Raw genomic sequence first — 72,089 nt, 5'->3', positions numbered from 1 at the left:
AACACTGAGTGGACTAAAGCATAATCTCTGCTCCCAAGGGACTCACATCTTTAAATGCCTTGAAATTAAAAGATGCAAAAACCAAAACCTATTTGATAGAAAAAAAAGTCCTCTATGAATGCTGACTCCAAGTGGGTAATACTAGCTTAGCTTCCCAGTTAAAATCATGGTTTGGTATTAAAATGAAAATTAGATTTCATCATACTTATTGTAACATTTGTTTGCAAAAAAAAAAAAAAACCCACCAGAAAACTAACATTATACCTCATTATAATTTATGTTACTCAGATTCATACTTTACTAAAATTGTTGAAGAATCTGTTACAGTCTATAGCGGGCTCTTTTGCATACATTTGGCAATATGTTTAGTGTCCCTTTTCATTTTATCTTTTGTGAAAATAGCTGGTCACACTACTTGTCTTGTTCCAGCCCTTAGGACATAGCAGTGAGAAAGATATTTCCTCTTCTTGATTTAGAAAATATTACCTTCTTCCAAGACCCACCCCAACTGTCAGTTTTTCTGTGAGGCTTCTTCCCATGATTCCTCTTAAAGATAGAAACCACTCACTTTTTATTGTTATGGTTCCTTGTGTCATACACAGAGTGTAGGACAACCATTAGGAAGAAAATTATCAGAAATATACCAAAGGAGCCTTTCAATTCACAATGTGAGCATAGTTCAACATATTATTGTGTTCAGGTTCCCTTACCGGAAGAATGTCTAATTATCTTTAATAATATTTTTAAAAATTTTAAAGTTGATCTCAAAGTAGACCAGAGAAACTTGATCCCTAATTCTAACGGTTGCTAGGCTACTTGTACTATGTAGATATCAAATATTTATAGAAAATATAAAATATCTAGTGTGCATTCACCATGATAATGATGTTCAGTGTTCATGTTGCTGTTACTCCAATTATTGCTGAGAATATTGAGTAAGCACTTGTTGGAGTCCCTCAAATTTATATTCAAGTCATAACTCAACTTCTCAGTAAAGCAAACCTCAATGATCTCATTTGCAAAATAGTAATAATAGTATTTCACATCATAAATTTATTGCAGATATTATATGGCATAAAGCAAGCAAAAATCTTAAAATAGTGCCCAACATATAGAAAACACTCAACAAAAGTTGATTTTCATTTTATTAGCTAATTATCTTAAAGAAGGTGAGCAGCTATCTTCTATATAATATACTATACAAAAATATTTGCTTTGTGGAATTTATGGAGAGATGCTTATTCCTTGCTACACCCCTATATATCTTTTAACTTCATCTTCTGCCTTCTATTAAGCTTTTTTACTGACTGAAAACTGCATACAACTATAAAGGAAGTTGAAATTGTTTATAATGATTATTATATTTTAGAAGAGATCATGTAGTTAAGGAAAAGTTGTATAATCTCTTAAGTATTTTCATAGAAACCCAAAAATACTCAGCACGATACAAGATAAAATTCACAATGTCTGCCATCTATTCAAAGATTACCAAATATAACAACAAGCAGAAAAATATCAACCATATTGAGGAGAAAAATTGGTCAAAAACTGATACAGGTATAACATAGATAGAAATCAGATATTAGCAGACAAGAACATGAAAACAATTATTACAATTGTATCATATATATATTTTTTTTAAGTTTATTTTGAAAGAGAGAGAGAAGGAGTGGGGGAGGATCAGAAAGAAAGGGAGAGAGACAGAATCCCAAGCAGCATCTGAGCTGTCTGTACAGAGCTCAACGTGGGGTTCGAGCCCACAAACCCATGAGACCATGACCTGAGATGAAATCAAGAGTCAGATGCTTAACTGACTGAGCCACCCAGGTGTCCCAGGAGTATTTCATATTTACAAAAGGATAAATATAAACAGAGAAGATGTACAAAAGACCCAGACTTCTAGAGATGAAAATGACCATATTCTTGAAAGAAAAAAAATAAATTGAGTATAATTGTTGACAGAATAGAAATACAGAAGAAATAATTAGTGAACTTGAAGTATAGCAATAAAAACTATAATTAAATGCATTAATAAGAGAAAAAATCAATAAAAAGTCAACTGAGCATTAGTGAACTGTGAGAAAAAAATTGTAACTGCCTAAAGTAGTATAATTTGAGTCTCCAAATAGAAAGAAATAAATTCTTTAAGAAATAAGGATGGAAATTTTTCTAACTTCGATAAAGTCTATGAACTATTGAGATCCATGAAGTTCAATGTACCCAAATTCATGCATGTATATACAGGTGCGCGCGCGCGTATACACTCACACACGCACACACACACACTACATAAAGAAAACTACAGCATGCAAAACATAATCAAATAACTCAAAATCAGTGATAAAACCATCAAGAGAGAATAGACGAAGTACATACAGAGGCACCACATTAAAGGAGATGAAATATTTCTTGCTCAAAACAGTGCAAGCCAGAAAGTAGAGGGATGTGTTTTAAATACTGAAAGAAAAATAAAAACTTATCAACCTAGAATTCTATATCCTGAGAAGACATCTTTTTGTAATTAAAATTTTTTTTATGTTTATTCATTTTTGAAAGATAAAGAAAGACAGAACATGAGTCGGGGAGGGGCAGAGAGAGAGTGAGACACAGAATCTGAAGCAGGCTCTAGGCTCTGAGCTGTTAGCACAGAACCTGATGTGGAGTTTGAATCCACAGACCACGAGGTTATGACTTGAGCTGAAGCTGGACACTTAACCAACTGAGACACCCGGGTGTCCCCCTGAGAAGATATCTTTAAAAATAAAAGTAAAGACATTTTTTAGATAAACAATGGCTGAAAAAATTCATCACCAGCAGACTCACATTACCAAGGAATATTCAAGGAAATTCTTTAGGAGGAAGGGAAATGATACTGCAATGTTAAGGAAGAGAGAAAAGAAATTAAAACTGCCTTGATAAATACATAATAGTGTTATTTTTATTTAAATCACTTTAAAAACAATTAGCTGTTCAAATAACTATAATCATGCAGTATTGTGTTTATACCATATGGTATAAATGTAATAGCAACAATGATACAAATGTTAGGGATGACTCAAGTATACTACTATGAGGCTCTTACTGTAGATGTGAAGTAGTACAGTGTCACCTGAAGGTAGAGAGTAATAAATTAAAGACGCAAACCGAAAGAAACTAAATAAACAGCTAATAAGCTAACGTAGATAAAATTGAATTATAAAAATTATTGAATTAGGAGCAGCTGGGTGGCTTAGTTGGTTCAGTGTCCAAGTCTTGGTTTCAGCTCAGATCGTGACCTCACAGTTCCTGGGTTTGAGCCCTGCCTGGAATTCTCTCTCTCCCTCTCTCTCTTCCCCTCCCCTGCTCTCTTTCTTTCAAAAATAAATAAACTTTAAAAACAATGTTAAAAAATTATTGAAATAATAAACAGAGAAATAGGACAAAATGAGCAAAGATAAGATGGAATAAACAGAAAGCAAAGAGCAAAATAATATACTTAAAGCTAACCAGATCAATAGCCGCATTAAATGTAAATAGTCTAAGTAAAATAATTTTCTCAACTTATCTAACTCAATCTATGTCAGTTTTGGTAAAGCAAGACAGCCCAACTACATGCTGTCTATAAAAGTACAATTTAAATAGAAAGAAACACACAAGGTAAAAGTCAAAGGATAAAATAAATATATTCTTTCTTCTGAAGGAGGAATACAGAGTCAAGAATAATGCTAAATTAAACAAGGTTATTTCATAATGATAACAGGGTCAGTTCAACAGGAGAACATAACAATCCTAAATGTTCCTGTATCTAATAATAGAACCATAACACACCCAAGCTGATAACAATAAAATTAGAGGAAAAATAGTTAAACTCACAGTTACAGTCAGAGATTTCAACACTTCCCTCTCAATTATTGATGGAACAATTAGACAGCAAATCAGTAAGTATATCAAAGATTTGAAAATGGTGATCAACCAACCTGGCCTAATTAATATTTCTTGAACACTCTACACCAACAATAACAGGGTATTATTAAGATAAACTGAGGAAAACTTAAATAGAAAGAAGGATAAATAAATACAATGCTCATTGGTCAAAACGTCTAACAAAGTTAAGACATCAATTCTCCCAAAATTGATGCATAGATTCAATGCAACAGTAATTAATCCCAGTGAACTTTCTTTTGTATGTGTAGAAATTGATAAGATGATGGTAACATAGACATGGAAATGCAAAAGTCTTCCAACGATCAAAAAAACCTTGAGAAAGAAGATAAAAGTTGGAAGTCTAACACTACGCTATTTTAAATTGAATGATAAAGATATAGCAATCAAGATAATGTGGTATGTGTTTAGAGGAATATTAGAGAGTTCAGAAATAGAAGCATACAAATACGAGCTACTGAATTTTGATAAAGATGAACATAATTCAGTAGAGAATTTTTGAACCACTATTTCTAACAAATAGCACTATAATAGTTGCATATTCATAAGTAAAAATTGATCTTCAGTGTATGCTTTGTATTACATTCCAAAATTGACACAATGTATTGTATACCTAAATGCAAACCTGGAGCTATAAATCTCCTAGGAGAAAACTGATGTGACTTTGGATTTAGGCAAACATTTCTTGCCTACAACGTCAAACACATGATCAACAAAGGAACAAACTGATAAATTAGACTTTGCCAAAATTATGAAGTTCTGCACTTCAAAAGACATTCAGAGGCTGAAAAGGCAAGCCAGAGATGGGGAGATCATATTTGCTAACCGTGCATCTGTTAAACTACTAGTACTCATAATGTATAAATCTTAAAATTCAGTAAGCAATTCACTAAACAATGCATTAAAATGGGCAAAAAGTTTTATGTAATTTTTTCAATAAAAAGCCAGAAAATAAGCATATAAAAAGATGCTCAATAGCATCAGTTCTTAGGAAATGCACACTACGCTTACAATGAGGTACAAGCACAGACATATCAGAATGGCAGAAATTACAAAGATTGAACATACCCAGTGAGATTTGGACATGAATGTTCATAGCAACTTTATTCACAATAGCCTCAACTAGAAACAACCCCAAATGTCTATTAACAGGTGAAGATGTGTACCCATACATGGGAAACCTATTTAGTAATTAAATGGAATGACTTATTGATTGTTGTAACATGGATGAATTTCAAAATAATTCTGAGTAATTGAAGCAATTGGGGAAAAAAAAAGGATTATACAGTTTGGTTCCATTTATATAATTCCAAAGAAATGTGAGCCAATCTATAGTGACAGAGAGCAGAGTTGTAGATCTCTGGATATGTGTGGAGGTGTAGTAGGAAGGGGTTGGTCAGAGGAATTACAAACTACGTGAAGGAAACTGGGTAAATTGCATGAGTGATTTTAATTTGGAAAATTAAAAAAAAAATCAAGTGGTTAATTAATAACCCCAAATGTTCAGCCTTAACACTAAAAAAGTTAATGGATATGACATGTTTTATCAGGAGGAATTTCTTTTATTAATCATTTGATTAAAGATTAAAAATAATGATATTCAATGGTAACAAACAAAAGGGGACAACCATCTACATAACTTAATGGAACTATTAATTGGTGCATCCTGTTCGAAAAGTCTGTCTATACATAAGGCCCCCAATTTTTCAAATCAGTGGTTAAAAGCTGGTCTGAGATGTAGGCAAGTATTGATGCCAATGTCTTTCCAACATTGTTATAATAACAAAGATTTTATAAAAACAAATATCTAAAATTGGGTATCCNGATGTGGAGAAACGGGCACCCTCCTACACTGTTGGTGGGAATGTAAACTGGTACAGCCCCTCTGGAAAACAGTGTGGAGGTTCCTCAGGAAAGTAATAATAGAACTCCCCTACGACCCAGCAAAGGCACTGCTAGGAATTTACCCAAGGGATACAGAAATGCTGAGGCATAGGAGCACGTGTACCCCAATGTTCATAGCAGCACTCTCCACAATAGCTAAAACATGGAAAGAGCCTAAGTGTCCATCAACAGATGAATGGATCAAGAAGATGTGGTTTATCTATACCATGGAATACTACATGGCAATGAGAAACAATGAAATCTGGCCATGTGTAGCAACATGGATGGACCTTGAGGGTGTTATGCTGAGCGAAATAAGTCAGGCAGAGAAGGACAAATATCATATGTTTGCACGTATAGGAGGATTAGGAGGAACTTGACGGAGGAACAAGGGGGAGAAGAAGGGCAGAAATGGTGGGGGAAAGGGAGAGAGGCAAACCATGAGAGACTCTTGAATGCTGACAAAAACTGAGGACTGATGGATGTGGGGGGGAGGGGGGATGGGCATGGAGGAGGACACTTGTGGGGATGAGCACTGAGTGTTATGTGGAAACTAATTTGACAATAAACTATTTGTAAAAAAATAAACAAATAAATAAATAAAAATAAATAAATAAATAAATAAAATTGGGTATCCTATAGGCCAAAGTGATTAAAATAATACTTTTCTAGAATATTTAATAATATGAGAAATTCTATGGCCATAAGTGTAAATGGAGTAATTACTTGCAATTGTAGAAATTTTATATTGAAAAAAATAAAGGAAAACATAGTAGGTTGCAGAAAGTTAATGGAATACATTAATTCGTATATTTGTATATTAACTATTACATAGATGGATACATTCATTAATGCATGCAAAGGGACCTACAAGGATGAACAGCAAAATGAACGGTTCTTTTAAATCAGTGAATATTGGGAGGAATGAAGGAGGCTGTTTGGAAGGTGGACTTCAATGTTTCACTATGTATAAATCTGTAAAGTTTAGCTATTTAATAATATTAATGCATTTGTGTATAACCTCCATAATACACTAATATGTGTGTATATGCTGAAAACTCCCACATTAGTATCTCTAGTCCTGACTTCTGGCTTAGCTTCAAAGTCTATAAACTTCATAAAGACATGTGGGTAATTGTTATATGATACATGTGTTAAATAATTTACAGGCAAATTGCCATTACAATGCACACACACACTCTTGCAGAATACTCTAGGGACAGATGCCTTTAATAAAGATTTATTTTGGAAGTAACCTAACATGTTATTTTTTGCCTATTGTTCACCACGTCAGTGCTCTCATCTCCAATTAAACAGTGCCAGGAATCTTCTGGGTGGGTAATGTATGAAGAGAATCATACTGAGCACTTTTACTGCGACCAGGGAAATAACAATATCAATGGAATTTCAGTAATTTTTCACGCTGCTTGGGGTGACAGGCAATGAAGACATGACGTACAAGCAAGTTATTTTTTGGTTTTTGTTTTGTTTTTGTTTTTTATTTTTTGTACAACATTGTTCTGAGAATACATTGCTTGAGTTTCTGTTGTCGAGGAGCCATAGAAGCATTGATAAAAATCAAAATAAAGCCATTTGGGATTAATTGGCATGAATGCTTGGCATGGGCACTTTACTTAGTTTAAGACTTAATCAGGTGTTGGGAAAAGTCTTTTTATTGCTACCCTTATTAAGCCTCTAATCATTCCATTAACATTTACAGAGTGTCAGTGTTTGAACAGCTGCAATCACACCTGCTCTTCGAAAGCTTTATTTTTCAAAGTATTTGCTCTATTTAAAGCTCTGCAATTTATAAATAAGCTCTATACACTTAAAAAGAGAACATGCAAAACCTAGATCATCTGCGAGTGGTGTCATTATTGCTACATAATAATGTATGATGTGTTTCATATTAACACCTGTGATTTTTTTTCCCTTAGCCTTCCTATACTCTGCCCTGTGGTCTTCCCCTCCCAAAACCTCAATGCCAAAGAATCACATTACCATTCATTTGTTACTCCTGTGCCTGGGGCCTCCTAAAATTGGCAAAGCCTGTCCTAGATTAGGAGTCTGGTGGGACCTGGTGGTAGGAAAGTGAGAGTCACTAACTTTGAGGTGCCCTAAGGCTCCTTGGGGACACTACTACAATGGGATTTTATGATGCTTCATCACCAAGAACATATCAAAGACACCCAGGGACAGTCCTGTTTCTTAACTAAACCTTAACTCTTCGCATAATGGGTACACCAAAGGACTTGGAAAAAAGTTCAGGACTATCTTTGGAATAAGTCACTTTCTTCTGAATTATGTGTACAGGAGAGATGAACTTTGTCAAAGACCAAAAGTACCTCCCAGCTGCTAGCTGTGACCTTGGGCAGGGTGCTCAGTCACTCTGAGACTCAATTTCCTCACCTGCCAAAGCAAGCTAATGATAGCGGTCCTACCTTCTTCTCTGCTATGCAGAGACGCCCCAAGTAATTAATTTAGCAGATATGAATCAAGGCTTGGCTTTGCAGGTGCCCAATTCAGTAAAAGGAAGCAAAAGCACAAACATGAATAAAACATGTCTCTATTGTAAGAGTAGTAGCATATAGTCCATCAGGAAAGGTAAACAAGTGAGTAACTAATGGTGCCCAGAGGATGGTGACGCCATGATAAAGCTACAGGCTATATGTTATGGGAGGCTTAAATGAGGGAATGATTAATTCTGCAGTGAGAGGGAGGAGTATGAGAGAAGACTTTACAGAAAGGATGATTTTTTAGAATCATCTTGAGAAATGAGTAGGACTTTGCCAGGCAAAGAAGAGTTGAAGGACATCGCACAAAGTGGAGAGTAATCAGTCAAGAAGTTGCCCAGAGGACAGATACGTGGGGAGAAGTGTGCCTTCCATGACATGTATGCAAGAACTCTGCCTTTGGCAGTGGTTTCCATGTATAAGGTGGCATTATTGTTAAAACCACGTTGAAGTTATTTGAGAGAACTCCGCTCTGGTCCTTCCTTTCCAAATGGCATAGTTACTTGTATGGTCTTTGTGACTTCTCTTTTTGTGTTATTTTGCTACACTGCACTCTTGTTTTTTTCTATTTAAAATTTTGTTGATGTTTATTTTATTTATTTTGAGAGAGAAAGAGGTAGAATGTGATCAGGGGAGGAGCAGAGATAGAGGGGGAGAGAGAGACTCCCAAGTAGGCTCTACTCCATCAGAGAAGAGCCTGACGCTGGGCTCAAATTCATGATCCATGAGATCAAGACCTGAGCCAAAATCAAGAGTCAGATGCTTAACAGACTGAGCCACCCAGGTGCCCCAAAGTGTGTTATTATTGAAATTAACTTAATTTGAAAAAGTCAAGTAGCAATAAAAGTCTTAAAACACCCCCCTCCTAACTTCCATTCTTCAAAGGCAACTCCTTCCCATTATGATAGCTGTTCCTCTGGTATTTCTAAGTAATATATGTAGACTGTATTTGTTTCTTTTTGCTTTGAGACATTATTTATTGATTTTCTATGAAAGATACAACTTTAGCTCTTTTGTCCATTAATCCCCATTTACATTTTGCTGCCCTGTGTACCGAAACTGATTATTTAACAATTATCTATTAAGTAATTTCTCAGCATATATAAATTATGACTACATAAACATTCAAAGCTAAGCTTTGCTCTTGTGTATTATGATGAATCATTTCTTACCTAGTATATTATTTATTTACTCATATTACAAATTACCTTGATTTGGGGGGTTTGGTTTTCTATGTACTTATCCTTAATTATCCTCCCTACAAATATGTAACAGAAATGTGAAACTTTTAAAAATAGGGACAAACTCATAAGGTGAGACCTTTCTTCTTTTTTATCTCTCTCTTTTTTAGAGGGATACATCTTCTTTTCCAGTTTGCACTAATTTCTCTTCAGCCCCCATATACATCTGCCTAAACAAGAATTTCTCTCAGTGATTTTTAAATGTCAAATACCTTATTTTCTTTCTTTTTTCTTTTTTTTAATACCTTATTTTCTAAATCGCAAGAATTTCCCTTTCTTTGTTCACACCCTTGTTTGGGGGATGTTATTCTCAGATCACCTTCCAAGAGTATAGAGGAAACTATCATTTAAAAAAAAAAAGACATCAAGGATTTGAGAGTTTCTTTACTTTTATACTCATTCTTGATTGACAGTTTGACAGAAAATGGAATTCCGGTTTGTAACCACCTTTTTGGTAGAATTATTAAATAATTTCCTCATTGTATTCAAGCCTATATTTAAACATTTTAAAATGTTTTATTTATTTTTGAGAGAGAGAGACAGAGCATGAGCAAGGAGGGGCAGAGAGAGAGGGAGACACAGAATCTGAAACAGGCTCCAGGCTCTGAGCTATCAGCACAGAGCCTCATTTGGTGAGCCTGACATGGGGCTTGAATCCACGAATCCTGAGATCATGACCTGAGCTGAAGTCAGACTCTTAACCGACTGAACCATCCAGGTGACCCTCAAACTTCTGATACCCGGTGACTGTGGAGATGTACAGCTCTGATCTTCCTGAAAGAAGGAACTTGAAACTTCCCTGGGATTATGGGGGAGTGCGATCACTGTGATGTGGGGTGGGGCTCTGTATTCCTGGAAAACCAGCCAGTGAACGAAATCTTAGGGCTTGTCTCTTTCACCACAGAGTGAGAGTCCTCTATTGGGCAATATTTTGGGGGGAATTCAATTCTGGGTCAGCTGTGACTTTTTCTGATTTGCATTGTTTGGATGGTTGGAAGCTCTTCCTCCTGTCTCCCTTTCACAGGTATCAAAATGGCACCATGGTCTTACTATCTATTGTAAAGGCTGTTTAGAGAATTCCCTTATTTTTAGCTTCTTGCATGACTCCATCTGCCATTTTGCCTGTTGTCCTCCATGTTGCCTATCAGTAGGCAGTTAGGGCTAAGCATTGTGGCTTCTGCTCTTGTACCTCAGCTACTATGTATCTATCAGCTCTCCTTCTTAGGAAATATTCTTTATGACTCTTGTCTGCTGAATCATTATAGTGGGACATCATAGATGCTCTTTTCCTCAGACTTCCAGGAGTTGAGTGTCATGCAGATAGCTCACAGGTGGGCTTTTCTCCAGGAGCTGCCCTCAGCCTAGGGGAGGTCTTCACCAAGTTCTCTACTGTCCCTGATGGTGGCCTGTATCCAGTCACAGGTTAATATGTGGTTGTGAAGACCCTATACCCATGCTTCCCATAACAACGTTTTATAGGGCCTTCTTAGCTCCAGTGGTTTTCACTGAGTTTCTTATTTGCAATTAAAGCCACAAGTCTGGGGCACCTGGGTGGCTCAGTCAGTTGACAACTTCAGCTCAAGTATAATCTCACAGTTCTGAAGTTCAAGCCCCACACTGGGACTCTGCACTAATGGTGCAGAGCATGCTTGGGATTCTCTCCCTCTGCCCCTTCCCACATGTGCTCACCCTTTCCCTCTGTCTCTCTCTCAGAATATATAAATAAAATTAAAATAAACACACACACACACACACACACAAGTGATTCTCTCTCTATTCCATTCTTACCCCCTCTCAGGTCTTGAATCCAAAGATACTCCTTCATAAACTCTGACACATAAATCTCCATCCTGGAGTCTTTTTCCCAAGAAGCATGAACCTAGACACATGCCCATTCTCAATTTATTTGTCCTTTTGGTTATGCCTCTTAAAAGTCTTTTTATGGCATTTTAGTGGGGTTTTAGATGAGGTCAGAGATCATCTCCATGTTTAAACTGCCACAGTTAGACAACAGTTTGATCCACCACACATTTCCCAGTTTGCAAAGAAAAGTTGATGGCCTTTCTGTTCCTCTATTTAGGGACTCTGAAAGAAATCAGGAAGGGAATGGAATAATGGTGCTCTCAAAAATACATAATTAGGTTACCTTGTAGGCATGGGGTGCAGGATTTCCAGTCGAAGGAGAAATAAAGAAAATGCAAATCTTCTTCATGGTTCATGGTTTCTCTTTTTTGGCCAAGAGTCTAAACCCTTGACCAGGTACTTGCCGTGAACTTCTAAGTTTTCTAAAGGACATAGGCTTGGGGAAATGGAAAAAAAAAATCCTGGAAAGAAGACACAGGGCAAGCGTGCTCTGCACTGTTAGCGTGGAGTCTCAATGTGGGGCTTGAGTTTAGGAACTGTGAGATATACTTGAGCTGAAGTTGTCAACTGACTGAGCCACCCAGGTGCCCCAAACGTGTATATATGTATATACATATATTTGCAATTAAAGAGAGAGAGAGAGAGAGAACGAGAGCAAAAGAGCTCAAACTTGAGCCTAGATCTCTGTTTGGTCTTTCTCTTGGAGATATGGTGGGATAATGCTCTTTAGGAGTGAGATTTTTACTATCTTAAGTATCTGCTTATTGATCCTGCTGGGAATAGCTGTCCTGTGTTTTATCCGGTGGCCCTTGCCTATCTCTACTTGCCAGGTCCTGGCAACTTCACTGCCAGCTGTGAAACTGACTGCAAACAGGACAAAGCTCTGGACATCTCTGCTCATCATGAAAACATGGGGTGAAAGGAAGGGGTTTTAGAGAAACTGTCCTCTCCCAACATATAAATATATCCCCTTCTCTCCTTTCCCTAAAATAAAACTTCTAGAAGATTATCTACGTGCAGAATGTTAAAAAGTTCATGTTTCCCTTTTCACAAAATTTTATTTCCCTGGACGGAGTATGGAAAGGTTCTTGATTTTTCCTTTAGGCTAGAATGTAAACAGATGCACCATTGATAGATGCTTGGCCCAATGCTGTTCTGGAAAAGCCAGATGTCAACACAGGTTTTCCATCCATCTGAAGCATTTTCTCTAAAATAGGATAGCAGCTTGTTCCAGAAGGAAAAGGAATCGAAGGAGTTGACAGAGCAGTGATGCCTTCTGAACATGGTGGGCATTGTTTACACAAAAATAGTTGGGCTGAGGAGATGGGCATGAGCTGTTTCCATTTCTTACCACTGCTGCCCAAGGAATGGGTGGCTGACACAGCAGGAAAGGAATAAATCATTTCAGCCTTGGTTGAGTAAGGCCGTATTTCTTCTGTGACATTTTATAAGTGCATTAAATTGCTCTAATCCTGGTCACAAGGAAGCTCAGTCGGGTGTCAGATCAACACAAAGTAGGGTTTGGATTACTTATTTACCATTTCTGAATTTCACTTAATCTTTTGTGCCATAATGAAATGGAAGGTATGGTTTGAAAGCTTTTCCATGGAAAGAAGTAGAAGTGAAGGAGCTATATTACTTTGTGTTATGTCTTTACTACATGCAATGCACAGTTATAAGTACCTTATCTTGTTTAATTCTTTTTCCCGCCTTACAGTTATGATAAAGCAGCCTGCCTAGAGATGAAAAAACTCTGGTATAGAGAGGTTAAGAAACTCATCAAATATCACACAGCTGATAAGTAGCAGAACCCAGCACTGAAACACACATCTATAGGACACCAAAGTCCATGAGCTTTTGCCCAGTTATAAGCTGATTCTTTTTTCCTTCCTTCTAGCACATTTTAATAGTTTAGTTTTAATGCTTTTTTTAAAAAAATTATAAGCAAAACAGTGATGGAGAGAATGGAAAATAAGAGTTAGACAACTTTTTCTAATAATTTGTTTCTTTTTCCTTACTCTCCTATTCTTTCATGATTTGTCTCAATAGACCTAGCTTCTATCCTGGCCCAGTGAAAAGTAAGAGAGAGAGTTCAACTAAAGAAGAAAAGGAACACGGGCAGAAGACAATCTTTCCTGGTGATCATAACCATGACCATTATCCATGGCAAAAGCAGTTTAAACTCTGTTCTTGGCACCTCCAGGACTATCATACATAAGCTCTGAGAAGCATCTTGAGTGTCCCTGGGGCACAGACAGGGTTATTACTTAGCATTAGTAAGGGGCTCACAGTATTTCATTCATAAAGAACAGATGGAAGGATCTACTGTAAAGGGCAAGTTATACTAAAAACAGCCTTATTGAAGAGCAAGTAACATTAACCAACCACGAATTCTTTGAGAAATTACGATCGGATCAAGTTCTTCTAAGTTCCAGTTATTGTAACATTGGACAAATGTTGTCAAAGACAGATCTTTTCTCGTATAAAGCAGGAGAAAATGACATAGTGAAATGATATTGTTTTGGAATCAGAAATCCCACAGTTTAATTCCAGTTTAGATGCTTATGCCTTGAAATGGAATCATATCCTGTTACCTCTCTCAGCCTCAGAGAGAACATCAGGCCAGTCTGAGTCCTGGATGTGTTTGCAGATGCTCATGAAAATTCAACTGTTGCTTTCTCCAGGCTCATGGCAAACACTCTGGGAAGTGTTACCTGCAGGTCATCTTCAGAGGTCATAAAGCCAACCTTTCCCAAACTGTGAGGGAAGGTAGGAGAGTATTAGAAGTTCTTAGAAATAACCTCTAAACCAGATGTGAATCCCTGTAGTTAGATCCTACTTCCTTCTGTTATGGGCAGTGTTTCCTCTGCATTGTCTCCAGATTTTCCTTTAATGTTTGCCTTTAAAGAAGAAAACAATCTGGAACTCTCGAAAGTCTTCAACCACATTGTTGTTTTTTCAGGTCAAGCATGTGGATCCTAAATTAACTTACCTAAAAGTGATGCATGAATTATTATGTCTCACACCAGGGAAATCATGTTAGCTTTATATTATTACCTATGTAAACAAAGTTTTTTAAGCATGGAAGTTTTTTTTTTTAAGTCTACTTTCTTAAATGATTGAATAAATAGTTCAACTCTTAAGTGTATTAGAAAAGCAACAGTAAGGGAATGTTCTGCGTGGAATATATTACATTGTACAGATAATTACACTTATAAAATCCAGTTCCTATATACTCTTTTAGTCAAAGATATCCATTATTATCTTTTGAATTTTTCACCAAGTGTGGTTATCTCTGTGTCTGAGGGAAAAAACAACTGAAGTCAGGCACTCAACTGACTGAGATGCCCAGCACCAGAAAGAGACGTGATTTTTTTTTTAAATATTTTAATTTATTTCTAGGAGAGAGAGAGAGAGACAGCGTGAGCAGGGGAGGGTCAGAGAGAGAGGGAGACACAGACTCTGAAACAGGCTCCAGGCTCCGAGCTGGCAGTCAGCACAGAGCCCGACGCGGGGCTCGAACCCAAAAACCGCGAGATCATGACCTAAGAGAAAGTCGGACGCTTAACTGACTAAGCCACCCAGGCACCCCAAAAGAGACGTGATTTTTGAAAGTTAAAAGGTCTGAGCTCTCAGCCTCACCACTTCCTAGCTGTTTAATCTCTTATAAATTATCAGTCATATTAGGAAATAGTCTTGCTTTATCTTTCTTCTGCCCAGCTCACATTCCAGTCATGACATTAGCAGAGCAGTGGTCCTCTCCGTGGAGAACAGGCTCTTACTGATTCACCAAGGGGTGAGCATGGGACAAAGACATGCCAATTAGAATTCCTTTCCATTCCAGGGATTTTATTTATTTATTTACTTATTTATCTTAAAAGTTTATTTACTTAGAGAGAGAGAAAGTGCTAGCAGGGTCAGGGCAGAGACAGAGAGAGAGAGAGAGGTAGAGAGAGAGAATCCCAAGCAAGGTCTGCAACATTAGGATGGAGTCTTTTGTGGGTGGTGCTTGAACTCATGAACCATGAAATCCTCATCTGAGCCCAAAGCAAGAGTTGGACGCTAGAATGACTGAGCCCCTCAGCCCCACCCCCACCCCACCCAGCAAGTTTTAAAAATAGAGTTTGGGAAAGCTGTTAGTTATTAGCTTTAGAAATTGCTGTTTTGGTGGAAAGAGTGAGGCTTATTTGCAAGAATATACAAGAAAGAGAGAGAGGTAGTTCTAGTGAGTTTAGCTTCAAGTCTGGCTATATGCCTGATCCTTATAATATTTGCCTCTTCACTCTCCTAAGCCATGTATGTTTTGTTTAATTACATAAGCTAGGGAATTATATTTGTACTTAAATTATTTGAGTTTTGTTTCTGACATTTGGTAAAGAAGGCCTCCTGGCATTTAACGTCTGTGTCTGTAATACATTTTGCAAAATGTGATGGCAGTAATAAAATTATCATGATGAATGAATGAATGCCTTGACAAGATAACTTACATGAAGCAGAGTATCATACCTAACACTCACCAGTTTTGATAAGTTCCTTTGACCATTTCTACTTAAATAAATTATATGAGATGGTCACATCAAATTAATACATGCATTATCAATTTGGAAGTCAAAGTGTTGAGTCATGAACAAAAATACAGGTATAGACTTTTGATACAACATAAATTAAGAGATTTTAGAGAGATGACCTTTTAACTTAAGTCCATTACTTTCTAAATGTGTGATTTTGAGCAATTTGCTTCACAATTCAGCATCTAAATTCCCTCATGCATAAAAAAAGAATGCTAGTTCCCATTTCACATTACCAATCTGAGATAGAATGAAAAGGCAAATGTAGTAAGTACTCAACTCATCTTACTTTTCTTTTCTCCCTGAAAATGTCTATTCACTTGTGGTACAAATCCAGCTGTGATCTGAAGGTTATGAAAGTCATTTCACAGAGAGACTCATGAGGTCCAACAGCAAATCGATATAAGGTACGTTCAAATGAACCAATGACTGGTCATCAAGAAGAATGAGTCCAAGATAGAAAATATGATCCATCTTTTTAAGATTTTAATGGCAGAAAAAAGCAATCCAATCCTTCGTCTGGGTGACGGTGGGGCTCCTACCTGAAAAGAATCAGCATGTTATTATGTGTTCTGGTTCATTTTCAATTTCCTCCTCAAAGTATGAAGTTGAATTGGTTAAAGATATAAATGTAAGGGGATAAGTAGGAGATTTAGACTAGAAAGGGATTGATCAAAGTTCTTTTGACTTGAACAGCTAGATTAGAGAGTGATGTCTTTTACTAACTTTGAGTAAAGGAAAGAAGAAGTTTATTTACTTAAGGCAAAACACTGAGGGAAATGAGAGTTTCAGTTTTTGAGTATGTTTTTAGTTTGAGGTGCCAGTCAACTGTGAAAAGCTCACAGATATTCAGCTTAGGGCAGGACTGGAATGGGACACTTAGAAGAACACAGGGTGTGAGAAGCCTTAGGGCAGACTCTAGGGCCATGGATTTAAGAAGAAACCTTTTCAAAAAGAGTCTGAAAAACAACAAAGAGGAAAACAAACAAGTTAAGCTAGAGATAATCTGAAGATAAAGTATAACTAGAGGATTAACAGACTGTTGGAAGTAGTCAAGGAAAGGATTCAAAATAGAACTGGTGATCTTAGCCTCAGATCAACTCTTCTTCATGACAGGAGGGAAGATAAACAGTTGAGTGAAGATAACAACAGGTGTATAGGTTTGTTGGCACCTAACACTCACATGTATAAAACTGTACTACTTGTATCTTTCAAGCCAGAGATCTGCATCCTAGTCAAGGGAAACTCCATTCTTCCCGTTCATAAGGCCAAACATCTTGGTGTTATGTTATTTCTGTCTCCTGTCTTCATCCCCATGCTTAGCCCCTCCACACAGTCTGTGGGTTCTATCATTCACATCTACCCAGAACTAATTGACTTTTCACCATTCTCCTGCCCCTGTTGATCTCAACTACTTTCCTTTCTTGTTTGAGTTGTTGTAATTTTCTACTTAGGAAATATTACCTAGGAAAATAGTCTAATACGTGGAAAAGCTTCATCCAGAAATAACAATTATGCTTCAAAGGGTATAAACATGCCTCTCTGAATTTCATATATATTTAGTTAGTTCCTCTCTAAAATAGAAGTGCCAATTTGTAAGGCTAATTTCCAGTGTTATAATGCATTTCATATGATAAAGAAAAGGGAAGTGTTTGAATTTATATTTATTTGATTACTAGGACCTCAAGGCTTCCTAAAATGGGATGGTCTTGTAACCATGGCCCCACCTGCTATTATTTCTGTCTTCATCAGTCTTCTGTATCCACATTGCCTTTCACTAAGCTTCCATAAAGAAGGTGATAATATTAGTTCATGGGGGACACTTGGGTGGCTCAGTCAGTTGGGCGTCCAACTTCGCCCCGGGTCATGATCTCATGGCTCATGGGTTTGAGCCCCACGTTGGGCTCTGTGCTGGTGACTCAGAGCCTGGAGCCTGCTTTGGATTCTGTGTATCCCTCTCTCTCTCTTTGGCCCTCCCCTGCTCACACTCTGTCTCTGTCTCTCTCAAGAATGGATAAACATTAAAAAAAATTTTTTTTTAAATATTAGTTCATGGAATCTAAATATAGATTTCACAAGAAAATTTGGTAAAGGACCAAGATTTATGTAGAACTTAGGGACAAATTTGAGCATCAGAGGCAAAACTGCTACAAGATAACCTCACTTTCTCTCTACATAATGTCTTTATTTTCTTTTACTCTAAACCACACACACCCTCACCACCTGCAGCTTCCAAATGTCACACATAGAGTCTTTTACCTAAATTGATACAGAATAATTTGTGGAAGGAAAACACATTAAAACTCGAATAGAATTGAATCTTTGTAGGATTTAGAAATAGTTTGGTTATGGCTAAGTCATTAAATAAAAGAAAAGGAAAGAAAAACCCAAGTTTCCAAAAATAAGATTATACATGTTTTTGTATTCAAGTTTTTATACTTACCATATAATAATTTTATGGGCTATTACTTAGTTTCTAAAATCATAATTTCAAATTAAGTGCATAATATTCAATCTAGCATATATATTGTTTTTCATGGAATAATTATTCTATTATTGGACATTTGGTTTGTAGTAATGCAGCCAATATAAAGTATCTTGCTCTAACCATTTCTACATGTACTGGATTACCACTGAAGTTTATTAAGCATTCAGTGGATGAAGTAAAATATAGTCAAAAATAATCGTTTCAAAGACATTTAAATGTTGTGCAATTTTAACTTCTTTTTGTTTAACAAACATTTCATATCAGAAAATGATGTTCTTAGATGCTGAGACAATGTTTGTTTCCTCATCTCCATGCAGTCAGCTTTGACTTAAAGGTGATAGATTTCATTCCAGGAACAAATTATGGAAACATAAAGGAATTTTGACACATAGCTGATGAATCCTGTTTTTCCTAGGTTAGACAAAATGATTTATAGTGTCAAAAGACATCAGTTAGTAGATGGATTTGAAAGCTACTGAAATGAATAAATAATTTGACTGTGTATTACATTTTATGGCTGTATTGAAACACTGAAAAATGGAAGGTCTAAGAAACCAATGCTAGAAACTTCAGAACCAATAGTCTAAGATTTCTCCCGTTGTTGTTTGTGATGGGAGTGGGGGTCATTTGGTCGAAGGACAGTGAGATGGGAGCTGGCAACTCTGCTTCCAAAACTGAATACAATTTTTACCTAATGATCTGTGGTATCTCATTCCATGGGGTTGGGTTGAACTCTATGTCTGATACCTACAAATGGCAGACTATGGACATAAACCTTATCTTTCTAAACTTGAATTTTCTCATTTGTAAATTGGGGGAAATACCTTTTTTGATACTCAAAATATTAATGGCTGGTAGAGCAGAAGCATTGATCCCCCAGAAGGATGCTGGTTATAGCACAGGGCAGGTAACAGGAGCCCTGGCTGGGGCAAGTCGTCCCTCTCATTTGCTGGATTTGGGGGTGCTCCGAGGGGTGCTGATGGGATGACTGGGCAGGGAAGGACAGGACACTAGAGAAGTAGCCACTTCCTACTTGTAGTGGAAGCATTTCAATATTTTAACAATGAGTTGATATGCTCTTCCGTGTATAGCTGACCATCGTTACCCTATTGTGTAATGATTTTTTTAAACATTTATTTATTTATTTAGAGAGGCAGAGCATGAATGGGGAAGGGGCAGAGAGAGAGGGAGTCACAGAATCCAAAGCAGGCCCCAGGCTCTGAGCTGTCAGCGCAGAGCCCAACGCAGAGCTTGAACTCACGAAACGTGAGATCATGACCTGAGCCAAAGTAGGACACTCAACCAACGGAGCCACCCAGGCGCCCCTATTTCATAATGTTTTTGGGAGATTGAATGAACAAATGCATTTCAACCATTTTACATAGTGTTTGTATCATGGCAAGAAGCTGATAAATAATAATAGTAGCATTGGTAAGTTTAATAAATCCTGTTGTCATAATTCACATTAAAGAGACTGTATGATGAAATAAAAGCTTTGGTTGGAGTATAGGGGGAAATGGGTAAGGGGGTGATGGAGAAGGAGTTTTAGAAAGAGGTTTTTTTGTTTTTGTTTTTGTTTTTTTTTTGCTTTTGCCACAACTAATTCTTGAGGAAGTGCTGTCCACCACCCACAAGCGATTGGTTTCAAGTAGGGCTACCAATGATGCGGTCTTGCCTGCTATGTACCCCAGATGGCACTGGATCTAAACCAAGCCAAACACACACACTTATGTCATTCTCCATCTATTAATCAATACACCTGAAACGAGTTCCAATAAAAGTCTCAGTATGCTTTGACATATAATTTAGCAAGTGAGTTTAAAGTTTATATTAAAAACTAAGGTTTAAATTAGCTTTAATAATTCTCATGGAAAGGAGAAAATACGGAAATAAGAAACGTGCAATACCAAACACGAAGATCTTTGACGCTCTGAGGCAGTGTGGCGTTTACAGACTGTGGGACATATGTGGACAGACGTTAGAGCATTTATGGTCATTTGAAATCTGCTAGAAACACCCATGGGAAAGGACAGATTGTCATTTATTTAATATATAATATTGGATAAATATACTTTCCCTTATGCTACAACAATGTAGTTAACCGATACTACATCCCAAGATAAATTCTACATGGATTAAACACATACACTCTCATTTATACACATATTTCAAATTTTATAGAACATCTTTAAGATATCAGAAACAAGAAGGACTTCTTTTTTTTAATTATATATTTTTTAAGTTTTTTTTTTTTAATTTTTTTCTAGGAGAGAGAGAGAGAGACAGCGTGAGCAGGGGAGGGTCAGAGAGAGATGGAGTCACAGACTGAAACAGGCTCCAGGCTCTGGGCTGGTAGTCAGCACAGAGCCCGACGCAGGGCTCGAACCCACGAACCGCGAGATCATGACCTGAGCGAAAGTCGGACGCTTAACCGACTAAGCCACCCAGGCGCCCCAGAAACAAGAAGGACTTCTAAAGACAGAACGGGGATATCGTTGAGTGTAACAGGCCTGGAGGACCCAGTGCCCCTTGTTGGGAGGGACGCATAAAATGATCACTGGGCCAAGGCAGGGCTGCGAGGATTAGTGAGGGACTGGATGTTCTGGACACGTCCTCACACCCCCGCTAGTGACCAGCCATGAAGCCACCAGAATCAGGAAGCAGGGCCCCTTCCTCCTCAAATGTCCCTCCAGCGCCCTCTACTGGGAAAGCGTGACATCATTCTCTACAATTCCCACTGTGGAAAGTCCTCTATGGTGAGAGCTTTCACTGTGAAGGATAAACACTTGAAAGAATTGTGAATAGTTTTAGCGGCGTAAATTTGGAACTGAGAGACAAGAAATGTATAACTGGGATAGTGTTTCTTTAGCCCCCCATGTCTGAGTGTTGGTGTTTTAGGCGCGGCTCCGTATGGTGTTTTTTGTTTTATTTTTGTTTTTGTGTTTTTGTCTGGTCTGATGTGGGCTTGCTTTCTTTTTTGTGGTTTGGCTCGTTTGGAGATGGTCTCAGATGGTCTTGAGTGCGATGTGTCTGGTTGTTTCTATGTGACTCGTTTTCGAGCCGGTTCAGTAATGTCTATTCTTATGGTGATCATGGAGAGTGAGGAAAAACGGTGGTCATAGAGAGCAGTTTCGAAACTGGCACCCCATCACTTCTAATGCATTTGGCCAGCCAAAACAAAGTCATAAAGCCAGCCCAGATTCAAGGGACAGGGAAATAGACCACTGTTTAAGGCAGTAACTGTAAAGCAGCAAAAACAAACAAAACATGGAAATAGCAGGTGGAGAATAATTTGGCCCATTGCTGTCATCAACCGACCACACCATTATGGCTTCACCACGCATATCTATAAAGTCTGAAGTCTGCACGTTCTGTTGGTCCCACCATTTCTTGCTATTATTTTGTTCTTCATGGGCCTGGCTACCGTTGCTCTAACAAAAATACATTTGGAGATTTCATGAAGTCTGGGGTAAACTGGCCCTCCCCCAGCTTTGTGCGTCTGCTGTGTTTGCTTCTGCTAGATCCCTGGGAACACCAGTTGGAGAACAGGACAAAAACTGAGGTCATAACTTGAGTTTCCAGACCCGCCCAGATGACGCACATCACATACTCATGCATTACACATGAAGGCTGGTGTCCAGACTCAATTTCTTAGGGACGATCATTGTTCTTTTCAGTTTTCTCCTTCTTCTCTTGCTTTGCACAGCATTACAGTAACCTTATCTAGAGCAGTCTGGGAAGAATGGCATTGTTTCGTTCAGGTTTGGCTTTATCTTGAGGTTGAAGCCTTTTGAAACCCCAGTAAGGCTGTTTCCTGTGATTTTCGCATGTTTCATACTGCACAGTTTCAGGGACACAGTTTACCCTGCAGTGTACTGGGAGGCTCCCCCCACCCCCAATCTTGAAGTCTTGCCATGTACAACTTATGCAATTATAATTGATGGACTTGTTCTTAGCTTAATATGGGAAAAGTGGCTTTGAGATAATACTGTTGAACCGTCCCTCCGTCTAGAATTCTGTTCTCATTGCCTCAGTAAAACATGCAATTCTCAGTTCAAGCATGTGACATTTGTAAGCCTCTTTTATTCTTCTTTGATGTTCTGATAGTCTGGGTACCTCCCTTGGTTCTCCAAAATTTAGCCTGGCAGTTTTTGTGTTATCTTTTAAGCTATTTCAAGACTTTATGGTGATTAACAAATGTTTTGTCTGTATGTTGAATTGTATTTAGTGGAAGAGTCAATTCACATAATCTTGTGTAGGGCTCTTGGGTCTATGTTTTTATTTTACTTAATTAAAAAATTTTAATGGTTATTTATTTTTCAGAGAGAGAGATACAGAGTCAGGTGAGGGAGGAGCAGAGAGAGGGAGAGACAGAATCTGAAGCAGGCTCCAGGCTCTGAGCAGTCAGCACAGAGCCCAACATGGAGCTCAAACTAGGAGCCATGAGATCATGACCTGAGCGGAAGTCATATGCTTAATCAACTGAACCATCCAGGTGCCCCTATTTTATTTTATTTTATTTTGTTCATTCATTCATTCATTCATTCATTCATTCATTCATTCATGTGTTTATTTATTAATTCATTCATTCAACAAATGGGGTTTATTTGATTTTATTTATTCTTAAGTTTACTTATTGTGAGAGAGAGAGGTGGATAGGGGCAGAGAGAGAGGGAGAAAGAATCCTAGGCAGGATCCACACTGTCAGTGCAGAGCCCTATGGCCCTATGTGGGGCTTGAACCCATGAACCATGAGATCATGAGCCGGATGCTTACCCAACTGATCCACACAGGCGCCCCTGGTCTATGTTTTTAAAAGATCATTCTTGACCTTTGTGTAAGAGACCAAGGATGAACTCAGGGAGAAAAATAGAGCCTTTGACAATAATTTAAGCAATGGCTGGGACCAAGGTAGCCCGAGTGCAGAGTAAGAAGTGATTTCACCCTGAGGCAAGTTCAGGCTTGAACTTGAAAAGCTTCTGTGACTTCTCCTGCCCTAGTGAGTATCTGAAAGATACTTTTTGTACCTTCAAGGTTACACACCAGGGTGCAGTCAGGTCCATATTACTGGATGAAAGATAAATTTTTTTTTGTGGTGTACTGAGACATATCTGAATACAAATTGCCTTCAATATCAGGTGTGATTAACGTTGTGTCTATATGTTTTAGAGCATTATTTACATGGAGAGAATGATGGATGAAATAATGCATTTTATTCCATCATGTTAAATCATCAGAGTGGTAATGTAATCAGTCTAATTTGATTGGCAAAGATGTAAAGTTATAAGTAAATCAGTCCAGTGGGTTTTTTTCTTCCTGATCTTATGCATTGAAATAATACACTCTTCTTTTCACTCTAAATATTAATAATCATAGCTCATCTTATTATTTGCTTTACTCATTTATAAATATATGTTTCTCCTACCCTCAGATAGGGATCTCTGATTATTGCTTCTGCCAGTCTTCCAAGCAACACCCTTGCTTACCTGGTGTGCCACTCTAGTTCCAGAAGCTAGCTGAAATTGATTGAGATATACTGTTAACCCGATAGGGGAAAATCTGTTATAAGATGGCTAACAGGACTGATAAGGAAATACCTGTTCCTGATCAAAGGCTCCCCCTTCTGGGTTCTTCTTCCCACCCTGCTTGTCATAAGCATTAATGAGGAATGCAGAAGTAACAGGCTATAAATTATTCCCTCTGCTGGTGCTCTGGGCTCAGAACTCTGGAGAATGATCTCCTCTGAGCCCACTGATGTAAAACAAACCTCTTCCCTTCCAAGATCTCCAAGTGCCGCTTGGTTCTTATGCCAGTGATCTAGACTAAATTCTGCAACAAACCCATTATGTAAATAGTTTCTTTAGCAGGGGGCACAGATAGTTTTGGACAGTTGAAATTAAAGCATAGAAAATTCTGTATTTTGCTTTCCACCACTTGTTATATCAAATTATTTGAATTATTCTACCAAAAGCATGTTTTGAGGATACTGTATCTCTTAATCAAATTAAGTAAAAGAAAACCATTGCATAGAGTTAATGTACTAATTACTCCTAATTTGGGTAACAAGAAATGTAGCCTGTGAATAATGTGAATGATTTCATAGCTAATTTGGGCCAGATTGGACCCAGTCTCCTAGTTTCCTATAAGTAGCCTTGGTCTTGGGTCAAACCACAGGGAACTTGGGTCAAAGCAGATTTAGGCACTTCCATGGAAATATTGTATGCCAGTCTCAGCCCTATGATAACTGATGTGGGAAACAAAGGCAGAGGAAATGGCAGATGAAACTGAATTTCCTTCTAACCTGCAGCCCATTGACAAACACTTGAGGCTGGCAGAGTCAAACATTTCTCCAGGAACTCCCTACTGTCTTAATGTTAAAGCTCTGCTAGAGGGAAAAACAACCTTAGCGTGACAGTAGCTAGACCCCCAGGATTTGGGAGTCTTTTCAGCATGTGAAAATCTCACTGGCAACTTCCCTTTGCCTTTACCTCCCCCAACCTCCCTGTCTCCTCAAGGTCCAGAAAAGCTCTTTCTGCCCACAGGTCCTGTCCTTGTGTTTTAATAAAATCAGCTTGTTGCATCAAAAAACGTCTCAAGATTTCTTTCTTGGCCATTGGCTCAGGATCCCCACGACTCCAAAAATCTGGACTGCCTTCATGGTTCTTAGGATTGCAAAGTGTCCTTGGCAATTGCCATTAGGAAATGACACAGCAAGCACAAGGCCACAGGGCACAGTATCTGGTATGAAGGGAGATAGAGGGTGCCGGCTTGGAGTTCTGATTTTACTGGGATCAAGGGTGGGGGCCAAGGGTTCTGTGGGCTCACTCTTCATTTGCAGATTTAAAACTGTTAGAAAAGAAACACTCCCTGGGTAGAGTCATTTGCCCCCCAGAACAACACACCAAGACTCAATTACAGTTTCAACCTCTTTCAGGCTGAAATTCTGTGTTCAGTACTGGTGACATAATCTGCATGATAAAAAGTAATAATAATAAAAAACAAACAAACAAACAAACAAACACCCTTCCCTGCTGTTCCCTTTTCCCTTCAAGAGATGCCATCAACCGTAACAATCCTTTCTTTTCTTTTACTAATAACTTCTTGCCCCACTACTGCTGCCTGGGAAAACCTTCCATTTTGGGCAACTCTTTGGAGCATCTCTGTCCTTGCTGGATGGGTTGCTGCCCCGTTCATGAATCTCTGAATAAAACCAATTAGATGTTCAAATTTACTTGGTTGAATTTTTTTTTTTTTAACAAAATATAAGAGCAGAAGTGTAAAGTGCGGGAAAAGATACAAGTGGCCTACATGTTCAGTTGTTGAAATCAACCAAGACCTCTAAGAAGAGGAGGCCTGGTGGGAGGGAGGAGTGGCCTGGCTCTTTGTCTAGTCTTGTGGATGCAATTTAGTTTTCCAGGTCACCCTCAATGAAGTGGCTGCCTCTTTGAAGTTTGGCCATCAATGCTAAAATCAATCACTTGCATTATAAAAAAACAAAACAAAACAAAATACCAAAACAAAGCAACAAGTCTGAGTTTACACTATGAGAAGATATTTGAAAAACAAAATGTCTCATTAAAGACAGGTTATAAGCAAAAGAGGCTCGATTAACAGCCTTTTAAAGGTTTATTTCACCAAGTTAGAAATATTTTATCCTTTATTTTTCTTCTTATTTTTTAAGCATGCAAATATATTCCAAAATGTTGAAGTCTCCTGGAGAATCATTCACTATTTTAAACTGCATCATAAGAGTGATGCCGTAATGTAACCATAATACATCCCCCCCCCGCCCCCGCCATTGTGTGTGGGAATTTAGATATAATCTCCAAGGGCTAACAAGGTTGTATGTTCAAGAACTCTTGACCTGGCCTGTGATCTGGCTGGCTTCTTCTGATGGTTCTGTTGGGCCACAGAGCAGATGGCCAGGTTTCCCCTGGTGACTTGCCCATCTGTTTGAGTGAACTCAATTCCCAGCTGAGAGCAATTAGAAGCCATATTAATACCCTGGCAGGGACTGTTAAGACTGGTTGGGTGGTCTGCTGGCTGGATGTGAACAATCTCCACATCAGTGAGGCTCACAAGCCAGACATTCCCAAAACAAGCCAGAGGCATTCAGGAAATTACAGCTCTAAATGGTGTTGAAAAGTGTTTGTTTTCACTTAAAAAAAGTGAACTTGGGTTGAATAGACAGGGCTTTCCTAGAAAGAGCAGGGAACGTCACTCCCTCCCTTTCCATTCCCTCTTCAACTCCATGACAGGTTTTCTATAGAAAATATGAGTATTTCTTCCAGAAACTAATTGTATTGAAAGGGTTGATGGGTGATAGAGAGGAAGCTACAAGCAAGTAATGCCATAAATCTTTGGTGGGATATTATGTGGGCCACAAAATCGTATTCATTTATTTCAAATAATATGTTCTTTCAAGAGGCCTGGAAAATCAACATTGACTTGGTTTGATTATTCAGACGATATCAGGAAAATTCCATTTGCTACCCCACATGTATATTGCCCCTTACTGTTTCAAAATACTCACCCTACAATGCCTCATCACAACTTTACAAAGATTATTTTCTTCTTTTTTTCCTGGAAGGAAAATGGAAATGAGGATAATGGGGATCAGAGAATGTAAAGGAATGGAAGCATGGTTATAATATTTCTTATTTTTGGTTCATCAGAGGCTCCCAGCCTAGCTCCTGAGCTTTTTGTAAAGAGTTGTTGGATCCATAAAAGTCATACTGCACATATCTGAGAGTAACTCACATCCGGGAGTGGTAGTCCCTCCAAAAACTCACTCAGTGATAACTTTTCCAAACAATTCTTTCATGGTCTTATATAGTAGCATCCAAACCAGATACTGTCTCAGAAGTATCTCTTCTCCCAGACCTTTGGGGGTCCATCTTGACAATCCTGTATGATCAATATCACAAAATTTGTCCATGATAACAAGATGACCCCTTGCTCAGCCAAAATGCAATAGAAGACAGACCCATTACAAGATCATCTTGCAAACTGGCTCTTATCTCTTATGCCAGTGTAAGCCCTCTCTATGCTTACTTGTACGAAAGTTGAAAATTAACTTGCCCCATTAAATCTGGTGATATGCAATGACTCCTCTGTCTTCTATATTTTACTGTAGGCTACATTCAAAATAAAAACAGTGCATGTACATGCGTGTAATGTCCAACAATACACAGAAAGTAAAAATGAAAAGCAAGACCCTCTCCTCTAAACTACCACATTCCCGGGGCACATCTCAAAATAATATGCAAATGCTTTTTAAATTATTAACATTTGATGTTTTCTATTAAATTTTTATTATAATGGATGAATATTTCTCCCATATATGTCATCTTACTTCCTTACATCCCTTTCTCCTCTTCCTAATACCTCATTATATTCACTTCCTCTCTGGTTAACTCTGCAAATTCAAATAACAAGCTTATACTCTCAAAACAAACAAACAAATAATAAAATAACATAAAAAGGGAAATAAAAATTATTGAATAATATGTTTAAAGGGGAACTGACATTAACTGAGCACTTAATATGTGTCACGCCTTCTTCACAGGGTTTCATATGTTCCCAATTCCTATGATGCCTTTTTATCACTTGAGTTGGAAGTATGGTTGCCCCACTTCACAGGTAAGAAAAACAAATTCAGAGGATAAGAAATATTTCCATGTTGCCACAGCTGGGATCAAAATGAGTCCTGATATCCACTCTTCCAGTGTTCTGCAAACAACACCAAGTTGGTCCTGAGATTATGTGTGTATGTATGTGTGTGCAGAGGGACATGTAAATTGCAAACATTTTAATGAATGTTCTTGAGTAAGGAAGAGGAAGCCAGGACTGGAGCTGGTCATCTAGAGGGACTGTAATGCGAATTGTAATATTGTGGTCCATCTTTAAAAAAAAAAATAAACGAGAAAAACACATTGTAGGATAGGAACACTAGATGACAAACATAATTATTAAAAATGCATTCAATGTACCTCCTTAAATAATGAGCACAATTAATACTCTTATATACAACCTGAAAATAAGAGCATAAAATAGAATGCACATCAGCTTTTTCTTTTCTATCGGTGAATGGCACAAATTCCCAAACAGGAATTAATTAACATTCTAGGTTTTATAAGTGTTTATATCCAAGAGCTGGCATTGACCTTTAATTTCCTTGGGCTGGCTTAATGATAAATGCAGACTTGAAAAACATCAACATATTGCCAGTGGAGCAAAACAAAAGGCATTTGTTTCTCTCGAATGGATATAAACAAGAGGAACTCTTAATTTTTCTGTATGCAAATGCATGCTTTACGAAAAATAAAATACCCCCCCATGCACATAGCTAGCACATCTTGAGACTCACTCACACATCTGTTATGGTGATCTAAATCAAGCCACTGCAATATTCCTGTTGTTTTTTTAATATGCTGTGAGCAGTTTTCTCAGTAATATCAAGTTAGAGCAGCTGGTTATATCTGAGGAATTCAACCTATCCAATTTAACATTTACTGAGCACTGCCCTCCCGGTGGTTGGAAAATCAAAGATGAATAAGGCATGACCCTTATATTTTTGGAGCTCCAAATCAATTAGAGGACTCTTCTAAGCACATACATAATTATAAGTTAGCCTATTGTGGCAACAAAAGTGTTATTAAATTGCTATGGGACTGCAGAAGAGAAAGCAAATTCTTCTAACTAGGAAGATTGAAGAAGGATTTGCAGATGTTCCATTAGAAGTACTTCCTCTTCGAAGAACACATACCATTGGAGTGATAGAGAAAGAACTTTGAAGACAGAAGGACTCTCTAGACAAATATTTTTATTGCAGCGCAATCCAGTTATGATTAGTAATTAGTAAGAGCAGTTTAGTAACCACATCACACCGCATATTTTCCAAACACTACTCAGCACGCTTGTAGTTAGTAGATGACATTTTCTGAGTGATTACTAAAAGCCACTGACTGGGATAAGACTTTTGCATGCCTTAGTTTATTTAATCTCCAAATGAACACTACCAGGTATATGTTAGTATGTTCGTTTAATGAAAGAGGAACATGTGGCTCAAAAATGGAAATGGCAGCTACAAGAGATAGGTCTGGTTTTCAAACCCAGGTCTGCTGATTTGCAGACTGTGCTCTACCAAGACCAATTTTAATGTTTGAGTGAGGAAACTAGTAAGTGGCAGAGCTGAGATTCTCACTTGTGGACAGTCTGGTTCTGAAGAATTTGCTCTATACCACTTGGAGCAAGAAGGACCTTATCATTTTAGTGAAGATGTGCAGTTTTTACCTGGAGAAGTACAAGTCCCTAATGCGGGAAAATATTCTCACAGCAATACATTTGCAAATTCCTGACCTACTTAATAAATAAGTAGAGAGGGTGCCCATCCACCCTGGAAATTTCCACATGAACGTCTTGCTGGCATGTCAACCTTTATTCTTCTCAAACTTGACTTGCTGAATTCTTTTTCTTTTGTTTTAAGTTTGTTTTTGAGAAAGAGAGAGAGAGAGAGAGGAGCAGAGAGAGAGGGAGATGGAGTATCCCAAGCGGGCTCTGCGCTGCGAGAGCAGAGCCCGATATGGGATGCAAACTCAAGATCTGTGAGTTCCTGATACTCACAAACATGAGATCATGACCTGAGCTGAAATCAAGAGTAAAGCATGTAACCTACTGAGCCACCCAAGTGCCATGCTGAATTCTTCTTCATGAAGTGTAAGAGTTGCCATCACTCATGATGCCACACATAACAGAACCTGGAAGCCATTCTTGACTTTCCTTTTGTCATTACCCACAACCATTTCATGCCCAGATGGTTCTGATTTTGCTTTCTGCCAATGCATTGAATCAGCCCCTTCTGTTCAATTTCCCCCAATGAGTCCAATCAAGCCCAGATCGTTACTTGTCTCTAACCTCCTTTTAATAAGACTTCCTCCACTCAGCATTTCTTCCCGTATCTACCACCTACACATCTGCCAGAGGTAGCTTGCTAAATGCAACCTGGTTCTCACTTTGGTGGCTAAGTCCTTAAGTCCTTATTACATCATGAAAATCTTGTACTGCCAGTTCCGGGGCTACATGATAGCTTGAGGATTTAGTGTCCAGATTCTAGAATCAAGCCCCAAGTGTTTCAGTCCTGTCTCTGACATTTGTTGGGTGTGTGACGTTGGGTAATTTATTTGGCCTCTAAATGTCTGTTTCCTCACCTCTGAAAATGACAATAGTGGTACGTACCTAACAGAATTGTTGCATTGATTAAATGAGTTAACACATGTTAAATATTTAGATCAGTGCCAGCAATTAGTACTAAGTGTTTGTTATCATTATTAGTTTATCCCATGTGCACATCTGAGTGCTTGGTATACCCACACTTCTGGCTGCTGGGCCTATGCATAGAGCATTCTCATCCTGGCACGATTCTTCTTTTCCCCTCTGGCAAACTTTTCTTAGTCTTTAATGACCCAGTTCCAATATCCTTTAGGCCATGATGGCTTCCTTGTCTCCCCTCTATGAAAGGGGGTGCTTCCATGGCCGTGTGTTGGGACTCGGATTGCAGCATTTATAACACTGCATTGCGAACCTCCATTTACTTATCAGCCAACCATCCTGAACCGTCTCCAGAGCTGAACTTGGGTTTTACTCCACTGTTTCCCTTGCAAACACAAGGCTGAGGAAGAAGTGGTATGATCATGAGAGCAAAGAATCTCTGCAGGAGGAGGAATTCACGAAAGGAAAGGGATAAGTTAGGGCAGGATACATGGTTAGGAGGTTAGTCACAGTCCAAACAAAGGATAGTAAAGATAATGGCAGTGAAAGTGAATCTAAGGGACTTGGAAATTGAACTGAAAATACACAGTATCTAGTGAGGAGGCAATAGTGTAATGCGGTGTCAAACATAATGCTGGTGCTTGGGTATAAAGAGGGATAACTTGTTTTTTTGTGCCCTTATTCATCTTCTCTCTTCTTTGTCCTTCTCCCCCTCCATATTGTCTTCCTCCTCAAGCTCCTCCTTTCTTCTTTTTCCTTGATCCATATGTCCATGTATGCTGAACTGTATATATGCAAAGAATTTAGAGCATGTTTGAATGGCAACATTGTAATGAAGACTTTGAAAGGGTAAATCAATGAATAAAACACAACATCAGATATCAAAAAGATGGTGAAGCAGAATCCCCTCAGTGCTTGTCCTAAGGTCAACCAATGTTTATTACTTGTTTGACTCTTTGGTCTCCTAACCACCAGATCAAGTCCAATCCAAGGTTGTAGAATTGCTATTATATAATGCAAGTGATGAGCACATACAAATCTGTTCTGAAAATTATAAGGAGCTCTACAAATGGGAGGTATGACTTTTCTTCTTGCCAGAGTGTTCTAACAGGTTTCTACATAATGAGCTCAATTTTGTTGCCTCTAGGAAATGTGGCTCTTACATGTAGACTGTATTTATTGAATCTGGCTGAGGTTTCCAGGATATTAGTCAAAAATCAACAATATTTCCCCAAACTTCGTCATGTGATTTGTTACAAGGTTCTTTTTCTTGAACATACACACGGAATGTATTTGTATTTGAAGGATGTAGGCTTACATATCACCTTTTAAAATTTCAGTAAAAAGATAAAATAGCCTGAGTCCTTCTTGAAGTTAGCTTTGGCTCTTTTTTTAACAGACTTTTAAAAAAGCCATAGTCTTGTCAAATCATGTTAAACCTTGGCCTGCACCCAACCCTTGCTCCATTGGGTAGAGGGCATGTGATATTCTTTAAATAGCGCCTGAAGATCTAAGGGCAGGGAGGAGTGGCAATAAAATGCTTTGATGTTATTTTTTGACACATTGTTAAAAATATGCTTCCTTCACATCCTGTGTATGAAACTTTTTGTCATCTCTCCCAATCTAAAATAACATGTGGTGACCTTATATTAAATGCCACTCAATGATTAATTAAGACAAGGCATCAGGACTACAGTAGCCAGTGACAAAATAATTGCAAAACAACTTTAAAAGCATCTTCTTCTGCTAAGCTAACATATACAGATCTTTTTTAAGGCAACACACCTGACAATTACATGATGATGTTTCAAACAAATTCCTAACATACAAAAATACCTTTGAAATCTATGTACCAACATCTAAAAACAATTGGAGCGATATTGTAATTATTCCTATGGTTCTAAGAGCATCAGGAACTGCAAAGCCTCCGAGTTAGCCAGCCACCATTTCACAGTGCCAGTAGAGGAAAGGAGTCCCCTTTTTCAAAGGCGAGGGGTGATTTATTATTCATGGCAATAGCAGTGGCCAGAACATCAGCTTTTTTGTATCTGTTGCCTGAGACCCAGTCCCTGTAAGGTGATGTGAAGAGGCCAGGTCACATGTGCACATACAGTGAGTGGCATTACAACAGACAGATCCTCAGCTTAGGGAAAGTAATCTTTTCTAATGGGTAGAAGGCATGCTTGCTTTTTAAACTGTAAGCAAATGCCCTTTGCTCTGGAGGAAAATGGTATTTTTAACTTCCAAGGATGCTCACTTTACTAACACCCTTGAAAAGAAAGTCTGGAAAAAAGGACTTTTAATGCCTTACTTGCAAGACATGTAGAAACGCCACGGACCCCTGGATGACTGTTGACCTTTAATGTCCCAACAGAGAGACAGAATCCCTGGATCTCTGAGACTGATCTTGCCAGGAATTGCATAAGGTCCCTACTAATTAGTTACTTTACACCCAGGCAATTTATGTCTCCTAGTTGTCTACTTTCTCATCTGCAAATGGAGGTAATAACATCCCCCCAGAAAGTATAGACTTATTTTGAAGAATAAATGGGTCAATACTGTAAGCACTTAAGAAGTACAGAATTCTCTGCTTTCCAAAAGTTTGTCTTATGCCATTTCATTCTTAGGAGAGACCTATGTTAGTGCAGTAACAGATTTTCTCCTAAAAGCTGAAATCCTTTTCAGATTTCCTTCAGTTAGTGAAAATGGGCACTAAAGTAGGTCTCTCACCAAAGTGAAGTGACGTAACCGGAACTTTCTGAAAGTGGGAGACACTTGTTGCTTTACACCATTTTAGCTTGTGGAAGGATTTATAGGAATGCTCTACTTTTGGATAATGGATAATATCCATTACAGATCAATTACATTATAAATATAATATTGATTCATTTTTCTTAGTTTGAGCTATTATTTAAGTATTGCAAATATATATAAAAAGACTATCATAAATTATTTTCTGGAGCTAACATACTCATGCTTATTTATAGTTCAGCTTTTTAACATCTGACAGTAAAAATCACACATTTTATATCTCTTGAATTTATTTATAACATATTGAGCTTTCCATGTTTTGTACTAACTTTGTTAGATATATTTGTATTGTCACACAAAGCTTGGAGATCAATGGCATTAGCCCCAGGGGATAAAGCCGGGCTGTAGCCCAGCTCTATGTGAGTCCTTAACGTACACGCCTTTTCCCATTAGACATAAAATATTCTGTTAGAGGATATATCTTAAACTTTGAATCTATCACAGAAACTTGTACAATGCTATGTGATAGAAAAAAATTTATACTTCCCTAGTTCATATTTATCTATTTATAAGCACAGTCATCCATGATCTCTTTGCATAAAGTCCCCCACTTTTGTGTTGAATAAGCTAGTCTCAGAGATAGTTAAGTGCCCAGCACAGTATCACAGGACTTGAAAATCAAAGAGGTGGGCTTCAACCCACATGTTCTAAATTCTACCTCCCCCCAGCAGAATGTCCTCTCCTGCTGTGCTGCTCCATCCTCCTACCTAATCATGAAGGCATAATGCCATTGCCTAACACTTTGGAAGTTTCCCTGCCCTCATGGAATGGCCTGGGGTGTAAAGAAATAGTGAAGCAATTTGAGAAGATTGCTACTAGTAATCCTACTATAGATTATCCAGTTCTGAATTAGAGCACTTTCCCTTCTCCACAACGATAAAACTGTCCTAATTTAGATAACCTATGCCATCAGACTTATTTGCTGCAGCAAGACAATGTGGTGTAAAAGAGGAAGAGGATAGGTTAGTTGAATAAGAGGTCCTAGAAAAGTATCTTTCTTCAAGGTGGACTTGTGAATCCCTCCCTTGTACTACTGCAGTGTCCACATCGGCCCCTTGAATCTTATACATGAGATTAGTAGCAAAAATCCAGAGATAAGTATGAGAAACAAGGCTTGATTTTATTATCAGGGACCCCAGGTTGCTTCAATCTTGTGCCAAAGGGCTGCCAACTTTTCACTCAACAAAACAAAACAAAGGACATAAAAGTGATGCTATTTTTAGTTGGGTTTGTAGCATATATTTACGTCAGCTGCGTTGTATTAAAGCAAATTGGCTAAGGAAATGTTTTGGGATTCTAGTCTAGTCCAGATGTCAGTGGCTTGGATTAAGTGTAGCAGGATCTAATCTCCTGACAAAAGAAAAGAAATTGTTACATATAAGATACCAGCATCCTGAGCAGTAAGAATGCGATTTTGTGGAATGGACTCTTGTTCCAATAGGTAAAGTGTTAGACTTGGAAACTGAAGATGATTTCAGTGATATACTTTGATCTTGATCTTACAGAATTCAGACAGGGACTAGGTACAGTTTAATGGGTACACAGGTGACCAGATTTCTTTGGCTGCAAGAATTAGTCTATATACCATTCACTATTTATCCCTAAGTAGAAGTAGTAAGAGTGCTCTCCCCAAGGGCATTCTCAAGATGGTAGATCTTGAGATTATGTCAACATGGAAAGTCCCAAGAGATCCTAATAACTAGTAATCAAATAACAAACTTGAATATTGGTTTACAGAAAGCCAATATCTTAGCTAGAAAGTGAATATTAATCTTCAAATCCAGAAAGAAAATAATATGCAAAACAAATGGAAGAGAAATGAGCCCATAGATTGGAAAAATTAAGAGATGCATGTAGTAAAGGGCTAGAACAAATTAGGTGCAACTACTCAGAAGTACCAATGTCAGTAGTGAGAAAGATTTGAAGTTTTCCCTTTATGCGGTATAAGGAATGAAAATGAGGGTCAATAGGTTGGAATTACTTTTGGATACATGAGTTGTTATGTCTAGGATAGCAAAATGTATTCCAGATCCTTCCAATTGAGAGATGAAGCTATTGATATGTTCTCTACTCTGGGAAGGACTGGCCCATAAAATTGAAAACTAAGCTTGCTTCTAGGTGGACGTCCAAATGGATTTCAGACAGAAAGAGAAATCTAGGCATGACAGCACTTTGCCAGACAGTAGAAGAAGAAATAAAGATGATTCCAACACATAGTGAAGTCCTGGAGTTGCAGCTATAATGTAATTTGTACCCAGCTCATTAAAGTCAAGCAAGGAAAATTTTTCTTTTCACCTTAGTGATTATTAAGGAAGTATAGAGCAACCATGATCAATTTTTCACCTATCAGAGTCATGAGACATATTTGAACTTTGCTACTAGACAAAGTATGAAAGATATGCCTTAACTATGATTTTTCCTCACACACACATGATTAGAGAAATTTATTTTTACCCATCGGTGTCATTCATTTGTTCCAGATACTTAATTAAGTCAGAGGCACCCCAGTGTTCTCATATTAGATAGAAAATAACCACAGTGTTCTCACGCTTATGGGACCCTAAAACACAGGATATATATTCCAAGGTTTCTTATAATGAAATACTGCCAAATCCATCCTATATGGAACATAGCTGTCAATCTTGCTTTTATTATCTATTTAGTCCTTGTTGACACTAGGCCCATCCTGGCCGGTCCAAAATGCAGTGAGAAGATTGTAGACTGTGTGGCCGAGTGTCACGCCTGCATAGCTCCGGTGCTGGACACACAAACAGTCAAACAGCTGCACTCTGATCTGATGAGACATCTGCAGATCCCAATACTTTTCTCTTTCCAAGACACCACCTGAGTACCATGTTTCCATTCTCCATTTCATATTCTCAGTTAAATACCTCCTATCTGCCCCTTCAGATCGGTTCTACTGCAAACAATGCTCAACATTATTTATATTCTTTCAGCTACTTTAGATTTGAACTTTAGACAATCTGATCTTCTCCATTGGGAAATTGTGATTAGCTTCACTGTTCTTCAACCCTAGGAGCTCCTGCTTGTTCCCTGTTCTCAGGTGCCATCCAAAAGGCAACTTGTAAGATCCTGAAAACTCAGCCCTACTCTGTTTCATAATAATTGCTCATCAGAACAGAAATTATAGTAGATTTTCCCATACTTTGAGGAAGGGGTATTTGGAACCTAGAAACTGATATATGTATGGAATAACCTTTACTATGTACCTCCCAAACTTATAGGGTCTCTTCCGTTCTCACTGTGCCTTGCCCATACAACAGATTTATAGCTTTACTTCACTGTCAGCCTAGACTAGAAACCTGCCATGGCTAAAATTGAGTCTGAATTCTAGGCTCCTTTCACTCACTTGGCCTTTGCTAGACCTCCACTTTCTCAAACGCTTGAACTTCTGATCAGAATTTCTAAGGATTGGCTGAGTGGAGTTCCAGTGGGAAATTTCCCAAACTCCACCATCTGAGCACATGTATTGTTACAATAGGCATATGCCCATTGCCTCGCCCCAACCCCCTAGAGTCAGCACTCTTAGATTACAAATGCCAAATCAGAGAAAGTGTGAGCTCTCCATGATCCTTAGGGCACTATACTTTAGGTTGCTTTCCTTTCCTATAATGAAGGCAGGTGTTCCAAGCATATTCAACATAACTATGTGGTAAGGCCCCTGAGGGAGGACAATTTCTAATGTTATTAAAGAGAACCCAGCAACAGTGTAATGTCTCTTTAATAGGAGAGTTCTTTCTTAGCTCACTCAACTGGAGCCTCAGGGAGTCATGAACAGAAGCCAGCAGCAGAGCAAACAGAGCAAAGGGGTCAGTTCTTCAGCTTTCCTTGTTCCCATTAGCAAACCACCTGCTGAGCTTCGAGAATGACTTCTCACAGAGCTGTTTAACATGTGTTGTCTCAAAGTGGCCCCAGGTGTGGTTCATGCTGTCTAGGGACACATAAGCATTTTAAAATTTTGCAAGCAACCGTAACTTCTAGGTCACCTTAAAACAAGATCAAATGGACACTCTGTTTGGTAAGAGCCAACATGGTCACCTCAATTTTTAGAGGATAAAAATAACATTAAAAAACAGAAACACCAGTAGCTTTAGTTGTCATGAATTCTAACATGAGTAATTTATGTGCCCAAAGAGATTATTGGCCCTTTGAAATTAGGCAAAAAAATTGAGAGAAGGTTGCATCTGTATTTATATGAAATAATTTAAAGTTAATTGTGATTTATTTATGACTTTCAAGTTCTAATTTGCATGTCATGAGACAGATTTATGTGTAAGTGCATTGAACCTTTTCCTTTTGACACAGAGAAAAAAGACCTATTATTTGGCATTTTTGGGTACTTTGAATGACTATAATCTTCAAAAATAGTTCTGTTCAGTAAAGGAGAGGCTTCCAGTCTTCCTGGCTTCTTTCCTTGAGTCTTGATTAAATTATTTCTATGGTTACATCAATACAAGCTTAAATACACCAAACCTTTGAAACAATATGATCAATGGTTGAGTTGTTTGTGTGTTTCAGGTGTGATTATTAACAATTTTCAGTACTGGTAAGTCTCTCCCACCGAGAAACAATGACATACCTGTGTTCAAAGGATTGAATGGTAACAGTCACTGAGAACATTCAGGAACTTTAGCCAATGATAACAAACTTCCATGCCAGGAAAAGATACCTGTTAAGACTTTTCGATAAACACTTATGACATGTTTTTTTCTTTTTCATGATAATCAGAAGACCCTCACTGTTATTGTTCTTAATTTCACAAAGAGGTTTGTTTACAGGTATTTAGTCTTCTCTATCATACTGATATAGTCATTGTTGAGGTTTGAGAATGTGAGAAGAGAGTGAAGGGGTGAGTGAGAGTACCTCATAATTTATCATAGTATGAATATACGCCATCACGGTAAAAAATAATACGATTCTTCATGGAATAGAGTAGTGCATAGATATTTTTATGGATATAGCCTAAAAAAGACATTTCACGTCTCTGATGTCCCAAAATGGCAAAGGTACAAAGTGAAAACTCAAAGTTGAATAAACTCTCTCTGCCATGCCATATGGTAAGAGTAAATAATTTTTAGTCAAAGAATATGATTGTTTTAACAAACAAGTTATTTTAATAATTCCCATCAGTATTGGATACAAGCATCACTTATCTTTGGACTATTTAATCACATTTATTATAACCAATTCATGGTTTGGAAGGAGATTGGATCCCACTGTTTATTGGTGTTAACTTTGTAGTCTCCTGAAGTTCCCTGAAGTGTATGCATATGTACTGTTCTTACGTATTCTGGAACCCATGGATATGCACATAACTCTTTGAATCTAATGTAGAAACTTTTCCTCAATCTTACTTCTTTTTCTGTCAGTGGACCAGGACTATCAAGTGGTTCTTCTTTCTATTACTATTTTCTACTTTCTATTACTTCTTTGTCACTTAAAATTGTTGTCAGTCCCAAATTTGACATCAGGCTTTTTCTGTTTTCTCCAAAGGCATCAGAAAAATAATAGAACGAAATAGATAAACTTATAAAAAAAATTCCATGTGATGAAACTCTAGGGCCTCCTTCTTCATTGACCTTTATCCACTCACTCATTTGCTATTGACTGATAAACAGCTGTGTCTGAGGCTTTTGGCTAGCTGCTGTTATAGAGAAAGGATTAAGACATGACTGCCACCTCAGAGAGCTCATACGTTAGTTGGGGAGAAATATATTTAAGTCAGCAAGAACATAGAGGGCCAACACGGATGCTGTGATTATAGTATATACAGGAAAACAAGGAGCCAGAAGTAACAGAGGTGAGTTCTAGCTATTGGTATCAGTGGTCAGATAGGAGATTAAATAGGTAAATAGGAGATTGTTGAGCTGAGTTTTTGTGGTTGCTGTTGTTGTTTTTGTTTTTAATTGTTTAATGTTTATTTTTGAAAGAGACAGAGCACCAGTGGGGGAGGGGCAAGGAGAGAGAGGGAGACACAGCATCCAAAGCAGGCTCCAGGCTCTGAGCTGTCAATGTGGGGCTCGAACTCACGAACCGAGAGATCATGATCTGAGCCGAAGTCGGTTCAGCTTAACCAACTGAGCCACCCAGGCACCCCTGAGCTGAGTTTTGAGAGATGAGCATAGGAATTAGGGAGGCATGAGATGGTTTGGGGTGGATGATGAGGAAGATTTTATAAGCAAAAGGATCTAAATGTGCAAAGTGAGGAAGCATGAACACTATGGAATTTTCAGGCAACGAGAGAAATTAAGATATTGAGGACATAATTTGATGCTCAAGCCAGTAAGACTTAATTATGAATTAGATATTGGAGGCTGATGGAAAGAGAAGAATCAAGAATGGGCAATATGTTTTTTAATGTTTATTTATTTTTGAGAGAGAGATAGAAAGACAGAATGTGAGTGGAGAAGGGGCAGAGAGAGAGGGAGACAGAATCTGAAGCAGGCTCCAGGCTCTAAGCTGTCAGCACAGAGCCTGATGTGGGGCTCAAACTCATGATCTATGAGATCATGACCTGAGTGAAGTTGGTCACACAACCGATTGAGCTACCCAGGTGCCCCAATATTTTTTTGTCATAAAAATCTAAGCAAATGATGGACCCATTTATTGATTGGGGAAAATTGTAAAGAGATGAATTTGATATTACATGGGAGGATTTGATCAGAAAAGTTTGGTTTGGGGTATGTTAAATGTGAGATTTTCAAAAGTGCAGATGTCAAGCAGGGAGATGCATATATAAAAGAGAAGGTGTGAGGGGAAAATTGAGGATTACTTGCTTAAAGAATAAATTAAGACTCATGGAGATCAAATAGTAAAAACGTGGAGACATAAGACAAGAGAACTCAGGATAAGTTTCCTTTTCTGTATAAATATGTCTGACGGTCACGAGATATACTTTAAAAAAAAAAGTGTGTGCATGTGCGTGTGTGTTCATGTATGCGTGTATGTGTGTGTGTGTGTGTTTAATCTGTAACTCAAATTTATATTTTTTAAAAAAATTTAATGATTTGTTTATTTTTGAGAGAAGGGAGGGGCAGAAAGAAAGATACGAGGATCTGAAGCTGTGAGCACAGAGCCCAATGCAGGGCTGGAACCCACAAACCATGAGACCATGACCTGAGCCAAAATCAAGAGTCAGCCGCTAAACAGACTGAGCCATCCAGGTGCCTCTGAAACTCAAGTTTAAACACACATCCTGTATTTTTATTTTCTGAGTCCAACAATCATGACCCAAAACCAAATCCTGGAGTACACTGACAATAGGCAGAGAGCAGAGCAAGAGGAGGAAGCAAAGGAAAGAAAAGGATCCATCACTGAAATAGGTGAAAAACAGCAAGTTGTGACATTTTAAAAGCAAGAGAAAGAAAATACCAAAAAAATAATAATAATAACAAGAAATACGACAACAAAAGGACTTAGTTCCAAAGCACTGCTGCTTTTTGACAGTCCAAGGCCAAGACCAAGTTGATTTTTTGTTCAATTCATTTAGGTAATGAAGACATTGCTTATGGAAGGTATTTATGCCATCACTCCCTCCCTTTGCCATCTTGGCAACCCTAGACTTGATAGAAAAAATTAGATTTGTTTCGTAAGAAGAAAATAAGGAATATTTTTATTAATACTGAAGGGAAAACTCCCAGTCTTTTTCCAATACAAGCAATAACAGACCAGGCACAGAGGCTAGAAGGTCTCGTTCAATGCACAGGTACATAATGTTCCAGGTAATTGACTTGGAGCTAGCTATGTGTCTCTCTGAAGCTCAGTGCATTTTTCTACCAAATACAATAATATTAACGTGCACATGTGTTTGAATATACGGAGATTATGTCTATAAAAGACATAGCTATTTTTATTAATGTAATACATGCAAAGCATCTTCCTAGCCTTGTGAATCTTTTGGGCATATGTTCTTTTTCAGCATCGCAACACTCACTGAAGTTTCAGTATGTACCTTGTATGGAGGTGGCTGTACCTGGCCACAGAGAGCTGTTGAGCTTTTGCACTGGGGCAGAACACATGGACAGTGAGCACAGCAGGGGCTGCCCACCTCTGGACTCACATCTCTCGGCCTCAAGGGCTTGGGGTCCCCCCGGGGTCGCAGGCTCTGACTCTCATATGGTCAGTGACTCACAGTGCGTCTTGGGGTAGGTACTGTGAAGTCTCAAATTAGAAGTGTCCTCGCAGCAGAATGGCAGCTCTGATGCCAGCACATCTGGAAACAGAAACATATGGGTCTATCTTTAATCAACAACTTAGCGGAGCAGCGTTTCGGGAGCGTGTTGGAGAATTCGGCCATGAGATGTTGTAATCAAGCACTGCCAACAGGCTGCTGGGATCATCATTTTTAAAGCAGTGCACTTCAGACTGGCTGTGGTGAACGGACATTTGAAGAAATCCTATACTTTTTCATCTCCAGTCCTACAGCACATAACCAGTAATACCACAAGTGAGTTCCCCCTTCTCCAGAAGCAAGCTTGCTGGTCTTATGCGGGTGTTGTTGCTCAAGGCCAGCGGTCATGATAAGCTAAATTGCCAAGGCAAGTAATACATTTTTCTTTTTTTATAAATTAAAAAAAAAACACTCTTATTTTTGAGACAAAGAGAGAGCATGAGCAGGGGAGGGGCAGAGAGAAAGGGAGACACAGAATTCAAAGCAGGCTCCAGGCTGAGCTGTCAGCACAGAGCCTGATGCCGGGCTCAAACTCACAAACTGTGAGATCATGACCTGAGTCCAAGTCGGTTGCTTAATGGACTAAGCCTTCCAAGTGCCCCATACAGTTTTCAATTTCTGTACTTAACTCACTGGGAACCCATACTGGTCTGTGAGCCATAATCTTAGTAACTTAGTAATTAAAAATCAAGCTCTCCTTACTTGCTTAGAAATTGGTATTTCCTCCCTTTTCCTAGTAGATTTAAGCATCTTTAAATAAGCTTAAATGGTTTTTAAAAATCTCAGCATGGTAGTGACCCATAGCATTTTATTTAATTTGCCATTATAGCCCCTATCTTATTTATATCAGTACTTTTGTTTACACGCCTGTCTACTGGGTAAAGTTTGAGCTTCTGGAGGGCAGCCACAGGTCGTAAGTGTATGTGTGTATATAAGTATATATATGTGTATACATATGTGTATCCCCAGAAACAAAAACCATGTTTGGTAAATAAAAAGACCTAAAAAAGCTCATCTGGACACCTGCTATATATTTAATAAGAACTAATGATGATGCAAACCCCATTCCAGGCACTGGAAATGTAACAAAACTACATACCAGAAATGTATGAACAACAATGACAACAATCTCACCCTTCATGGAATTTTAATTTTGTGGGAGCAGACAGATAAAAAGTGAGATTTTTTTAAGGCAGAATATGTATTGTGCCAGTTGGGGAAACTTGCCAGCAGCAAGTTTCTGACTTGTAAACATTTTCTAGATGATGAAAGAGAGAGGTGAATGAAAACTCCTTCATCATCTGGATAAAATAGTATCTTTCTGGTCCCTTCTCTTACCTCTATGACCACGTGTAGAGAAATGCTCGCAGAATGTGAGTACTTTCTTGAAACCTTCCTCCCCTTTCTACCTAGGAAATTCCAGCTTACCATTTAAGACCCGGGTCAAATTTTATCTCTAGGAATCTATCCCTGACTCCACAGGAGGGTGATAGTCTGCTATTCTCAAGGTGAAGGTATTTTCAACAAAACTGTAGTTTGTGCATGGTCACTTTGACTGCCAATTATTTGCTTGTGACAAGCTGTCTGCCAGAATCTGCAAGGGCTGGAAGGCAAAGCCTTTGGGTTTGTTGCTCTTGTTGTTTCTCCTTCTGAATTCCCAGAGGCCAATGTGGGGCCAAGCACATTAGGGAAGCTGGATGAACATCTGTTAAAATAGTTCAAAGTAAAATGAATTGAGAAAAACTATCTAAGGAATATAGGGACTTTCTGTTTCTTGGATTGATGAACTTTATCCTTGTTAGTATATAACACAGTTGCACTATATTAAATACTACACTGACATTTCTGTAAATATTCCATATTTAGGATATATGAGGTCAAAATAAGAAATACCATTTAGAAAGCCATTTCCACATCCTTGATATATCTACTTCTCCATATTCATTCTTCCTTCCTTCCTTTTTCTTTCCTTCCTTCCATTTCCTTTCCTTCCTTCCTTCCTTCCTTCTTTCTTTCTTCCTTTCTTTCTCTCCTCCTTTCTTTTATTAAATGTTTATTTTTGAGAGAGAGAGGGAGAGACAGAAAGAGAGAGAGCACAAGCAGGGGAGAGGCAGAGAGTGAGGGAGACAGAGAATCCAAAGCAGGCTCCAGGCTCTGAACTGTCAGCACAGAGCCCCACATAGGGCTCGAACTCACAAACTGTGAGATCATGCCCTGAGTCGAAGTCGGAGGCTTAACCAACTGAGCCACCCAGGTGCCAAAGATTCAAGTGATGACATTCTTCAGAAACTCATATATATACATTCTCATGATATATACAAACTGAATGGATACTTACACTCCTGCTTCTGTCAATGTCAATATGCCATTTGTTGGGCTATGTGAATTCTTTGAATTTCTCACATGAGCTTCATGAAGTACTAATAATTTACATTTTCAGGTGAGTAAATTGAGACTAGGAGCTGTTCTCTCTTAGAAGCGTGAAGAACTATCATTTCTTGAACTACTGTTCCTGAATGTTGGTCACCGGGCCTAACTCCTCTGATGCATTATCTCACTTGATTCTTCTGTGGCCTAACTGAACACTGAGCAATTGTGGATTAGGGAGTGGACATGGTCATTACTCAAGACCACATGTTCTAGATGTGAAACCAGACCCCAGCAGCCTCTCTCCCAGAGCCTACCTACATATCCACTACCCTGTGGGCACTCATACTCAGGACACGTGAGTGAAGCCACGTTTGGAAATCAAGTTATTTAACCTGGGTACCAAGCTCTGTGAGGCACACCACGAAGTATTCATTCTGGTTCTTGTGGGCAGTCTCAGCTATCCACAGACTGGTCAATTCTTAAGCAAAGATTTGCAAATGTCAACATGATAATCAACCAATGCTAATTGATACCCGTCTTATTGTTAAAAACATATTCTTGGTATGTGACATTCATATTTAAAAATAAGTATATACTCAATAACTATACAACCTGACATGATTTCCCAAATTAACACCCTTCTGTTGAACAAACACAGCATTGCCAGGACCCAGAAGCTTCCTTGGCTCTCAAGTTACCCTCCCTCACCCCCCACTAAAGGCCACCCACATTTTTATGGTGAACAGAATAGATGCATTTTGCCTGCTTTTCTATTTCATAAAGGAATTATTTTGTAAGACTGATCTTATTCATACCAAGGACTCATCATATAAATGACCCCTTTTGAGCATGCCTGCCTACCCAGGAAATCTGAGACATAGCAAAGCAGTCGAAGGAGCACCAGGCAAAAGACCAACATGGTGCTGGACTGACTGCTGCCAATCTGATATCACAGAAGGGAGGTTGCAGACTCCACGCCCCTTCTTCCAAGTGTCTGTGATTCTCAGTGACTGTGAGAACCACTCCCCCAGCCCCCAACCATTGGCGGAGCAAGCTGAGATTGCCAACAGTGGATCCGCTGACATTTGCTCCTCCAGCCCTAACAGCTATGTGTGAACCTCCAAATTCTGGTATTTTTAAAGTATATTTATTTATTTATTTTGAGAGAGAGAGAGAGAGAGAAAGAGAGAGAGAGAGAGAGAATGAGAAACCAAAAGCAGGGGAGGGACAGAGAGAGAGGGAGAGATAGAGTCTCAAGCAGGCTCTGCACTGTCAGCACCAAGCCTGATGCGGGCCTCGAACCCACAAACCATGAGATAGTGACCTGAGCCAAAACCCATTGAGCCACCCAGGCACCCGTAAATTCCTGTATTAATTGCACTTGATAGTTGGAATACATAGACTGGCAACAGCTTCTCAGACCAAAATCTCATACCTTTATTGTATAAACTGAATTTTGTTTTTCATTAAGCTCATGAAAGCATGTTTCACTTCTTTTCGCTTGAGTTTCCTAACCTCTAAATTGAGAAAGTTGAATATGATAGTCTCTGTTATCAATTCTAGTTCTACTATTACTATATTAGTGATAATGCACTAATGATTTCTATTCTTTTTACTCTATTTCGGGAGGCTGGGAAGGTACATGGTACACTTAAGAAAGATTATTATTTAAATTGCAAAATATTGGGGCACCTGGGTGGCTCAGTCAGTTGAGCATCTGACTTCAGCTCAGGTCATGATCTCACAATTCGTGGGTCCAAGCCTCATGTTGTCCTCTGTGCTGACAGCTCAGAGCTTGGAGCTTGCTTCAGATACTGTGTCTTCCTCTCTCTCTGCTTCACCCCCATTCACACTCTGTGCCTCTCTCTCTCAAAAATAAAATAAACATTAAAAACTTTTAATTGCAAAATATGTACAATTTTGCAATTAAAGAGGTATTTATCTGAAAACAACTCATATGGAAGGTACTGTCACCTGTGAGTTGGGTAGATAGATGAAGTGCATGATATTTAATCATTATTATATTCTGTATAATAGTATTCAGAATAGATTTCTTATATTGATTAATGTAATATGCTGACACAGGAGACTAAATTTTATCGTCTTGAATTTGTGTTATAAGGAACTTAAGAAGGCAAAATTGGAGGCAGCCTTGAAGGAGTTTTAAGACTCCCAACCTGTGCACAATTCCATGACATTATTATCACCTTGCAGTCAAAAACCATGTGACACTCTTCCACCTTCTTACAAAGATGGCAGAGTTAATAAGGTCATAGAAGTGTTTACACTCTGACTGCAGAGATGAAAATTAAGTAGTGACACAAGGATTTTCATGCTGTTCAAATCACTTCCCCACCTAAAGCCAAATTTAACACAAAACATTTAGAAAACAGGACACCTGATGATAGTACGCATAAAAATTGCAATTATTTCAGTACCTGATTTTTTTTCCAGTTTTCACATTTTGTTTGATGCAGTAGTAGAAGGAGAAATATTAATTCAAATGATTCCAGCTTTGAGTTTGTGAGTAAACCACCTCTGTAAGCATTAGAAAATAGTTGTTAAACTAGGGGAAAATAATGCCTCTGTATCAGTCAGAAAAGACCGGTCATGATGTAGTAACAAATGATCCCAAAGTCTTAGTGGCTTACAATGATAAATGTGTATCTCTTGTTCACTCTGCATGTCTATTGTGGTACATGTAATGATGGAGCTGATCACTGCATTGTCTCAGAATCCTTGGCAGATAAAGCAGCTACTCTCCTGAATATTAGCAGAAGGAAAGGAGAATGTAGAGAATCATGGCATGGTCCCAAAGTGACACTTCCCTTCTTGGCTCATTGGCCAAAAATAATCATAGGATCTCGCCAAACTTCAAGACGACAAAGAAATCCAGCACTGCCTTGTGCCTGGAAGGAAAGAGCCAGACTCCCCTTGAGCAGCCCTTATGACTATGACCCTGTCTTGCCATCCTCACAAGGTATTATGAGGATTAACTGAGGTAACTATGTAAAGAGAGTTTGTAAATTGTAAAGAACACTAGTAATACAAGAGATAGTCAGGTTGTAATAAATATAACTATTGAAAACTTGGAAAGCAGCATATGGAATTCCAGATTAGAGGTCATTTACTGAGGACTTGAAATATTTTATGGGCTGGAAAAATGTTAAGAGCAGCATACTTTCTACACTGTGGTCCTATATATTTATCATGAGACAGATAAATTCTCCTTCCCACTCATGCACTTAATAGTGACACGTGCTCATATTCCCATCCCTCAGATTAATTAGGACCTACAACTGTGATAACATTTCCCTATCAGTGACTCCATCATGAGAGCTGCTTAATAGTGATGATAACAGCTGGCATTTTATCATTTGTTTCCCTTTGCAATTTTTACTTTTTAATTGTATACATTTTTCCACATATGGTAATAGGAATCTCACATTTAAAAATGAGGAACAGATAATAAACAAAGGTGAAGACTGTCATAGTTGATTTTCCTGAGGTTAAAATGACACGAGATGCTGAGCCAGTTTAAAAGTCATTTGAATGTCACTTCTTCGGATGAGTTCAGAAAAGTGTGCTGTTATGACACAGATATGGGGCTCCCAATCCAAAAAACTCCAGCTTATGATGTAGATTTTCCAAAAGGCTAAGAATTAGAAAATAACTTAGAAATCTAGTCTTCTGTAATCTGCTATAGTTTATGTGAAAATGAGAGGGGAGGGGAAAAAGACAGAGAGAGAAGGAGAAAGAGCACATTCTTTGAGATTCTCTAGCCACGGTCTATGTTCTTGTGCAGCCTGCCCATGTTTCATTATTCTGATGTCTGCTGCTCCTTTGAACCACTTTTCCACTTTTTAGAGCTAGCTTGAGTAGGTTTCTTTACTTTTCATTTTTAAATTCATTTTTCCAAATGGCGGAAATTTTTAGGCAATCTCTGTAAGTTTTGCTCTACTTGTCCCGTTACGGCTTTGTGACTTGTCCCTCTTTTTGATTCCCAACTGGCCTTGTAAAAGTACACGACCTGCCACATCTCATACTGGGCATTATCTGAACTCAATCAACACATGTGTACTGGACCCCCACTTTAGGCATATGCTGGCTAGTCCATGAGAAGAGTATAAAAGCAAACTATCATCCTTTGGTCTTTTGGATAATTCAAGTGTATAATCATGGGATTAATTATAATAGTAAAGGTGTAAGTCACTTTCAAGCACCTACTAGGTATTCTAAATGATTTTAAGTAATTTTGTTTCAATTAACATTCAGAATATCTGATGAGAAGAATATCAATATCCTTTCTATTTTTTATATATCTCCTACTTGGATTGCTTAAGAAAGTTGCCCCAGTATATTTATTATTACATGACAGAGCTTGAGGTCTGCCTGACTCCAGATTCTAAGCAAAGATCAAAGCTTAGGAACTGACATCCCTCACCTACAGATAAGGCATTCATATATTAAGATTAGAGAATGAAGTAGTAATGAATAGTTTAATTCAACAATACAGGAGGCATTACAATCCACCTTGTGATTGACAAACATATACTTAAAATACAGAGACTAGGGGCATAATAGTTATCATGAATTTGCTATAAAGACTTTATTTATGAGTGTTTTGTTTATCTTACATTAAGTGGTACCATCACTAAGGGAAGTCAGACAAGTATCCTGGGATTTGATTCAGGAAACCTTGGTTTTCTTTGTTCTTTTTTTCCCCCCACATTTATCCACCTTTCAGTCTTAGGCAAGATACTCATGTTGTCTGAACTTGTGTTTCCTTTTCTGTAATATAGCTGACCCTACCTATTACCCAGAATTGTGAGTTAATGGTTGTAAAAACTGGACAACAATTAAACTAATGTGGGAAGTCTTTATAAGTATTAACAATTTGATCTAATGGCAAGGATTCATAGGGGACAGGACAAGGTAGATTCTGTGTTGTGATATGATGATTTGAAAACCTAGGAAAGACCTTGCACCCTCTGACCTGTTCACTTCTTCTGCTCAGAGGACAAGCTTTAAATACAAGAATAATTAGCAGAACTCTAGAGTGTGGATGATGAACTCTACTCCAGCCCCAGAACTGGCATATTCTTGATTTTTTTTTAAAACCACTGTGGGATACCATCTCACACCTGTCAAAACGTTGGTGAGGATGAAGAAAAAGGGGAACCCTTTTGCACTGTTGGTGGGAATGCAAAATGGTACAGCCACTCTGGAAGACAGTATGGAAGTTCCTCAGAAAATTAAAAATTGAACTACCCTAGCAATTGTGTTACTAAGTATTTATGCAAAGGATACAAAAATGCTGATTTGAAGGGACACACGCACCCCAATGTTTATAGCAGAACTATCATCAATAGGCAAATTATATAAAGATCCCAATATCCATTGACTGATGAATGGATACAAAATGTGGTGTATGTATATATATTTACACACAATGGAATACTATTCAGCAATGAAAAAGGACTAAATCCTGTCATTTGCAACAACGTGGATAGAAGTAGAAGGTATTAGACTAAGCAAAGTAAGTCACTCATAGAAAGGCAGATATCATATGATTTCACTCATATGTTGAATTTGAGAAATTCAACGGATGAACATAGGGGAAGGGAAGGAAAAATAAGATAAAAACAAAGAGGGAGGCAAATCATAAGAGACTCTTAAATACAGAGAAAAACTGAAGGTTTCTGGAGGGGAGGTGGATGGGAGATGCACTAAATGAGTGATGGGAATTAAGGAGGTACCTTGTTGGGATGAGCACTAGGTGTCATATGTAAGAAATGAATCACTGTATTCTACTTCTGAAGCGAAAACCACACTGTATATTAACTAACTTGAATTTTTAAAAAATGGTTTAAAAAAGAAAAAAATGAATGAATTATAGGTATGTAGAGGTAACTAGGAAGATGGAGGGATGACTGGGTGGCTGCTTGGCTGGCATGGAAAGATGGTTGAGTGGATGATATGAGGAGCAGCTCAAGCACTATAGCTAAGTCCTTGGCCCCTTCTTTCTTCCCTCCCTTCCTTTCTGCCTTTCTTCCTCCCTCCTGCAAAACTGCTAACTGCTCATCCTAGGAAAGCCATCATGACAGATAGAATGACATATGTGAAATGGTTCTTACTTCAAAAAATTTAAGTTCTAGCACAGAAAAATATACAATCTGAGGTATAAAGACAGAAGAGTCTTGAGAGAAGTGTGGATAGACATGAATAAAAATTCAGTATGTTATACATTTTGTGAAGGAAGGGATACATCGAGGAAACCTTTGCGAAGCAGTTCCATTATGAGCAGGAACAAATGCAGAGTGGAGGGTTTGATGGGAAAAGCGAGAACAAAATTACACTGGGGCAGATCCACTTGTGCTGAATGAGGTATTTGACAGTGTATGACAGTTCCTTGCCCAATGGGATCTTCCTTCCTCTCGTATTAATCAACTAATAGAATGATTTCCTACATCATGACAAGGTACATGGTAAGAGGACTTATATCTGGGTCCTGTGTAAAATCTTTCACTGATGACACAATGTCCAATCAGCAAAATTACTTAATCTCTGTAAGCCTCACCAGACTTATCTACAAAATGAGAATTACAATGTTTACTTTGTAGAAGCCCAGTGCCAGGCTTACATTTCAAGCTCAAGATATATTTGTCTAATCAATGAATGGATATCATAAATGGAAGTCAAGAAGTCGTGCGCATGTGTGTGTGTATAAGGAAATCAGCTGAAGTCTTTTTCAGCCCCTTTTCTTCTGATGAATGTTACCTTTTAAAATTTTGTTGTATAATATGGGACTGTTTTGACATTTAGGAGAGAGGTGCAGAAGAGATAAGTAGAGAAGTAGGTCATGCAAATTGGCAATACTAAGTTACTTTTACATAATACTTGAAAATGTATCTGAGGGCCTCATCAAACTCATCATCTTACATCAACCTCTCACTAACCATTGTCAGGAAACCCTATGTATTAGTAACAGTGTGGAAACTTCACTGATGAGATGAAGGTTCTATACCGGGATTTTCTGTCAAAGTACACATTTTCAGAAATATCCTGCTTTAATATATTTAGCAATTGCATGGATGGCCTACTATCCCTGAACTAAAATTACTCTCTCTATAAATAATCTTCAAATTGGCAGGATTTTGTGCAGATGCCTGAGTGCCCTACTCACTATGTGTGTGCACGTGTGTACGTTTATTTTTTAACATTTGCATTTTTTATTGACTTGTCACCATTTTAGCAAGGTGAAGGGCTTGTGGTGGTTAGTCACATGTGTTAGTATTGCAGTCAGTTTGAATGCAATGCCTTTGCCTGCGAGCAACTCACTCTGTCCAGTTTCTGAGCTGCCACTCTCCCATGGATTGTCGTTACAAAGCACGCTTGGCTAGTCATGGAAATTATTTGAACTGTGTTGGAGACTTCAGTCAATGGTCCAGTAATCACACTACTTTCATTCTAAATAATCTATCTCAAATCACTTTATCACATGGAGTTCTTTTATGAGATTTCTTCTAATAAGACAAGGTACCTGTTGAGAATCATCAGTATATTATATCTGCTGCTCACACACCACCTTCGCTGCACTGTGACCCCTCAGGGGCTGTAAAGAGACACATTACTCTTCCCTTATGAAGCTAGGTTTAGGCTCTAGCTCAGAAACTTGAGCTACACAGAGTTCTCCTATGACAGTTCATGTTAAGACCAACTAGAAATAACTAGAAATAACCTCTTATTGACATCTTTACTGTCTCTTTGAAAGAAAGAATTAAATAGAAAAATTATAAGGCCCTCTGACATACAAATGGTTCAACGACTCCAAATAAAACACTGGACCCCACCATAAAAGTCTATTGTTTTTTAATTGGCTAGATGAAATAATCTCCAAGTATGTTTTGAAAAATAAAATTACCTTGAAATGGAAATGTTTTAATCATTATTTAACATTTCAATATGTCTCTCATGCATATGTCCACTTTGTAAGTTTTATCCATATATATGTGAGTAGATGTGTATGCTTTTATGTATGTATGTAGGCATAAAGTTCTTAGAATAAAATTTGTCTGACTCTTGACTTGAAAGTTTGGCTTGTTAGTTTACTGGACATGCATTTTAATCTAATATCATCACCAACTATAGACAGAATATAGAGGTATAAGGGAGGAAGGAAATGAATGTCTACATGGCTAAACAATCTGAAAAAATTCTTAGTATATAAGAATTACATGAAAAATATATAAAGCAATATACTATCTAGTGTGTTGCACACACACACACAATGTATGTTAAAATATATTTAAGAATTGTTTCTTGTTTTAATACCCCTAGGGAGATCTATATTTACATTAGTATACCAAATGCTCTGAGGTATCCTACAATGAAGAAATACTTTTAGTGTTATTTAGTGTTATTTAATCTGGAGTGGGAGTTACACAAAATTATTTGACCCAGGGCTATTTTTTCATAACTGCATTAGGTTCTTGTAGAAGGGATGTTCTACTGTTTTTACTTTTGGAAATGCTGAATTAGACATTTTATATAAATGTTTCTCATTTACTCTGCAACATCTCCACAAGTTATTATAGAGAGTATCTGTTATTTTATTTCTGCTAAGCACAACCTTTTTTTTTTTTTTTTTAGCAAAACAATACTTTGATTTTCCTTTGGAGAAAAAAAAAGTCACTCTTCTCCACCCCCAATATTGATTTAAAGGCAGACCCTCTGTGAGTGAATGAACACCTCATTCATATATTCATTCATTTGTTTGTTCATTGAATAAAACATATACAACTTTAACTGATATAGCAGTTACTTATATAGATAGTTGAAACATAGCTACAAACAAAACAGACTAAAAAAAACACACACATTGTAATGATAGAATGTACAGACAAATAAATACATAAGTGAAATAGAAAGAAGATAAGATGGTGAAAAAAATGTTCTGGAAAAGAAATAATAAAACAGAGTGGGATGCATTGAATGCTGGAATGGGACATGATTGTTTCATTGCCCATATTAACTTATGTAAAGGAAACGAGGATGATCGGAATCCTGACCTTCTTGCAGAGACTGAAATAAACAGGGTTAAATGATCAGATTGGTTCTTCAGTATTTATTCGGTAGATACTTATTAAGTAGGTTCCATATGCTAGGCATAGTTTAGATATTGCAGATGTGGTAATTAAAACGAAGATCTCTGACATCATGGGTACAGTTCTGTATTGGAAAATGTTTAAAAATTGTTTCTTCAAGGGGCGCCTGGGTGGCTCAGTTGGTTAAGTGTCCGACTTCAGCTCAGGTCACGATCTCCCGGTTCATGGATTCGAGCCCCGCGTTTGGCTCTGTGCTGACAGCTAGCTCAGAGCCTGGAGCCTGTTTCAGATTTCCTAATTCTCTCTCTCTGACCCTCCCCTGCTCACGCTGTCTCTATTTCTCAGAAAAATAGAATTAAAAAAATTTAAAAAAATTGTTTCTTCAAAAAATAAATGAAAGAGGGCCCTAATTTGGAGCATTTAAAAATTTTTGTGATGTAAAAACCTACTATGATCAATTGCAAGCTACGACTTGAACACGTAGTTGGAAGCAGATGTGCACAATCAGCTCTTGTACGAAAGTAAGGGCAGGCTCAAGCCTATCACTGGATGTATATTATATTCTATCATGAAGATATAAATGTGTTAAATGGGAAAGTAAGAAATGCATTAGAAGGTGGTCAATGTCAGTAAATAAAGAAGGTATGGCAGTGCATAGAAGGGATCAGAATTCAAAAGGCAGTGGGAGCAGAGTTCAGTATTAAATAGGGAGGCTGAGAAGTGACCTCACTTAGAAAGGATATTTCAGCAAAGATTTTAAGGAGGTTAGAGGCATAGACAATCAGATGCAAGGGGCAAGTGTCTTCCAGGAATGAGGACATCTGGAATAAAAGTTCTAAAACACCAACATGCTTAGCTTGTGTTGAAGGATAGGCTGGAGGCCAGTCTGTCTGAAGCACAGTGAGTGATGGGGAGACTAGAAGACAAGTCAGGGATGCAGATCACATGTAGTTTTACAGACTTGAGAAGGCCTTTAGATTTCAAATTTTTGAGCACAAGAGTGACATGACCTGACTCTTTTTAAATTAAATAATTCAATTAAATTAATTTTATTTTATGTTATTGTATATTTTATTTTATTTTATTTTACTTTATTTTTGTTTCAGGACTTAATTTAAATTCCAGTTAGGTAACATACAGTGTAATATTAGTTTCGAGAGGAGAATTTAGTGATCCATCTCTTATATATAACACCCAGTGCTCATCACAAGTGCCATCCTCTTTTTAATGTTAATTTATTTATTTGAGAGAGAGGAGAGAGAGAGGGAGACGGGACAGAGAATATCAAGCAGGCTGCTTGCTGTCAGCACAGAGCCCAGCACGAAGCTTGAACCCATGTACCCCAAGATATGACCCAAGTGGTGATCAAGACTTGGATGCTTAATTGACTGGGTCACCCAGGTGCCCCAGCAAGTGCCCTACTTAATACTCATCACCCATTTATAACCTATCCCCCACCCACCTCACTCCATCAATCTTCAGTTTGTTCTCTATCATTAAGAGTCTGTTTTATGGTTTGCCTCTCTCTCTCTCTCCCCCCCATACTCTGTATTCATTTGTTTTGTTTCTTAAATTCCACATATGATTGAAAACATAAGGCATTTGTCTTTCTGACTTATTTCGCTTAGTATAATACACTCTCCATCCATGTCATTGCAGATGGAAACATTTCATTCTTTTTTTATAGCTGAGTAATAGTCCTTTTTAAAATGTTTTTATTTATTTCTGAGAGAGAGAGAGAGAGGAAGCATGAGCAGGGGAGGGTCAGAGAGAGAGGGAGACACAGAATCCGAAACAGGCTCCAGCCTCTGAGCTGTCAGCACAGAGCCCGACGAGCTATGAGATCATGACCTGAGCTGAAGTCAGATACCCAACTGACTGAGCCACCCAGGCACCTCTGGCTGAGTAATATTCCATTACATATACATACCTATAGATATATGTATAGATATGCCAAATGAATATAAATATCTGTATATAAGTATAGATATCTATAAATATGACATCTTTATCCATTCATCATTGGATAGACATTTGAGCTCCCTCCATAATTTGACTATTGTTACTAATGCTGCTATAAACTTTGGGGTGCATGTGTTGCTTCAAATCACTATTTAGTTATCCTTTGGGTAAATACCTAGTAGCACAGCTGCTGGATCATAGGGTAGTCCTATTTTACTTTTTGAGGAAACTCCATACTGTTTTCCAGACAGTTCTAGTTCCTAGGCTGAGAATAAAGTGCAGGCAAGGAAACCAGTTAGGATTAATTCAAGTGGCTCAGAAAAAAAAGTGTGGAAACAGTGTTTGTGGTAATAGAAGTTGAATTCAGAATCCATAGAAAGGGGAGAATCAACAGGATTTTCTGGTTGTTTGGAGATATCTTTTGAAGGAAAAGAAGAGAGTAATGATGATTTCAAGATTTTAACCTGAGCAAAGGGAAGGATGTAGTTATTATCAAATGAGATTGAGAAGGCTCTGTATGGTGGTGGGGTGAAATCAGGGCATCAGTTTTCAACATGTTGAGTTTAGAAATATTTTTAACACCTGAGAGTGGATATTGCATAAAAAGTGGGATATACCAGTGTGGAATTTGGGAGAGAGGTATGGGCTGAAAATATATATTCTGTGTCTTTTCTATGTAGATAATTTTAAAGCCATGTGTCTGGAGAGGATTGTCAAATGGGTAAGGAGGTAGAAAAGAAGACAAGAAAATGTCCCTTAAGGCACTGCAACATTGAGAAGTCAGGGCCAAGCAGAGGAATCTGCATAAAAGACTAAAAAATAATGATCAGTGAGGTAGGATAAAACCCAGGAGAGTGTGATGTTCTGGAAGTCAAGTGAACAAAGCCTGCCATGAGGAGGGGGGACCAGTAATTTCAAATGGAGCTCAGAGGTCAGGTAGCATAAGATCTGAGAACTGACCAATGGCTCTAGCAATATGGCAGTTCTTGCTAATACTTGCAAGAATTACCTCAATGGACAGAGGGTGAGAAACTTCTTAGTGAGAGGGAAAAAAAACAGAGAAAGAAGTGATATCAGGGCAGAATTTAGAGTGAGCCTGTGATTTGTGGAGATGGTTGTGGGACCTTTCTAGGGACACTGAGTTTGGTAGCATTTATTCAAAACTATTCTCAAGGGTAACATGCTTTTAGGGAAAGGGCAGCATTACCAGGAATGTAAGGGACTTCTGAATTATTCTGAGACTCCTGCTTGGAGGCAATAAGACTTGGGGTTGGGAGGGGGGTGTTTTTCTAGAACTTACACATGAAATCCATTGGCTGTATTTTGACTCTGCCTGTTAGAGATGCAAGTCAAGCCAACGTACCAGGGATACTGGAGACATGAGGTTAAGCGAATGAATGTGTTTCAGTTATCCATTCCAGTGATTAAGTAACAAATCAATGAGCATTACATTCCCATTTTTGGCTTTCCTGCTTGAGGAAAAATACCCTCCTACTGCTGGATTTGAGTGTCGTCGGTGTGCCTGATGTCTAGTCGGTACAGTATCTTATGCTTGCCTGAGTAGAGCCTGGAGCTGACTGAGGCCATCAAGTGTATCCACCATGGAAGTCAATAGATGGAGAGAGTCTGAGCCTTCTTGTTATCATTAAGTCCTGAATGATGCTTTAAGTTTCCCTAGCTCTCATCATTTCATCTGACCATGCTGATGAATTCCCTTTTAGACTTAAGCCAGTTCAAGTCAGATTTTCTGAGAAGGTTCCTAATGGAATTAGGTACGTATTTTTACAACATTGGTACAGATTGGGCTCATTGGTACAGATGAGAACACCAAAGCTTATTTGTCAGTGAATCATTAGGTAAGTGACAAAGTTCACACAACTAATGATGAAACCAGGTGTATCTTAGATTCACACACTTTCCCTATTCTACTGAGGAAAAAAAGTTCTATGAGTTAGAGGGGGAAATAGCTAAAGAAAGGAAATGGAACACTAATTTCCTAAGGGTCTACAATTAGAACGAAAGTTCACAATTATTTTTGTGGTTCCCCTTATGAGAAATGGCATATTAGAAACAGGAATAGCACGCTCAGGTCAGAGGGAGTTGGCTTAATCAGCAAAGAAGAAATTGTTCTCGTTTCTGGTTCTGCACTCAAGCTCCAAACTTCTTTCAACTCCACATGATACTGTTAACAAAACAAATGACTGCAAATAAATAACAACCAGAGACTTAGACATTAGAGGTGATGGGAAAGAATATTACTTGAGGGGAGCCTGGGTGGTTCAGTCAGTTAAGTGTCTGACTTTGGCTCAGGTCATGATCTCACAGTTCCTGAGTTCAAGCCCTGTGTCAGACTCTGTGCTGGGAGCACAGAGCCCGGAGCCTGCTTCAGATTCTGTGTCTTCCTCTCTCTCTGCCCCTCCCTCACTCACACTCTGTCTCTCTCTTTCTCAAAAATAAATAAACATTAAAAAATAATAGAGGCCCCTGTGTGACTCAGTCGGTTGAGCGCTGACTTCAGCTCAGGTCATGATCTCATGGTTCATGAGTTTGAGCCCTGCGTTGGGCTCTGTGCTAACAGCAGAGCCTGGAGCCTGCTTTAGATTCTGTGTCTGCCTCTCTCTCTGCCCCTCCCTCACTCACACTCTGTCTCTCTCTCAAAGTAAATAAACATAAATGTTTTATAAATAACAACAGTTAAAAATTGCAAAAAAAAGAATGATACTTGAATAGCATTTAAAAAGAAACTCTAGAAAATTTAATTAAGGCAAGAGGCCAATTAAGGTGGCATCCTTATCTCCTCTACATTAGTGTTAAGAAGGTAGAGGAAATTACAAATGTTAAGGTAAATAGCAGAGGCTAGTGTGTGTCATGGGAATTTAGGGTTTGATTAGGAAAGCCAGTCAGGGGTAAATTTATCCTAATGGTGCTTTCTAAAGAAGAACTGATAGGAGGGGGGCACTTGTGGGGACGAGCACTGGGTGTTATATGGAAACCAACTTGACAATAAACTTTGTAAAAAAAAATAAAGAATAAAAGAAATTCATAATAAAAAAAACTGATAGAAAAGGAAACAAACTAGAAAGAGGGGACTTTGGATCATGCTTAACCTTTCCTAATAAGCTCATGGACATTTTGAGTGGATGCAGCAGGGACAGTAGGCAGGTAAGTTACATGAAGGGAAAAGTGAAAGGTCAGTTAATAAAAGCATATTTCTGAATATCTGCTAGTATTTTGTGGGACATCTATAACTTACAGAGAATGAGATTGTCTAGACCATTCCTCAGAAAATGAATAAATAAACAAATAGAACAACAAAGAAGAGAAAGACATTGTCATCTAATATAGAGATACAGAGCAAGATTTATTGATAACTTACTTTACTTAGCAGTGGCTTTATAGGATAACATTGAAAGTGTAAGGTAGGAGGGTCTGAATTAGTTGGATCAATTGTTCTGTCCTGGTGACCTCAGGGTGATGTGGATACACCTGTTCTAAATGTGGTGTCAAGGTTCAGTGTCCTTGGCCAGTAAGTAGTTCACACAAATTACACCATTTGGTCCTCATAAGTCTCCTGTTGTGGCCAGTTATTATTTCTTCTGGATAAGCCCCCTTCACTTCAGCTGGGTGTTCCCTACTTTTGGTGAATTCCTGTAGTCCTATTTCAGTCTACCCCACTATGCTACCTTTGGGCAGTGGGGAAATAAGACAATTTGGGCCAGATATCTCCCCTAGGATTTTCAAGTTACAGCTCATAAAGAAGTGATCATCCCTTCCTGGTGGGCAAAGTGGGAGATGTGAAGTCTGAAGCTGTTGGGTGCTTGTCCCAACCCTCACTCCTCAAATGTCAAAGAGATTTGTGTGATATCAGAGGCATAGATCACCATTCACAGAGAAGCAACAGTGAGAGCCACGCAATCCGGAAGGCTTTCTGACCTCTGACATGGGTTGTCTACAAGGCTAGTTTCTTCTGGTGCCCTCTGACTTTAATACATAAGCTTACAAAACCCATCATCACTCTAAGGTGGTTTTGGCTTGTGTCATTTACCACCAAGAAAGCCTTGATTGATGCAAACACCAGAGTAAATGCAGCCTTTTTGAATGTCACCTCCTCCAAGTGGTTGTCACTGATCATCCTATTTACAATAGCACACTCCATTCCTCATTTCTATATTTGTTCTCATTTACCGTGTGTTACTAATCTTCAGAACACTTACCCTGAACACCAGCCTGAAATGAAATAATGTCATCAGTCTTTTCTTTTTCTGTTAAAGAAAAAGATGGTGGTGTCATTCTTCCCATCATCAAATAAGAATTCAGAACTCAGTTTTTCGTATTTATCATTATATCCCTAGAACCTAGAATGAGTGTATATCAATAAATAGTTTTGAATGACTAAATGAGGAAACATAGTAACTAAATGGGAGAGTATTTTGTCCTAATGTACTACTTGTGCATTTTCACTTAATAATAATTGCAGTTTTCTCATTATCAGCATTTTTTAAGAAGGCCAATTAAAAAATTATTTTAGAGAGAGAGAGTGCAAGTGGGGGAGAGAGGCAGAGGGAAAGAGAGAGAAAATCTTTTTTGGTAATATTTTTATAGTGTTTTTAGTGTTTATTTATTTTTTAAGAGAGAGAGGCAGACTGCAAGCAAGGGTGGGGGGCAGAGAGAAAGGGAGAGACAGAATTGGAAGCAGGCTTCAGTCTCTGAGATGTCAGCATGGAACCCAACACAGGGCTTGAAACCACAAGCGGTGAGATCATGACATGAGCCAAAGTTGGACGCTTAACCAACTGAGCCACCCAGGTGCCCCAAGAGAGAAACAATCTTAAGCAGACTCCACTCTGATAGTAGAATTGGACATATGGTCGACCCCAAGACCCTGGGATCATGATCTGAGCCAGAATCAAGAGCTGGGCACTTAACTGACAGAGCCACCCAGGCACCCCTCATTATTAGCTTTGATCGTAATTTCTCATTCATTGTAATGAAGAATACCCTATTACAGGAATGCAATGTAATATATTTAACTACTTCCCTTTGAATAGATCTTAAAATCTTTTGTTGTTAGGGGAAAAAAAACTTAAACATTTTGTAATCGCATGTGAGTCTCATTGTAAAATAAATTGCTAAAAAATTGAATTTCTGGGTCACAAAGTATGGCCATTTGATATTTGTTGTCATTTTCCTCTCAGACAGAGATGTAACAGTTTACACTGTAACCAGCAATAAAGGAAAGTGCACACTCCTTGCCATTATACTGTTACCACAGTGTTTTTGCTCTTTCTCAATCTGATAGGTGAAAAATGAAGTATCATTACAGCTTTATTTTTGGATTTCTCTTATGAGTGAGATCCAGTATTTTTTTTTCTTTTTACATTGTATGGCTGGCTGTGTTTGCTCTTCTTCAAAATTTTGTTTTGCTGATTATTTTAATGGACTGGTGTTTCCTTATTAAATTTTATTAATGATACATTCTGGCTTTCATCATTATTAAAAGCATCTTTTCTATAAAGGTTTATGGGGAAAAAATCTTCCTAAGTTCTTACCTCTTTTATATCATTTAAATTCTAAACTCACTTTGGGTATCCTTCCTTTTTAATATCTTACAGAACATCATATACATTCAACTTGTCCACCATAAACCTAAGAAAGGAAGGCATAGTCTACTTTTTTTCAAGAAGTAGAATTCAGTAACATCAAAATAACAAAACAAGATGTTAAATTTTATGTGTTCGTTCTTGGATGCTTCTACATCAAGCACTGAGGAAAATAAATTAGCAATATACTTCTAGTTATTTTTCCTATAGTTTTTCAACCTAACAATGACCGTTATTTGGAACTAAGTATTTATTTAAAACTCTGTGATCTCCATTAGAACATAAAAACTTCATCCATAAATTGGTCTTTTTCATTTTTTTTAACTCACCCTTGAGTAATATTAAGATTTTATCCCATCTCTTCATCTACATTTTCTCAGTTATAAAATTGACTATCCTTCCATTTTTCAACCATTTTAAGTCAAGTTATAGTCATATCTTTTGCCTTTGAAATCCAATATGATATTCTTTGTATTTAAATAGGTACTTTTGTTTTCATTTCTTGATATGGTCTTAATTGTGTCTCATAGTTTACATCATGTTTTCTGCTTTTACTGCCCCTTTTAAAAATCTTTTATTAGGTGAAGTATATTTCTTTGCTATTTGTGTGTGTGTCCCTTGATAATTTAGAATTATGTTCCATTAATTGCTCTTCTTAATGTTACTTTTATAACCACAACTCTGTATACATTCTTGCTATTCCGTTGATTTACACAGCAACTATTGAATCCCTACAATGAGCAATTACAAGATTATGAGACCAGCATCTTTGTTCAGGTTCTCCCCGAAGCAAATCTTAAGAAAAAGATCCAAATTTAAGGTTGTTTATTTGGGATGTGATGGTCAGAAAAATGGAGAAGAGAAGAAAGGTGGTGGGGTGACTTTATCAAGTCAGCCCCCAACAAGGGGTGACTGGGGTGAAATCTTGCCAGGGAATTCTTAGGACCAGTGTAAAGGACTCTACTGAGAATGATTTAAACGGAAGTTAAGGATGCTGGGTGATTACACACAAATCCACATCAGTAATTTGTCCGTGGCTGCTCCTGGGAGTGTTAATTTTTCTGCACTTCTGAATTTTCTCACAGTCACAGAAAGTAATATCAATAGTTGAGAAAGTTTAGGAGAAGGAAATTCTCCTAAATGGAATTTAAGTTGGTGTGCCATCAAATAGAAAGGGCACAGAAATATGGAGAGGGCACTCACAACATCTGCTAGAGCCTTGCCCCTACACCACTCATATCTGTTCATGTCAAGTATCAAGTACCAGTCACCAGTTATTTGAGATGGTGATCTATCCAAATTTCTAAAAAGAGGAAGACTTAAAAAGGGGGGGTTTCTAGGACAAGCTCTAGTCTCTCCTGCTAAAGCTCATTCCAGAGTCTTAATCAATATACATAAACTCCTATTTCTACTACCTGTTCTAGATTTCCCCCATCAGCATTTATGCGTGTCCCCCGGTTACAATGTCTCTGTTAAGCTGTGGTTGCTGCAATCGTCCCTTTAAATGGACAGGTCATGGGGGCATTGATAGGTGTCCCAAAAATCCCTTGAATTCCAGACTTACTGCTCCCTATCACCACTGTCTAAAAGCAACATTCTCATGTATATTGAGCTCAGTCACCCATTTATAATAACTATTTTCTTTGCCTGCTAGTGTAGTAGCATAAAGAGACATATGGTGGGAGACAGAGCAGAATTTTTACTGTATCTCTGGAAAGAGCATCCCTCTGCTTCTCCTGGCAAGAGCATCCTACTGCCCCTGAAGCTAGATCTGTAGTCTAGGAAAACCTAAACGTGTAGGCATAGGAAATTCACATTCCCCAAGAAGGTCACTGAGTGGTGATGAATCAGACTACTCCTACTTCTCCTCCTTGGGTTCTGGACCTTATTTACCTATTGTAGAACCAACATCACATGATGGTTATTGATTAAAATATACAACAAATTTTGAAGGACATCATTTCAGACCCGTAGAGTGGCATATCTAAACTGACATCTTAGCCTCATGTTGAAAGACCCATCCCACAGTTTCAGATGGATAGCAGCATGCAGGTGATGAAGTACATAGAAGGACCAGTGGATCCTTTGCTCATATGCCAAGTGTCACACCTTCTTACTGCTTTAAGTCTATTGGTCTGAGATGCTATTATGCAAAATCCCTGACAATAACTGAGTACCCTGTGAACAGTGACACTGGCCAAGGCATTCAGAATATGCAGTACAAATCCATATCCAAAATATTTGTCAATCTCAGTAAGTATGAAAGAGGCTCCATCCAGGTAAAAATGGCCTGCCAAAATCAACTTGTTGCCAAGTGATTATCCTTCTTGAAAAGATGATACCATATCAAGCTTAGCATCTGTCAGGTTGAACATCCAGTAGTAACAAGAACAATATTAGCAGTGATGACAAGGGAGTCCATGCTATGGCCTGGACACCCATGTTCACCCATGCCACCATAGTTTCTCTGTGAAAGGGTAACTGAGGACAGAGGCTGGCTGGTATCCACTAGATGAGGCCAACTCTACCCTTGATTGTTCAGTACCTCCACTGCCATGACTGCTCTCAGATTGGAGGGCATAAGATCTGCACACTTTGCATTTGCCCTTGAAGGATCATCCATATACTTCTTGCTCTAACCTACTTTCTTTTGATCTTCTAATCTTGCTCTTTTCAGGACCCTGACCAATCAAACAAGCCATTTGTCATTGTCTATGAGTCTGTGTACATTCCTTACTCGGATTACTTCAATCTATACACCAACTTGATGACTAGAGATTTAATGCTTATAGCTCTGCCCAGTAAGGGTTTGCTTCATCAGTCTCTCTCACAGCCACTTTTGCATGAGTCTGTAGCATAACAGAAGTACACTTTGAACTCACAACTACAAATCAAAGTGTTCCATCAATAAACTAACCCCAGGTTTTCTTCTTTGTCTACCCTGCAAGGCCATAGGAGCAAGCTGAGTGAAATAGGTAATTACAACAAAATAGGTGACATGGAAGTCTGTTTGTATAAATGACATGTACACTCTGGACAAGTGTGGGTTTCAGTCAGTTGATTCTCTGCCCATCTGACTTTTTGACTTAGTGAGTTTGACAATACTGACTCTGTACAATGTTGTTTGCATGATTACTTGGTGTCTTGTGTTAATACACTCAGTTTTACTAAGGTCCAACAGTATGCCTGGCACCGCTTTAAAAACAGTAAAGTTCTTTTAGAGCACATGGGTGGCTCAGTCAGTTAAGCTTCCAACTCTTGATTTCAGCTCAGGTTATGATCTCATGGTTCGTGAGATTGAGCCCTCCATCAGGCTCTATGCTGGCAGTGCAGAACGTGCTTGGGATTCTCTCTCTCTCTCTCTCTCTCTCTTCTTTCTCTCTCTCTCCTTCTCTCTCTCTCCTCTCTCTTCCCTTTTCCTGCTCTCTCTCTCCAACATATAAAAAACAAAACAAAAAACAATAAAGTTCTTTGCTGCAAAAAGTATGCCTCTGTTCCAGAATATTAGAGATTTGTGCTCCAACTCTTAAGGTTTGCCAGAGATTTCACACAGTTTTTATAATCTATCATGTATTTTTATAGTCATATAGTATCTTCCAGGTCATTTAGGCCACTTGGGAAGATTTTGGGGCCTGTTAGTCTTTTGAGTCACCCAACATATGGACCCAATTAGGATTCCTAAGTGTGGTATATCCTGTCTCTAAAATCTAAAGAGCCAATCAAGTATAATGCTTCCTTTTTTTTTTTTTTTTAAATATTTTTATTTATTTCTAGGCGAGAGAGAAAGACAGCGTGAGCAGGGGAGGGTCAGAGAGAGAGGGAGTCACAGACTGAAACAGGCTCCAGGCTCTGAGCTGGCAGTCAGCACAGAGCCCGACGCGGGGCTCGAACCCACGAACCGCGAGATCATGACCTAAGTGAAAGTCGGACGCTTAACCGACTAAGCCACCCAGGCGCCCCTAATGCTTCCTTTTTAAGGTAGGATATTTTTTCTTGAAAATGAAGCTCTGGCATTTTCCAGATCATTGGACCCCTAAGAACTTTACCAATGTGGCTGGTGTAGAAATCATTTATTGTAGGATTTATCATACCCCCTCTAGCATGCATATATCCTGCTAGAGAATCCAATATCATTGCAGTTTTTGCTCTTCAGGCCTATTTACCATGACTTCACAAATATAATGAACCAGCACAATGTTCTATAATATCCAAAGACAGTCTCACTCTACAGATTATATTATAACTAAAAAAAGTTCTGGGAGAAGATCATGGCTAAATGCTCTAACCAACCCAATGGAATACAAAGTGCTTCTGATTTATTTTTTGACAGGAAAAGAAAAAATGAATTTGCCAGATCAGTAGCCACGTACTAAGTATCAGTTACTGTTTTGATGTGCCATGTTAGTTTGATTCAAATAAAACAACTTTATTTGTAGGTAACAACGATCTAATATAGGTCATCATGCATGGTATAACTCACAGTAGATCTGCCATATCTGATGCAACCAGGTTATTAAGTTTAAAGCCTCCGTCATTACCCACTCTGATCCAGTTGGGTTTGCTGCAAAAACAAAACTGGCAAATCAAATACATAAATGATGTGTGCCACCTCCCTGCATCCATTAAGGCTTTGGGGAAGACACTAAATCACTGCCGTGATACCCAGAACATTGCGTGGTTTCTGATTTACTGTTTTGGCCAATGAAGAAAGAGGTGGTTTCAGGAACTTTTACATAGTCTTTCTTCTCTCTGTATGATGGCTTTCCTACCACAGTTCAGGAAAACATTAGGAGAGTTAAGTTGAGTGTTAATTATATTAGGCATCCTTATTAAGCATTTGATAAGCAATGAAATACACATGGGATAGGTCCACAGACCATTCCACCCACTCTTAGATGAATCAGGCCAGGATTTAATTTATATTCTGGTGTCCATATGCCCCCTTCTCTAGTAATGAGGTCAGTGTCAGTTCAGACCCTGTGTCTGACAGTCCTTCACACACACAGCCTTTTTATTCCTCCAGGGTACAATTACTCGTATAAATGGCTATAGGTCCCTTTAGGGGAAAAATTGTAGAAATGGCACAATATATATTAGTAGAAATATAGTATCCTCCTCAAGTCAGTGGTCTCTGATCTTAGAAAGCTCAGTTCTGGAGCTGAAATATAACTAGGCTACATGTGGTACATAGGGATGGCATAAGGCTTTGACTCACCCTTTTTAAAACTTATTTTATTTCTGAGTCAAAAAACACCTTATTTGGATACATATCTCTCTTGTCCCTAGAAATGTCAATCTGCTGTTCTGTTTCTCTTGTCCTTTGTGGTAATTATGTCCACCTTGCTTCTGATGAGTAAGTGCTTCCTTCTGGCTTCTCCTATTCTAGAATTCCATTATCCGCATTGAAAACTAGGGAGCTAGTTCCATAGCATCCTCAGATCCTCAGATCCCAATATTTATTTTCAAAGAAAATGTGTCGCTGGGTTCTCTATCAATGCTGGTCTCGTGAACACATCTGTCATTATTTTGGTGAAAGGAACGTCTTTAGGCCCTCTTGGAGAATATAGCCAACTATTTTATTCTCTGTTCTAATACATTAAATCAATGCTAGAATACGTAACCACTTTAGTCTTTAGATTATTTTCTCAATACTCTGCCGAGACAGCTGTGGCAACTCCAACTGATCATTTGATTCAAGTTTCAAGGGGTCATCCCTGCAATGAATTTCGATTTAGTTCTATGTGTTCCTGACTTAATGTTAACTCTTGAGTCATAAGAAAAAGTGCCCATATCAAGAAACTCCCTTATCCACATTCTCCCTTTGTACTTGTTCATCAACTTCAAGGTCTATTCCCAATCATGTTTTCCTAGTTCTTGCTGATAAATATTATTCCAATCTTGTTACATTTTCAAAGATAACCCTACCATCCTGAAACAAGGGCAGGATTCTCTTAGGCCATCTTAGCCTCCTAGTTATAAAGGGAATTGGGGACGAATCTTGAGGATAAAAACAATCATCTTGTGATATATTTACCTCAAATGAAAACTCTCCAGCTCTACATGGTGCCTAAGTAAAGGGAATCTGCTAGCAATGAGTGTGGGTTGGGGGAATGAGACACTTTTGCAGTACGGAAAGTTCTGGAGAATCCGGGGATTCAAGTTATCATGAGTGTTGGCCCAGCTGTTCCTAACCAAGTCTGAGACTCCCACTGGCCTATCAGGCCTTGCTTTAACTTGGGTAATTTTTTCAGGACTGTGAATTTATCCTTAATTATAATTCAGCTTCTCTAAATCACGTCTTGGGTCTGATTTTCAGCCAAGTCTTCCCTTCAGCTGCAAAATATGAGAAACTCCTTAAATACTGTTATAAAAGCCTCCTGGCTTTTCCATCATGCCTTCATTTTGGTAATTGGCTGGTGTGAACTTTCCTTTCTTGTTTTAATGTTTCAGTTGTACTTAACAATAATCAACTCTCAATACTTTTAGTAAACATTGGCTTCTTATCTACTGAATTCTGGAGACATTGCATTAGTTGACCACTCCCTCTGTGTCATATCAAATTCACCACAGGTTAAGGACAATCATAAGATCAATGCTAGCTAAAGCACCCCAGATGTTAGGACAAAAAACAGCATCATTGTTGTCTTCTGGGTGGTAAGTGATACAATCTCATAATCTCATCATGAGTATGTGAGTTCTAGAACCACTTCTAATACCAGCTGTCTGAGTTTTCCATCAGAGTCAGACCCCAGATTCAAGAATTCTAATCCATGATTTCTCAGAGAAGGAAGGTAGGGACCTGAAGGAAAGTGCCTGCTACCACTGTGAGTGGACCCAGAAACTTGAGCAGATGATGTAGAATGCAGGCTTGTGTCTCCTTGTTACCTGACCTGAAGGGGAGAGTCTTCGGTTGGAGGCTGATCCAAAGGGGTGTCTGGCACTTCTTTTTTTAAGTTTATTTATTTATTTTGAGAGAGGGAGAAAATGCAAGTGGGGAGGGGCAGAGAGAGGGAGAGAGAGAGAATCCCACACAGGCTCTGCACTATCAGCATAAAGCTCGATGTAGGGCTCAAACTGACAAACTATGGGATCATGACCTGAGTCAAAGTTGGACACTTAACCAACTAAGTCACCCAGGAGCCCCAATTTTCTGACACTTCTAGGCTGCCATTTGGGTAGGACAAAATGTTTTCCTTGCAATAGAAAGCTAAGTCTTTGTTTAAAAAAAATCAGATGCTGGCCATTGTAATGTGTAGGGACACACGCTGGGGTAGTGAGAGTGAGGAAAAGGGTACAGGACACAGTGTGACAGTGTCTGCTATGTTTGATTATTGTTTCTTAATAAAGTAAATCTTTTTAAAATAGGCTAGTATATAAGTTTATAAATTGTAAGAGGCTTGCATCCGTACAACTCGATTTGTCCACTTTAAATTATATAATTTTGAAAGCTTGGTTACAAAGATGAGCAAATGAGCCTTCCTAAATTGTCTCCCACACTCTCTTCCCCTGCCTTTATTCTTTCTCTTGCACATTTACCATTTCTACATTTTTAAGTTCATAACATTTTCATGTTATTGAGCCTGTCCCTGCTCAAGCATATCCTTCTCTACCAGCAGCATATCCCACCTGAGTGGTATGTTTGTTACAATCTATGAACCTATACTGATCCATCATTATCACTCAGTTGTAGTTTCCATTAGAGATCAGTCTTGGTATTGTCATTCTGTGAGTCTGGACAAATGTAATGACATGTATCCACAATTATAACATCATAAATTCTAATTCCACTGCTCTAAAAATTTTCTGTGTTCTGTCTATTCATCTCTCTCTCTCTCTCTCTCTCTCACTCTCTCTCCCCTCACTCCTAATAAGCAGTAATCTTTTTACTGTCTCCATAGTTTTTCTTTTTCCAGAATGTCATATAGTTGGAAACACAATATGTAGCTTTTTCAGGTTGGCTTCTTTTCACTTAGTTATATGCATTTAAGTTTCCTCTGTCTTTTCATGGCTTGAAAGCTCATTTCTTTTTAGTGCTAAATAATATTCCATTGCTTGGATAGACCACAGTTTGTTTATCCATTCACTGTAGGATATTTTGATTGCTTCCAAGTTTTGGCAATTATAAATAAATTTGCTATAAACATCCAGGTGCAGGCTATTGTGTGGACACAAGGCTTCAACTCTTTTTGCTGAATATCAAAAAGAGCAGGATTAGTGGATCATCTGGAAAGAGTATGTTTAGTTTACAAAACAAAACAAAACAAAACAAAACAACAAAACAGCCAAACTGTCTTTCAAAGTGGCTGTGGCATTTTGTATTCTCATCAGCAGTGAATAAGAGCTTCTCTCTTGGTTTTGAACCTTATACCTAGCTTAGAGCAAGTCTTTTGTGTCTTACTGCTAGATTGCTACTTCCTGGGTTCAAGCCACCATCCACTTTAACTTGTATGATTTAATATCCTCCTACATGAATTGCCTATGTTCTCCTTCAGCCTTTTCTTCCTCACCCCCACCCCCTAATTCAGAAGACAGAACAAGGGAATAAAAATGTGTAAGAGGCCATGCCACTCATCTTCTTAACACACTCCAATGACTTCCCATCTCAATCACAGTAAAACCTCAAATACTTATAAGAGTCAACATGATGCAGCCCTTTCCATGCTGTCTTCCTGACTTCATCTTCTGGTTGCTTCACCCTCACTCTGTTCCAGCCATACTCACCTCTTTGTTCTCTGGACATTCCAAACATATTCAGCCATCATGACCTTGATATTAACCATTCTCTTTGCTTGGCATGTTCTTTCCTTGGACATATGCAAGGCTTGCTACTTTACTCATGTGTTGGAAATCCTGGAGCTGATGAGTTAAACTAAGAATATGCAGATTTTGACCTGTTGACTGAGGAGGCTCAAGCCACCCACATGGATTGGCAGGTAGCTCCCTCAGCATCTGAGCTCCTACCTTAGGGAGCTGAAAACCCCAGGGCCATTTTGATTGAAGACACTGTTTTAATGCACTTACACAAAGAAGTAAAGCACAAAGTTTATTAGGTAGTGATCTCAGAAGATGGCACAATTAGCCAAGGGAACCTCAGTCCTCTGTCTCAGGCCATGGGCACAGAAGAGAGAGAGCAAGGGAACAAGCACCTATTACTTATAAGTGGTTGTGATGAAGATCATTAACTTTTCATGGGCTTAACTTTAAGTAGTTATTTTATTTATGTTTTTTAAATATTTTTTATTTATTTCTGAGAGAGAGAGACAGCATGAACAGGGGAGGGTCAGAGAGAGGGAGACACAGAATCTGAAACAGGCTCCAGGCTCTGAGCTAGCCATCAGCACAGAGCCCAACACGGGGCCCGAACCCACGTACTGTGAGATCATGACCTGAGCCGAAGTCGGACGCTCAACCGACTGAGCCACCCAGGTGCCCCTAAGTAGTTATTTTAAAAGGTGCCCTGGGAAAAGCAAAGTGAGAGCTTGTGGTATGAATCCTAAGCTCTGTTCTTTACTTCAATGTCCAGACCCGGTGTGAGTTGGCTGTCATACTATAAAAGACATGGGAAGACCTGAAAATGGTTGTTTTTCTCATCATAACTCATTCACAGTTTTTGTCATGTTCCTCCTCATTCAGGCTTTAATGTTCATCTTTCCTAAAATGGCAATTGCTTGACAGTCTCTATTTTTTTAAGTTTATTTATTTATTTTGAGAGAGAGAGAGAGAGAGGAGAGAGAGCAAGAGGCAGAGAGAGAGAATCCCAAGCAGGCTACACATTGTCAGCACACAGCCCAACACAGAGCTTGATGTCACCAACTGTGAGATCATGATCTAAGCCAAAATAAAGAGTTGGATGCTTAAGTGACTGAGTCATCCAGGCTCCCCTTATTCTTTATTTTAAAAAACCAGTAACTTTAATTGTGCAGCATTTTTTCCCAAAATCCTTGAATCTCAGTATTCTATTCTTCTAGCGTATATAATTAGGTTTTCTTTTATATCTGAAAATATTTACTATATCATAACATATTCCAGTTTGGACCTACCTATAATAGGTGTATGCATACATGCATGTGTGTGTGTGTGAAGTCTTTTTTCTTTCTTTCTTTTGTTCTTTCTTTCTTTTGTCCTTCCTTCCTTCCTTCCTTCCTTCTTTCCTTTCTCTCTCTTCTCTCTCTCTCTTTCTCCCTTTCTCTCTTTCTTTCCTGTGGTCCATAGCTGCTATCTGCAATCTTTTCGATCTCTTTGCTCATTTTCCTTTTATTTGTCTCTCTTTCTCTAATCTTTCACAGCCTTACTATGTGTTAAGCAGCTTCTATTTTCCTTTGTGCTGCTTCCCAAGTGGGCATGATTTTGCAGGTTGGTGTTTTCCTTTTGCCTTTCCACTTATTTCCCACATTCTGCTGGCTCACGTTTCATCTCCTTTGGTAAACTTGACATAGCTTACTCATGTACTTTTTTTAAAGTATTTTTAAAATCTTACTTATGGCTGTTTGCTCATATATTACGTTTGTTCTGTGGCAATATATATATTTTTTTCTCTCAGAGCCTAAGCATCTTCACATAGTGTTGCTCCGTTTCTTCTTTTTTTTTTTGTAGTCTTTTTGTCTGGGTCCTGTGCTGCCTTTTTTGTGATTATTTCTCATCTTTGAATAGTGTGGGTTCATAGAGGACAGCTATTTTCAGGAGGTTTGGGTTATGCCTGTGCTGGAATTGGTCTTTGCATCAGCAGAAATTTCCTCCCATAGTGGGTGTGGGTAGCTTATTTGGCAGGGTTATATGATTGAGGATCATTTGAGTCTTTGCTTCTTCCCAGAAAACAGTGATCAACAGTAAGTTGCTTCCAAGTCAAGGTATCTCTTCTCTAAAACAAAACAAAACAAAACAAAACAAAAAAAACTGCTTCAACGTTTTCTGAAGCCACTGGCTTTGCCCAAAGTCTACGGGTATTGAATGGATGGCATGGACATTCCTCCCGCTAGCCTGCATTACACTGTTCTACGTGCTCAAAAACAAAACAAAACAAAACACAAGAGCTGAGTTTGCTCTCTATTTATCTATCACACTTCCTTTTGGAAGCAATTTTTGCTAACTTTGTTTTATAGGTTTGCCACTACAAACATCTTTTCCAACAAGTGTCTTTGACCTTCATTGCATTTGTCAGCTCTTTCTCCTCGGTTACTCAAGGTTATAGGTATTTTGAAAGATAAATTTAAATCCTGTGGCATTTCATTCTATCCCACTGCTTCTCAGAGCTTTCTTTTATGCATAAATTTATACAGGAAGAAGCAAAGAGAGGTAGACAT

This window comes from Crocuta crocuta, unplaced genomic scaffold (assembly GCF_008692635.1).
Source record: "Crocuta crocuta isolate KB4526 unplaced genomic scaffold, BGI_CrCroc_1.0 scaffold179, whole genome shotgun sequence".
Lineage (NCBI taxonomy): Eukaryota > Metazoa > Chordata > Mammalia > Carnivora > Hyaenidae > Crocuta > Crocuta crocuta.
Note: the sequence above shows the minus strand (reverse complement) of the source record.